At 33.8% G+C, this 71584-nt stretch overlaps 6 protein-coding genes across 9 annotated transcripts; 2 read left to right on the top strand and 4 right to left on the bottom strand.

Annotated features, from left to right (window-relative positions):
* Positions 1-2961: 2961 nt before the first annotated feature.
* LOC144559779 (Tetratricopeptide repeat (TPR)-like superfamily protein) lies at positions 2962-7936 on the bottom strand. The gene is made up of 6 exons (XM_078308897.1): positions 7802-7936; positions 7526-7665; positions 7260-7427; positions 4146-5819; positions 3605-3752; positions 2962-3148 (listed from the first exon to the last, which is right to left on the bottom strand). The coding sequence occupies exons 1-4, from the start codon at positions 7802-7804 to the stop codon at positions 4250-4252; spliced, it is 1881 nt and encodes a 626-aa protein (XP_078165023.1). The 5' UTR covers positions 7805-7936; the 3' UTR covers positions 2962-3148; positions 3605-3752; positions 4146-4249.
* A 9473-nt stretch (positions 7937-17409) lies between these two features.
* Positions 17410-18331, bottom strand: LOC144559524 (FCS-Like Zinc finger 17-like). The gene is made up of 2 exons (XM_078308577.1): positions 18005-18331; positions 17410-17746 (listed from the first exon to the last, which is right to left on the bottom strand). Exons 1-2 carry the CDS (start codon positions 18274-18276, stop codon positions 17575-17577), a joined length of 444 nt encoding a protein of 147 aa, XP_078164703.1. The 5' UTR covers positions 18277-18331; the 3' UTR covers positions 17410-17574.
* A 9332-nt stretch (positions 18332-27663) lies between these two features.
* LOC144559736 (uncharacterized) lies at positions 27664-28807 on the bottom strand. Its single transcript, XM_078308845.1, has 3 exons — positions 28578-28807; positions 28234-28358; positions 27664-28122 (listed from the first exon to the last, which is right to left on the bottom strand). The coding sequence occupies exons 1-3, from the start codon at positions 28722-28724 to the stop codon at positions 28044-28046; spliced, it is 351 nt and encodes a 116-aa protein (XP_078164971.1). The 5' UTR covers positions 28725-28807; the 3' UTR covers positions 27664-28043.
* Positions 28808-36724: 7917 nt separating this feature from the next.
* Positions 36725-41237, bottom strand: ALAAT2 (alanine aminotransferase 2). The gene is made up of 15 exons (XM_078308580.1): positions 41030-41237; positions 40704-40754; positions 40530-40580; positions 40346-40411; positions 40154-40215; positions 39486-39564; positions 39290-39394; positions 39100-39210; positions 38694-38831; positions 38541-38615; positions 38316-38436; positions 38059-38213; positions 37888-37962; positions 37332-37535; positions 36725-37054 (listed from the first exon to the last, which is right to left on the bottom strand). The coding sequence occupies exons 1-15, from the start codon at positions 41078-41080 to the stop codon at positions 36938-36940; spliced, it is 1461 nt and encodes a 486-aa protein (XP_078164706.1). The 5' UTR covers positions 41081-41237; the 3' UTR covers positions 36725-36937.
* Positions 41238-45631: 4394 nt separating this feature from the next.
* On the top strand, positions 45632-50388 carry PUM23 (pumilio 23). 3 transcript variants are annotated; one of them, XM_078308219.1, is made up of 10 exons: positions 45632-45940; positions 46169-46529; positions 47000-47308; positions 47501-47668; positions 47845-47988; positions 48074-48196; positions 48472-48651; positions 48819-48967; positions 49071-49253; positions 49831-50388. In XM_078308219.1, exons 1-10 carry the CDS (start codon positions 45765-45767, stop codon positions 50345-50347), a joined length of 2310 nt encoding a protein of 769 aa, XP_078164345.1. In that variant the 5' UTR covers positions 45632-45764; the 3' UTR covers positions 50348-50388. The 3 variants fall into 3 exon arrangements, with proteins under 3 accessions (XP_078164345.1, XP_078164343.1, XP_078164344.1); XM_078308217.1 differs by having other exon boundaries at positions 45633-45940; positions 46166-46529; XM_078308218.1 differs by having other exon boundaries at positions 45634-45940; positions 46166-46529; positions 48077-48196.
* Positions 50389-56026: 5638 nt separating this feature from the next.
* LOC144559223 (uncharacterized) lies at positions 56027-57292 on the top strand. 2 transcript variants are annotated; one of them, XM_078308220.1, is made up of 3 exons: positions 56027-56203; positions 56380-56504; positions 56747-57292. In XM_078308220.1, the coding sequence occupies exons 2-3, from the start codon at positions 56418-56420 to the stop codon at positions 57164-57166; spliced, it is 507 nt and encodes a 168-aa protein (XP_078164346.1). In that variant the 5' UTR covers positions 56027-56203; positions 56380-56417; the 3' UTR covers positions 57167-57292. The 2 variants fall into 2 exon arrangements, with proteins under 2 accessions (XP_078164346.1, XP_078164347.1); XM_078308221.1 differs by having other exon boundaries at positions 56056-56194; positions 56358-56504.
* Positions 57293-71584: the final 14292 nt, after the last annotated feature.

Below are 71584 nucleotides of genomic sequence, written 5' to 3'. Positions count from 1 at the left end.
AATCTTAAAGTAACATGAACCGTTGATTTCCGTTGATGACTTATGTTCGCTGATGACTTAAAAGTTAAAATATAAGGCCGCCCAGCCATAAGTCATAACTCGTAAGTCATAATTCCCGCTCTCAGTTCTAAATTGCACATTATTGGCAACACGTTGCATTGTATTTTGAGGTAAATTTGTAGTGATAACTCAAATCTTAACACTTTTAATCGATACTTGACTTAATTTATTCCATTTTCCTATTACACATTTATTTTGTCCCGATTAAATATCATTGTTTATTTTAATTCAAAATTTACATAAAGTATGACTTAGATTTATCGGAGAACCTCAACGTAGTTACAACATCATGTTTGAAGAATCAACAACCTGTGGGCAACGAAAAATCTATTTCAAAATCTTTTTAGACTATATAGAATTTATCAGGTGAAAATGTTGAAATTATAATTATGTAAAGCAATATGTTTTCGTACAATTTTTTTTACAAAACAAATTTGTGTACCTTAACGTATAGCTGAATTGAAGAAACACATAAAATTAAATAATGCTATGAAGAAACACATCAAAAACGGAGCAACCTAATAGATATATGGATGTCATTGACACATTGATTGGCATTTGGTCAATTTTTTGCTATATTATACTGATTAATGATAGATACAATGGATCAAGTTTGGTGACCAAGTTGATGCACTTTGTGGAGTTTACCTTGTATTTTATGAACAAATTGATGCATCCAGTAAAGAGCCAGCCCAGCCTACGGGCAAAAATTGCAAAATATAAAAATAAAAATAAGGAAAGATAAAAGTAAAGACCCAGCCAATCAACTTGGTTCAGTGAATCTCAATCAACTTGAAATAAGATATTTAGAATTTAAAAGTTTTCTCTAACCCAGGTTAATTAGCCCCAGCATCTTTGGAATGCGCTGGAGAGCTCCAATTCCCAAATAGTTTACCGTTATATGGACATATTTTTGGTATGATTTATGTATATTTCTCTAAAATGATTTCTAATTACCAAACTGTTGATATTTTGGATAGTTCTCGTGTGCGTGATATTATCTATATTATAAACTCCATCAAAATTAAAAGTATAACAAATTTATAATTATATCTAAGGAAGATGCTTGATTAAAAACAAAATAATATTTTTAGTATGATCAAGAACAAATTATATTAATGTATCCTTAGTCAAATAACTCCTCTTGCTAAAAAAAATGGGGGAAATAGAAAAGAAACGCTGGAGACCACACTCTTATAAATCAATTATATTTTGATCTTATTGACTTTTGACCACTATTTAACCTAAATGAGCTAATACATGCATCAACCTAAGATATACATAATTTATAGAAAATATTAAATATCACATTCTAATGTTTATATGACTAAATTTAAATTGAGAAAGCTTTGACGGGAAAATCAATTTTTAATAGTGTTTAGTGACTAAATCGCGCCACTTCTCCAATCTTATCAAATTGAATGTCGTGTCGTTCGTCATTTTTTTTCATTTTTCATTGTTTTTGTTAGTTCATTGCAGATTAGGCGCCGTCTCTGGTTTTAAGTACGGATCTTCTGTGGCAGTAGTTTTCATTATCTGCTGAAATGAACCAACCGCTTAGTTCCACAATATACAAACAATGAAACAACATGGATGTTGACAATCTAGTTTCCACAATCCTAATCTGTGGTAAACCAGAATAGGTTTTTCTAGAATAGCCAACAGGTATCTCCAAGCAATCGGTTTGATTTGAACTAATCCCTCTAATGACCTTCAAGAAATTCAAAAGCTGAACGAAGAAAACCAAACCAAACAAAAGAAATTAAATATATATATTGTATAGGAAAGACATGACAAGCAAAACTGTTAGGAGTTCCAAAGAAATCAGCAATAAAATTTATTTGACCTGCACATTATTTTCTATATTAACCCGATGTCATTGGCATATTCTGACCCAACACAAATTTGAAAAAGTGTGTTCAAGTATTCAACAATTTTGAACATAGTTCAAGATAAAGACCATGTAAAGACTAATAAATACTGGAGATATTAGAGCCCTTTTTTTTCAAATGGAAGTATTTAACAATATTATGCAATTTGGAAAATTAAGTAAAGCCTTGACGGACACCCTTAATGTCCTCTATCTATAAATATCAGCCCATTTATTATTTGTTTAACTTGAAAAAAATAGACAAGTATTTATTTTGATCCATATAAAGCTTGTGGTTTAATTTAAGTGAATGTGTATACTCAAACAAATTTTAAATAATGAGATTGAAAATTTAAGACAGTTGTTAAAATACGTCTTAACCGCTTTCAACAATTAATTTAAACTAAATTAGATGGATGCTCATTTTATTTCAAATAATTATATACTGCAAAAACCACGCATAATAAAAATAATAGGTATTTCTAAGGTGGATAGAAAATCACGCATGAGTAAAAACTCCAAAGAATAGTTATCTAGACCGAATGATCAATAGTCACTATTTACTTTTCAATACTGCTGAGTACTCAGATAAATCACCAAAATGTTTAAAATTTTAATTCGGAAATATCTTTATGCTCTTATCAAAATGATTGAAGGAACCACAAGAATCCTATCATGTACAAACATTTATACTAAACTGTTCACGAATAGTAGTAATAAGAGAAGATTGCAATTTTTTTACTGATAAAGAAGTGAAGAATAATGAAACATGCTAATTTTTTTTCTTCTATAGGATTGCACGGTTATGTGAACAGATGAACTAGTTAATTTGTAAAAATATTGCCACTATATAGTTGATTGGTTACCAGTAGACTTAGAAGTCAAGATAATATGATATCAGGAACACAAAAATTAAATTAAAGAATCAATCCCAGTTCGACTTTTCACTGTTGATTTTTCTTTGATTAGCAATGCGAAAAATATACAAATAGTCAGACGATAAACCACTCAAGTATTTTACTTTCAAAAGGAAAAACAACAAAGAAATCACTTAATCACTTGCATATTTTGCGTTGGGCTGCTTTAATGGAATTGTTAGATTAAAGTGCATATAACTAAATAATTACTTAACCACTTTTTCTAATTTAGTTATATCCACTTTTAAAAAAATTAGAAAGAAATTTTGCATAGAACTGCAAACCTATCATGCACCAATGGCTGCTGACAGACATCGTCTCTCTCCAGAGAGAGGCAAATCTAAAAAGAGAAGGTTGTTTTTTTTCTGAAATTAACAGGACATTGTCCAAAAAAAAGAGTTGTGCATCAACACAAAAATTAATTATAATCGCTTGCAGCTGTACACTTTTCTCTTAGTACAAAAAGAGGTAAATAAATGTACTAGGAATTTCCAAGATTCTAGCTATATCATCAAGTCATGGTAACTTTTTTACCTGGCAATTTTGCCTCTTTTGCACTAGATAAAAAAAAAATGTGAACGTCGGTAAAAACATTAGGAAACAATGAAAAATCATTGGTTAACAGTGTTAATGTTAAATAGAAACCGAGAGATTAAGGGGTGGATTATGTGCTCTGATATTTTGCAAAAAAAAAAAGGTAGAAAAAATTCCACATCCCTTGTAGATTTGAAGATAATTTTCTTGTACCAATCATCACCTATATCTACATACTGAGAGTACCCCTGTACCTTATAGCATAAAAAGATGTGCTGCCGGCAAAAGAATAGAATTGTCCCTACATGCCTTCTCACTGCCCTTTCTTCTCTGTGACAGTTTCATGATATCATGCAGAAAACTTGAATTACCTGCAGATGTATTTCATGTGTTGTTTCATAAGCTTAATGAATGACATTAAGAAGCTTGGAAAATTTTGAGATGCTTTCTCTTACAGCACAAGATATCTATTCTGCACAACCTCAAATATCCCACAGGAGTGTAAATTGACAGAACAATTTTGATTATACCAGCAAAACAGAAAAAAAACACACTCTCTGAACTAGGAAAAGAAAATGAGTGATATATTTCTAATACCCTTTCTTTTCATCTATACTGTAAGATTGAGCATTAGCCATATGTCAAAATCTAAAAGGTGCAGAACATTTAGAGCTCTCTCACATGGGTGTACAGGGAGAGTTCCATAACCTTAACAAATTGAACTGACATACGAAAAAGTTGATAAGTTAAAAAAGGTAACTCACCCTTAGAGTGTGCAAAATGTGTCAGCTTGTACATGGTATCTGTCAAGACGTGTCTCCTTTCTCATACTGATCGCACCAAAAATTGACACAAAATAATTTGAAATTCAACCATCTCCTTTGCTTCTCAAATTACACATGAGATCATATACACGAGTAACATGACAAGCTTCCTGATAATACCCCTCCCTCCTAAGTGCATTAAACAAGAAATCATACATCCCATAAGGAGCAATAATGCCCTCTTCTGTCATTTCCTCAAAAACCTCAAACGCCCCTAGAACCTCCCCACTAAAGCACTGAACCTTAATTAGTATATTAAATGGCACATGATCCATGTCTAACTGTTGTTTTTTTATCTGGTTAAGCAGAACTCTTGCTTCTCTAATTTTTCCCTTCAAACAAAGGTCCCTTATCAATTCTGTATAGGTCACTATGTCAGGTTTATAGCCCTCCCCCAGCATTTCCCAATATAAATTCCATGTGGAGGAATTGTAACCTGATTTGCATGCCCCGGTAATCAGCATATTGTAAGTTACTAAATCGGGTAAAAAACCATTGGCCATGAGCTGTTGTTTGACAGACAATGCATCTATAAAACTACCTCCCTTTACCTGTGCATGAATAAGCGCATTGTATGTCTGTAAATTTGCAGTAATACCCTTAGAAAGCATTGCATCTCTTAACGAGTATGCACTGCCTAGATCTCCGGACTTTGCATGGCCATTTATTAGAAGATTCCAAATGTGGGGACCATCTACTGATGAATGATTTAATTTATTAAAAATGTTTAACGCTGCATTGATATGTCCTTTTTTGCATAGGCCATGAATCAGGGACTTATATGTAATTTCATCTGGCAAAACACCTTCTCTTAACATCTTCTTGTAAATATCATATGCCTCCTTTATTCTTCCTTCTTTTGATAAACCATTTACAAGAGTGTTAAAGGTCACTACATCGGGGACAATCCCTTTCTTCATCATTTCTGACAAGTATCCACATGGAACTTTTACATCGATGGCCGAACAAAGGCCATTAATTACCACATTGTATGAAACAAGGTCCCTGCTAATACCATTTTGCGGCATTTCAAGCCAATATTTAAGGGCCTTTGCAATATCGCCAACCTTAAAGTATGCATCCATCAAAATTGTGCAAGTTACTAATTCTGTATCTTCCTCCTCCTTCAAAATATCCCTTAATAGTCTCTTTCCATCTTCCACTAGTCCTCTTTTGCCAAGGGATTGCAAAAGTATGTTACATATAACCCGATTAGGTTGCACCCCTTTTTGGGCCATAGAAGAAACAATTTTCAATGCCTTATCAATGGACCCCACACGGCAGTGACCCTTAATTAGAGTGCTGTAAGTCACTAAATTGGGGCAGAGACCGACACATGGCATCAGGTCAAGAAGCCGTGTGGCTTTTTCTAATTCACCAGTGTTACAAAGGCCATTCATTAGCACATTACATGTGTAGAGGTCAGGGCCTGGTTTTTTCTCGATCAAAATTGTAAGTAATTGAAAAGCCGACAAAACCTTTCCTTCAGAGCATAGTGACCTAATAAGGGCACAATCTTGATCGTGGATTTGAAATTTGGAAGTATTTTCCAAATTCAGAATATTTGTAACACCTTCATACATGGTACATCTTCCTATGATTGTTACAGTTTCCCTGGAAAAAGAATCATAAATTAATGAAGTTAACATATAAACAAGAGGAGGGTTCAAATGCCTCCATGTTTTTGTGCCTCCATCTCTCTCCATCATTTTCAAAGTTCAAACAGTCGATCCGAACCGCTCAACCTAACCTCCATACTAAAATATGTTTGGAGACCAAATTTTATATTTTTAGAAATTGTTTTACTATTTTTTTAGATAGGTACAAAAATACTGTTTTTAGATGGTTCAGATTTACTGATTTTGTACCTATCTAAAAAAATAGTAAAAAAATTCCTAAAAATATAAAATTTGGTCTCCAAACATATTTTAGTATGGAGGTTAGGTTGAGTGGTTCAGATCGACTGTTTGAACTTTGAAAATGATAGAGAGAGATGGAGACATGATGGAGGCACAAAAACATGGAGGCATTTGAACCCTCCTCTATAAACAAATAAGAGTGAGACTATGGTACTAAGCATAGCGCAGATTGGTCCGTACTACAGATCAATATTTTTGTTTTCAAAACTCTAATGGTTGATCCAAATCATTCAACATGGTTTCCATATGGTACTAAGCATAAGTTAATGAAGTTAACATATAAACAAACAATAGTGAGGCTATGGTACTAAGCATAATGCGGATTGGTCCGTACTACGGATCAATATTTTTGTTTTCAAAACTCTAATGGTTGATCCGAATCGTTCAACATGGTTTACTTGTAAACTAAATTTTACATTTTTTAGATTATTTTTACTATTTTTTTAGATTGGTAGAAAATCACTGTTTTTGGATGGTCCGGAATTTATAGATCAAGTGATTTTCTACCCATCTAAAAAAATAGTAAAAAAATTCTAAAAAATGTAAAATTTAGTTTACAAGGACATATTCATATGGAGACCATGTTGAATGGTTCAGATCGATCGTAAGAACTTTCAAACTGAAGATTTGAGTCCATAGCACGGACCAATATGCGCTATGCATAGTACCATGGCCTCACTCAAACAAACAATGTAAATCAACTATTTTAGTGTGGCTTCTTTATAGGGCTTTGCTAGAAATAAAAAAATGCAGGTACAATTTGCTATCGATGAGAATTTGAAAAAAAATTGGCATAGTTCTAACTTGTAACATGCTCAACAGTTCACTTTGTGCTTGTTCAGTGTCATTATCATATACGTCAGTCATGACTAGTACTGGAAAGGTAGTTCTCAGAATTTGAGCAGCAGATATGCTTTTGCCTGACTTAAATTTATGTTGTGTTTGTTCTAACCAAGCCTAGCATATTCACGAGCTTTCATCATTATTCATATCATGATCAGGTGGTAGACATAGGTACCGGCATGCCAGTGCAGGATACAAATCAAATTGCAATTTTAGTTCTGATAAAATGTAATACAACAAAGGTAATAGAATAAATGAAAATTGTGGGAAAAAAAGAGGATATTAAGCACACCTCATTTTCTTGAGCCTTTCCATAGTATTAACTAATACAGCATCAAGTACATTATACACAGCTGGTTGATTGATCTCATTTCCATGTCCAGGCTCTCTTTTCTGGTTTTGGTTCTTTACAAATCTACTCAGGTTGATCTGGTACGGCTCGTCAAGATGCAATTCCGGGCTTTTGATCCGCATAACAAATTATTAAATTGAAAAATCAGCACTAAGAATATAAGAATAACATAAAAGGAATGCAGATTTTTAAGTATTAACGGGTACCCGGATTGGATATCAGATTCTGGTGCAGGGAAGAGGAGCCGAGAGAAGAAATCGCCAATGCCACGAAGGAAAAGGAGGTTCTTTAGATCGGCGCTGATTATTCGAATCAATTGGTTCAGCTCTATGCCTGTGGCGATCGACTGAGAAAGAGAAAATAAACAATAATAGTAAAATACTGAGACATTATCTTGTAATTGATTGAGAAAGGAATAGAAAAACTCCAAAAAAAAAAAAAAAAAAAAACTAAATAAAAAAAATAACCAGAGAGAAACTCACCATGGAGGGGACGGGAGGAATCGACAGAGACAGCGAGAACAGAACCCTAGCAAACCAAGGAGGGAGACCGGAGCAGCACGAAACGGATTAAGTTCAAAGGGCTTTGGACAAACTTGGCCCAAAAGCCGGTTCTGCACCGTCGAATCTACGTGAAGTTCGTGCAAGTGGATTTAGACCTTAATAAATTTAAACGGTTATGTGCATCTAAACGTTGTAGTAAAATTGATACGGATCGGACGGTTTAGGTTCGGCTATTGGTACGACCTTATCCAAATCACTTTGGACAAAAACCCTTCCTTCGGCAACTGGGGAGGGTGTTGTTGAATTGGATCCAGTCAGGATCCAGATCCGCACATGGGGGAGTCGTTTTGGAGGCCCATGATCTGGTCTGTTGGAATTTCGGTCCTCTTTTATTTCAACTATACAGACCCCCGTCCCACACCAAATGAAGAAAAAGAAATAACAAAGCAGTACAAATTAATTAATGTAGGAACTAATGAAGTAGTAGCTTTTTTTTTTTTTTGAAAAGCCGGGCAGTGGCTGCCAGGTTATGTATTACGCAGAACAAGAAAAAAAAACAGAGTCCACAACTTACAAAGTGCTTGCCAGTCATTCCTCCCAAAACCGAAAAAGTAAAACAACCACTATGTCTAAACCACAGTCACTGCAAGCACTTAAGGAAAAAATAAAAAACAGCAGGTAGACAAAATAGAAAGCATTGAGTAACAGACCCCTACTGCAAATCTCTTATCTTAAGCTTTAGTGCTGTAGGGCTTTGCAATTCATCTCCCATAATGTTGTTTCATGAATTATCCACCCCGCAACCAAATCAACCGGAGGCAGTTTGTTTTCAAAAAAATTTGTGTTTCGCTGTTTCCAGATGAACCAACAAGTGGCTGCAAAGAAAATCTGCCACCTCAAGCGCACTCTTCTGTTACCCCTGAATAGTCTGGAGGAACACAACCATGTCTCCTGAACCGAGTCCATCAGGACCAGTATATTCCGACCTAGAAAAGATGTCACCTTGTCCCAAATTGCTATTGAATTTGCACAATTGAAGAATAGATGCATTGCTGTTTCTAAATCACAACCAGGGCACAAAACGCATAGTGCCGTACAGTTAAAATTAGGGAAAATTATGAGAATGCCACTCCAAAACTTGGAAATTGTGAGAATGTCATTCCAAAACCGAAAATTGTAAAAATGTCATTACAAACTTGATTATTTGTAAAATTGCCATTTATACCGTATTAATTTTGTTAAAAAAATAATAATGATAATTTCGGACTAAAATACCCCTGTCATACAACCTTATGAATCGTTCTCTCCGAAGGGGACGAAACCTTGCCCTAGCTTCTCTCTGAGCCCACTTCTGCCTCCATACATCTCCGTTCTTCTCAACAGGAAAAATGGCTCCGTTGTTCTCTCTGAGGTGCAGTGGTAAAATTTGCTCCGTTCTTCTCTCTGAGCCCTAGCCCTAGCCCACTTCTGCCTCAACCGTGCTTCTCCGCCTCACTCATAAGTTTCAACAGGAACCACTTCCGCCTCACTCAATATAAGTTTCAACCGTGCTTCTTCGCCTCCATACATGCTCCGTTCTTCTCTCTCTGAAGGCACGAACCATACTGTACGAGATCAGTGCAACCTTCTACAGGGATCTGAGGTTAGGTTAGTAAACTTTCTTATAATTCTGAGCCTAATTAGTTATGCTAAATAAAAGGATACTCCTTCCAATGCTTAATTTTTAGTGAATTTTATTCCATTGCGGGTTGTTGATTTTCCCGAATAGACTTGATCAATCGTTACAATTGTTGCCATTTTGAGGTTTGACTGTGCTTGCCTTTCCCTGTTGAGTATGGCTGTGCCATTTCCTTGTTGATTTGTGCCGATTGGTTCTGTTCAAGGCATACTGGTGCTAACTTACTGGATGTATTTTGGGGCATTAAAGTTCTGTTCAATATGGTTCAATTATGCATTTCTCTTATGAATATGGAGATTTTAAGTAGCATGTGGGGTTTACATACTTCTGAAATTTATGTGCATATATATATACTGGATAACTCTAAGTAAGTGTTTCTTTTTGAAATGTTCGTCATCAGGTCTTTTAATGGACTGCAACATGGACTGTACTGATGCTTGTGATACGGAAAATCCCACTTTTCCATGCACTCCATGCCAGCCGACACCACCTGTTGCACCTGTTCATCAGAGCCAAGTGGAGAGCTCTCAGGGGTGTAACACTTCATCCCAACCAGCACCATCTGTTACACTTAAGACTAATCTGAATTTCTGGTTATTAAGAATGAATAAGAGATACTGATCTGAATTGCTGACTATTAAGATTGATCTGAATTTCATGAAAGCACTTAGTTTGAAATAAAATAAAGAACAGGGACTGATATGAATTTTTACCAAATTTGTGATAGGATGTTTTTACCAAAATTTGCAAATTTGTACCTGCACTTGGCTTAATGAGTAGAACTGCAGAAAAGTTTTTTTTTTCAATATTTGAATACAAAATTATGATGTTATTGGAGAATTTAAATGGAACTTGGTTACCAAATTGAATAGGTTACCAAACAGAAAAGTTTTGAAACTTATGAACAGGTTACCAAATTGAATACTGGGTTTATTTCATTAGTGTTTTGCATTTTCATTGAACAGGTTATCAAATTGATCTGACTGCCAGTGTGTTGGTAACTTGGTGGCTGTTGATCTGACTGCCAGTGTGTTGGTAACCTGGTGGCTAAACTAGCATACGATTGATGCTTTGCTTTAGAGAGGAAAATGCTTCTGCTTATCCTACCTTGCTTATCTTCTTTGTGTTTGAATTTTTTAACATACTTCTGATTGTATGTGCCTGATTGTGCCTGATTGTGCCTGATTGTGTTGTGGTAATTTGATGATGTTGTTAATTCTCTTAATTGATAAGCAGGTATCTGCTCTTGACATATTTGATATTAGTTTTTCTCTTAGGGACTTCAAGGCTGGACCTTAGACGACATTTTAATTGATTTTTTTTCTTTTCTTTTCTTCAATTGTTGTTTGGCACTGTAGAAATTGGCCTCAAATATAATCGGTGTTGAATAGATCCTTTGTAGTATGTATTGTTTTTCTGAGTGGTTAGACTCAGGTGGTTGTTTTGTCCTTGATAACCATGGGAGAAAAAGATGCCTTCCAGTTTTGATCGATTTTTATTGGAGCAGGTTATACGTAAAGTCATTGCATTTGACTATGAGAATTCAGTTTTTCAGGTTATACGTAAAGCCATTGCATTTGACGAAACAGATGCCTTCAAGTCTTGTTTTGCCTCTGGTTGATATGCGCCCATCATTTGCAAAAACTGAAAACTATAAATTTGACCATTAAACCATAAATTTGACCATTAAATCATATATTTCACCATTAAACCATAAATTTCACCATAAACATTCAGATTACAAACATCACATAACATGATCTAAATAATATCAGAATACCATATTCTTGCCATCAAAATACATTTCTACACTAATTAACTATTCGTAAATACATTTCTATATTACTTGCATATAATTACAATCAAAATAGTAATCATCAGAACAACAATTACAACAAGAAGGAATATTATCTTCTCCGCTAATGCAACAATTTGGGAGTTTTGTTTCTTCAATTTTCTAATCTCATTATCAAATCGAGCAACAACTCCGGCATGTTCGGAATCACTTCGCATGCCCAGAACTCCAATGTCACGAAGATATGCCTCGTAGTCCTCTTCCCACATCCAGAACATGCATGAAAATGTCTTCTGCAAAATAAATAGCACTCAATAATTTAAGAATAGCACTCAGAAATTTTCATATTTGCAAATTAAACCAGAATTTCTCATATTTGCAAGTCATATTTGTAGTTCTGTCAAGGTAATTAATTTAATTTGTAAACCCTGCTTCATTCATGAAAGTAAGTTAGCGAGTTAGGTGATCTTGACCTTGGTATCGTAGGTTACGACATAGTCACCGAGTATGGACAGGTATACCCTTAAAAGAAGAGAAATAATGCTATATACCATTCAGATGCTGGTTCTGATACCGTACTGCTATTGACCAGTTTGTATCAGCCAGTATAGGTTCTGTGTTTCTGTGCTTTTTTTTTTGTTTGCATTGTGTTTAATTGGCTATAAAGAGTTGAGGTTCAATTACAGATTGTTGTTTTTTTAAATCTGGTTGAGCATCCAGTATTAATTGCATGGTAGGTACCATCAGTTACCTACTGTACATTTTGTAACATATGAGATGTTTCTTTAGACATGATCATAATTAATTACATTCCTCAGGAGTTTTCCATCCATGTAATTAAAGAACATTTTGGTCTTTTTAAGTGCTTATCAAGAAAATTTAGTACCTTTTTGTAGTTTACGCATTTGTAGAATACCCTCTGTGGATTTGCTGTGGTACCGCTCACAAATCTCTTCACATCAATCCCGCAATTCGGGCATTGCACGATTGTCATCAGACTGTCACTCGGCTGGGCGGCGGTCGACGAAATCGATTGCGTAGATCTTCCTAAGGAGAACTGATTTGAGCGATGCATGCTGATTTATCAAGTCACTTGCAATGTGAAAGATATAAATAAGTAGATAACAGTGAGGTTTTCAATTAAAAGATGCTAAATTAAAACTTATCCCTTAATTTAATAAAAATTCACTGGAAGGGTATGCATAAAAACAAATTATATAGATAATTGGAACATAAACCAGTATATGCATAAAAAACAGGTGGTGGTAATTGGAGTTTAAACTAGTATATGCATCATCAAAAAAAAATTATAACTTCGTGAGGTATATTTTGTTATAATCCCAAATACCACCACTTGTCATAATAACTTACTCCATTATATGCGTAAGACCAGATTGACCTAGTTCTAATTCAGTGAATTATTACTTCGTGAGGTATTTTTGTACCAATAATAACTTTGTTTTAAGAACTGTTTGGAGTTCTTGTAGTTTAAATTTTAATTTCTGAAAATTATCACTTGAAAATTTCTGATTATGCAAACCTGTTAAAATGGTGCTTCCAAAATCACCTATGATAGAGAGGGAGAGAGAGACTTACATGGTGCTCTTTTGATTCCTTGCAAGGCGGAGGAGAGACGACCACTGGCACAGGTCGAGGTGAGGCCAATGCGAGACTAATCGCCGAGCGTTGATCTAGGCGGAGATAGAGGAGTTTGGCGATTAGAAAAAGAGGCAGAGATGGAGGGTTTTCGCACAAAGAGAAAGAGGGATTTGGTGATTAGAAGAAGATGGGAGATAGAGGGGTGGAGACGAACGCGAGGGAGAGGGTTCTAGTGGCACTGTCGTAGATGAAATGAAGAGGATGCGTTTCTGAACTGCAGTGGCAAAATAATTTAGTTGTATAAAGGGTAAAGTTGGAAATACATAAATATGTATCTCAAAATAGTATAAAAATAGAGTACAAATGGCAATTTTACAAATAACCAAGTTTGTAATGGCATTTTTACAATTTTCGGTTTTGGAGTGGCATTCTCACAATTTCCAAGTTTTGGAGTGGCATTCTCATAATTTTCCCTTAAAATTACGCCTTCGCATGACATCTTTAGTGAGTAATTTTCCTTGCAGGAGCAGAAAGATGAAGACCTTCACCGATGGAGGAATTGGGAACTTCCATATACCCTTGAATTGCCACTTGACTCTACCCCCAACCGTGAGTATGGAGTAGACAGATTTAGCATAATAAACACCCAGAGGTGTCCATCGCCATCTCAATTCATCCTCAACAGCATCAATGAAGGTTAGTGAAGGTCCCGTGGTGTTTTGAGAGTTCCACAGGTCCGATGCGGAGGCCTCCCTTAGTGAAATTTTGTGGCTACGTTGCCTGGACCCTGTCAGAGCTAGAGCTCTTTTCCCTAGCAATCATACCAGAAAGATATAGAGTATCCATTCCCAATCACCCACTTAGTTGACAGATCAAAGATGTACTTGACAGAGAGCAGTTGCAGCCAGAAGAAGGAGCCCTGCTTGGACCAGATCATTGGTCCCGTCGTAAAAATTCCTTGCCATCTAATTCTTACCATCATAGCTGTCCAGATTGAGGTACGATCTTTAAAGAGCTTCCACCACCATCTAGTGACCAGAGCTATGTTTCTCATAGTCAGGTCTGCAATTCCCAGCCCCCTATTCTCCTTTTGTAGGTATACCACACTCCAATTGCACAAAGAAATAGTACGATTGGCAGAACCAAATTTGCCCCAGAGAAAGGATCTTCGTATTTTATCAATCGGTGCTGTAACCCATTTTGGCAAGATAAAGCAAATCATGAAATAAACTAGTATGGTGGAAAGAACCGACTGCACCAATTGCAAGCGTCCCCCTCAGCTTAGAAGCTTCGATTGCCAACCTTGAAGCCTTCTTTCAATTTTTTCAACTAGAGGCAAGAACAGCTCCTTTGTCGGTTTTTTGATCGTCAAAGGCATACCAAGGTATGTAATTGGGAATGTGGTTTGGGAGCAGCCCATTATCGCCTTTACCCAACCCAAGTTAGCAGATGAAATATTAATTGGGATGAAAGTGCTTTTGGCGAAATTGACCTCCAAGCCCGATACAAATGTAAACAGCCTTAGCATAATCTTAAATGAGATCAAAGATGAGACGTCTGTATTGGCTATGATAGCCGTATCGTCCACGTACTGTAAGGCGACTATTGCATCACCGATTTTGTTTGAAAGAGAGAATGGTAGCAGACGGTTGGTGACTTGGATCATTTGCTGAAAAACATCGATGGCAATGTTGAACAGCATCGGGGAGAGCGGGTCGCCTTGTCGAAGCCCCCGCATGTGATAAAACGGTTCTGAGAGGTCACCATTAATGTAAATTCTCGAAGAGGAAGTTGACCAGATGTTAGACATCCAATTAATCCATCGAATTGGAAACCCTCTGGCTGCCATAACAGACTTGAGAAAAGACCACTCAATGGAGTCAAACGCCTTACGGAAGTCAATTTTGACAAAGACAGCTTCTTTCCCTTCATGAGCAACATGATGCAGCAACTCTCGGGTTGTAACGAAATTGTCCGAAATCTGACACCCATGTACAAACGTCGTCTGATTGGCCGAGATCAACTCTGGGAGCATCAAATGCATTATTTGAACATTATATTTATAATTAATTCCTTAATCATATAACATGCTTATAATATAACAGCATCAAGGGGGCCCAGAGATATATCACTCACATCTAAATTGATACAAGGGACATTACTCATCTTCATAAGTGCATCCCATCTACACAAATTATGCATACTTAAAACACTATATTTATGGCTCCCGTTTAAGACAAGTGTTTGACAGCATTTACAAATATACATTACTCATATAGGAAATACAAACACCTCATATCTTCAAATTGACCCTACGTGAAACAATTAATGACATAAACACAATCAACATAATGTTTCACATTGGGTCTATCCAATACCATATTCTCTAATATGCATTCATGAGATTAAATCGATAACCTTATCGTTTGGTTTGTAACACACATAACCAACGTTTAACCCTCATGCTAACCTTATTGGTAAATTAGTACTCCTTGCTAATTACATCGATTAGGGATAATTTAGAGTTTATCATATACATAACTATGGAGTTTCACAATTCAATTGCTCAACTATAATGTTCCATAAAATGATACAACTCAAGGAACAAGATGATATACAACATCTAATTACATGAACAAATCATAGGACACAATAGACAAGCTATTGGCTTCTAGGTCACACACGAACAATCTCATACTTGAACTAGAGTCAATATAAATTATAAATAAGCAGTTTGTACAAAGACAAAAGAGTCAATCAAATACATCCCATGTATATTGTTCAAATAATGTTTAAGTACTCCTCATAACTACCCAAAACCATCATCGATCCCATGTGCTTAATACCCATGGAGACGGCGTGCATCTCATGCTTGGCTTAAGGTACAAGTTCAGTCAGTAGGTCAGCTTGTGTTGCTGACAACATCGACCCTATAAACCTTTATGCCACCTCTATCAATGACCTCATGTATCAAATGATACAATTTTGGAACATGTTTGGATCTTTTGATGTGTGTAGAGTTTCTTAGCTTGAACTATTACACTATTGTCACAATGAACATTTTCATTGGACATGCAACATTCGGAACCACACCAAGTTCAGTTACGAACTTCTTGATCCAACATTCCTCATTTATTGCTTTCCGAGCAGCTATGTAATCATTCTCGGTTGTTGAATCTATCATTTGACTCTTGCTTTGAGCTCTCCAAGCTCATAGCTCCACCATTGAAAGTGACACATATTGTGATCTCAATGCAGGTTGAAAATGTGATCATTGTAATTCTTTAAAGTAAACTCCGATTTGAGCTGGTGATTTCATTTCAAAAGGTCATGAAGAGGTAGAGCATAGTGTCAGTACATAGTTCAGAAGCCAACAGAATTAAAATTGCAAAAAAAGAAAAAGAAAACCGTTTAGGAACTCATATTTCAATTTTGTTTTCTAATTGAATGTCTACTATTATAATAATAATAATAATAATAATAATAATAATAATAACTTCCGGTTTCGGGTTTTCGAGAAACTGATAGTAAGGTTAATATTTTGATCTATTAAGATGGTAACTAAAAAAAAATCGGATCGATGATTGCATAACTTTTGAAGTTTTATGCAAAGAGAACCACCTACCGATCATTTATATATAACATAAAACATTATTAATTCATAACTTTGGTTTTACTATGGAAGAAATGCGGTGACAAAATATGAGTCAAGTCAGAATTTCAAGTTGTATGGCATTGAATTTTGTTCAAAGTGCGGCAAAGTTGGGGCCCAATTAATATTTCTTCAGTTATTTAACTGAGTTTTGTATTTTTTTTTTGTTTTTGCAGAGACAGAAGTTTACTCTTTAATTAAATATCCATTACATTATATTTATTAGTATCTATTTTTTAATAACTATATAATTTACACTTATAAATAGTTAACTTGTTATTTTTTACTCTAATAATCTAAATCTCTTTATTTTTTTTTCTCGTCATTAAACTAATTACTTTTAACAATATTGATATAGTTTTATTTAATATTTCTAAAGTTATAATTTTCAAAACAATATTCACAAGAGATTTCCATCAAGATTTTGAACCTGCAACCTCATGTCTAATTAATTAGTATATGAAAAAAAATTGTGCAAATGTTACTTGTCTAATGTTGAAAATCACAGTCAACACACAATCATATTTTTGAAGATTATATGTTAATAGAACCTCGATTTATATTAAAGATAACTAGTTAAGTAATTATAGTTACAAAATATCGGTAAAAGAAAAAATATCGATTTATATTTTTGAAGATTTCTTAATTATAGTTAAGTAATGAAGCGCGGCTGGGCTCAAAATATTCTCTTTTTTTTCAATTTCCCCCCTCCATTTTTTTATATTAGTTTAATCAAGTCTGTTATCCATTACATTTGTAAACAAGCAAAAGTCAATTTCCTCAATAAATTTACTCTTAATTACGTGCAAGACTCAAATTAAGATGCTGCCTTCCTTTGTCCGGCATTTTAATAGAAAGAAAAAAAATCCTTTACGGCCGGACCTGGTTTTACCAGATTTATATATATAAAGAAAAAACAGACAACTTCTCCAAACGACTCAAAAGTTTGAGAAAAGTACAAGAAGGAAATAAACAAAAAAAAAAATTAATTAACTACTCAAAATTTCATAATTTATCATAATGGCCCTTCATGTTACAAGTAATCTTCCTTTTCGACGCGTTAATGCTTGAACACTTGATTCCCTCAGGCGACGATAATGGAAGTGGTCACGATGCGCCACCATGGAAATCTCAAGCTCATTCCTTTTGTCCATCATCATCTTTTGATCCCGGCATTCGACACCGCAAAATGCTTGTTCCCTGTAAAACATATGAAGAGACAAAATTTTGAGCCCTTTCTTTGTTAGAGGTACAGAAGATGTGAAGGAAAGAAGCAAAACTTGAAGAATTCTTGGTTCAAACATATGACTGTAAGAACTTAAAAGCAAATGGAAAGGAATATTTTGGAAAAAAAACAAAAACAAAAATTATTGAACTATAAAAGAAAAAAAAATTGGCAAGTGAAGGACACATTTCTTAGAAAAGGGGTGAGGATAGCTAGATATATTTTGAAATTACCTGTACATAAAAATATCCATTTGCAGTTTCAACTCCTTGTGGCAAAGAAAGCAAAACTTGACGAATGCCGGCGTCTCACAACTCTTATCTCTTGAATGACCACCGACAGTCGATTTCGTCACAACCGGAAAAATGCGAGTAGGAGTCTCAATAAGAAGTTGAAGCCCGACCAATTTCTTCTCTAACTCCGAGCTGGATTTCGAGTTTTCTTCTTCTCTGATGGTCTCATCATCTCCTGCTATGTGAAAAATGCTTCTTTCTCTTGGAAGCATGTTATATATTATCTCAGAAGATCGATGGAGGCAATAGGGGAGAAGAAGAAGGGGAGAAACACGTATAAGATTGGGTTTGGTCGGTTGTATTGTTGCTTATTTATTAAGAGCTCACGGAAAAATTAATTCAACACCTGTTTCACATGTAAGTCTGTAACACGGTATATATAAGCTTTATATATGCCTTTACTTTGTTGTGACTCGGCTTAGATCGGCTACAGCTTAATCAAAGGAATAAGGACAATATAGCTGCAAGCCGAGCGGAGCCGAATTGCTAGACTTCAGCTCTTTTTTATTTAAAAAAAAACAACTATTTTATTGAATCCAAATCAGCTGTTACACAGATATGTTGTAATCCCTGTCTAAGGTAACTGACAAATGGCTTCATCTGCACTCTGAGAGTAATTAAAGCGTGTGGACCCACCATATGTCTGTGAAATCAAAAGGACTATTCAGTAGAGGTAACAGAGAACCCGAACTGTCTTTTCCCTTCGAACTCGGTTGCTAAAAATCGAGAAATTTCCTACAGGCTTACCCCCAAAAACGAAACAAGAAATTTAATGATTGGAAATAAAATAAAATAATAAAGCAAAAGAAGTTCAGAGCGCGTGGGCGCACTTTCCACTTTCATAGCCGAATAAAATGATTAAAAAAGGACGTGATATTATGTTTTGTTCTCTAGTTTATTAATGTCAGTCACAAGAAAGAATGTCTTTCATGTAAATAATTTTTGTCACAGAGAAATGTTTGTCCGATTTTGACTGTACCTGTTTGAATTCATGTCGCTATAAAACCGAAATTGAGCTTGTTGTTCAAATTACCATTATTATCTTTTTAGAATATAAGTGAGCTTAGATATCATGCTTTGTTGAAATTTCAGGGTGTGGCGATTAGACTTGGTACTGTATTTAAACTTGAAAAAGGAAACCTCGGTTATTTTTGAAATTTTCAATTTATTTATCTAAAGAAATTAGTTGGACCTTAGATGCCAATTAATAACCATGTATTCTTTTCAAACCCCATGAACCTTTTTGTTCATTTTTTTTTTAAATTTACCTTTCTATTCGATAAAAAAATATATTGTAATTTGCAAATGGTCTATAAAAATTGGCAATATATTGACTGACTTCAAAAGGTCATGTCGAAATTTCTATTGATATTGTATGAGTATACAAATTTCAGTATTATCAATCTATTTTGTGAACCAGTGTTTAGTCTATTGATTAAAAAGAAGTTCGTATTAGGGATTGCGAGTTTTGAATCTCGATTAATATTTTTGTGAATATTTCATTGGAAGACTTATTATCTTTTAATTTATTTATTTTAAAAAAAAAAGTAACTACTGCAGTTGACATTAAACTAGGAATTTTTTTATAAACCATAATTAATAAATGAAAATTTACTAAATCAGTATGATTACTTCTTTTTTTTCAAAAACCATAAAGACCGAATTGGCAATTCAGTCTCATCATTTTTTTCACTTTTCCACAACTACGGCCACAAAAATTCCTTTTTTCTGAAGACCGAAATAAGCGTTTGGTTTTACCCCTTTTTACCCCAGACCGAATGGAGCATTCGGTCTCCAAAAAATTCCTCATTCTATTTTATTGTGGACCACCACTACTCCTAGGCAGCCACGTCATCCCTCTGTTAAATCTAGTGTATTGACAACACCCCAGTGGGGCAGCCCATGCCCGGTCCGCCCGTGCCCGCTGCCCTGGGGTACCCGTGCTCGAGCCAAGGGTATAGGCGGGTACACGGGTATAGGCGGGTACACGGGTATAGGACGGACCGGACCCGGCATTTAGGGAAAATACCTAGCCATACCCTGACCGCCTTACCCGTTTACCCGTGCCCGTGAGACCGTGCCCGTGAACCCGTATACCCGTGTACCCTTACCCGTTTATCCTTACCCGTATACCCTTGTACCCTTACCCGTTAAAATTTGAATTTCAAATTTTTTCAAACAAAAAAAGAAAAAAAAAACCGAACCGGACAGCCCTACCCCTCAAGGGTACAATGGGCACGGGTATAGGACGAGCATAGCACGGTTTTTGAAAATAAAACCCTGGTTGCCCGGTCCGAGATACCCGTCTACCCGTGATACCCGTGCCCGGGTATGCCCGGCCCGCCCTGCCCCTACCCGAGAGCAGTTAACTAGTTAAATCTACCAATGAGAGGGATATTCAATGCAGGGAAGCTACTTTTGGAAAAAGATGTATACTTACAAAATGACGTTAATGAATACTAGTGATATTATGTGGATCTAAATTAACCATCATCTATGACCTCTACATTGAAACTATCTAGTGACATTTTAGAAAGTTTACAAAAAACTTGACTTATACAAATATGGTACTGTTATAAAATAATTCATAATATCAGAAGTGAATATAGTTAGATTTATGTTGTCGAAATGATATTTTTTGTACACATCGATCATTAATTGTATGAAAAATGCAAATCCATTTAAGGAAATGTTTTCATATATACTAAATAACTTAATAATTTCATTACCACGTTCAATGTCAATTAAACTAATTTTTTATTGTAATTTTATTTTTTAAACGTATTGATTGATTGAAACTAAAATACGTATTATTAAATTATTACTTGGTGCAATTTTGATCCTATAATTGCAGTATAATAATTTCTGTTTTATCATAACAAGGATGTGACAAAAAAAATTGTTCTTCACCTTGAAAACTATCATGTTTTTATTTTTAATTTTCATGTTTTGGAAAACTGTTTTAATCACCGCTCTTGCCAATTAATTTTCATGTTTTGGAACACATATGCTATCTCATGTCATTGGCACAAAGAATCACATAATATCAGCATTAAATTGTTCACAAGCGTTCAATGAGGTTGATTGACATCACATCACATATTGCTTGTTGCTTAATCGACACGTCAGTTGTAGCAATGATAAGACCGAAATGGTCATTCGGTCTAGAGGAAAAAATATAGAGACTGAAATAGTCATTCGGTCTGGAGAAAAAAAAAAACGTTTATAAAGAGAAAAAGTGAAAAAAAGAGTGAGACCAAATTGCCAATTCGGTTTGGAGAAAAGCAAAATGGGGAAATGACAATTCGGTCTTTATGATTTAAAAAAAAAAAAGTAATTATACTGATTCAGTAAATTTTCATTTATTAATTATGGCTTATAAAAAAAATCTTAAACTAACTAGAGAACAAAATACCATGACCTCCATACTATAAGCATTCGAGTGAATTTTAATATCACACATCAGAGAGAGTGATGTTTTCTATTTACTGGTCAACTTGCAATGTCCTTATTTTAGAGAAAATCCAAACATTTGATGTGACATAAAATTGACATGAATATTAGATTATTAGTAGATTCTTCGTAGTTTGTCTTATAGTCGTATGCTTGTGTTTTATTTTTATTTTTAAGAAAGACATGTTTTATTTAATTATTTATCGATATAAAGGTTTTACTAAAGGAGAAGCTAGTAATTACAGACCCACAGCTTATCATTAAGAGAATAAATTCATTTAGCATAAAGGATTTAAAATATATACCATAAAATCGGGGTGGATCCATGTTTACAGTAGGGAGCTCGACCCCCATATTTTCCTTTTTTTTTCAATTAATTATAATTTTGAACCATATTATGTTATATTTATAATATTACAATTTTCAAAAGAGTTCAAAATTGACCTCTAAACTCTAGTGACAAAGACACATAGTCTCTAATATAAAAGGTTATGAGTTTAAAATCTAAATAAACGAAATTATTTATTATAATAATAAAAATATTAAATAGTTGGATGGTTTGATCTTCAAATATTTTACAAAAATTACTTATTATGACCCTAGCTAATAGGGGAACGTGGGCCAGGCTCCCTTTCCCTGTCCCTTACTAATTGTAACCGGATCACTTAAAAAGACTAGTGTGTGTTTTTTTTTTGATAAAAAATAAGAATCAAATCCCTATTTATATATTGATAAGAGTACGGTTACATCAATTATGTAACTTCCGAAAACAAAATAAGACTCAATGAAGAAATGAGTAGAAAACAAAAATAATAAAAATAAAAATAAAAATGAGGTAAAATAACTAGCTATTTAATCCTAACAACAGAAGTAAAATGCAAAGAAATTATTATAAGCCGTAGTTGCAGATAGAAGTTGAAAAGGTTGAAACTGCAAATTGCAGTGTGCATCTACGTTGGCAATAGTTGTTACTCCTCCCGGTTCTGTGTTCTCTCCTGCAACTGGTACTCAGTGACTATCTCATGTACCAGTTGTTCCTTTTGCTTTGATATGTCTCTAAATACTCTCGTGCATCTCTCACGCCATATAACAAACTGTGCTATCAGTAGGATGGCTCTGGTCTTTGGATTGTAATTATTTTCAGTTATTTCTCTAATTGCCCCTGCAATTGGAATTGTCGTGCATAGGGCTTGTGCTGTCTGGGTATACACCTGAACTGATACCGGGCATTGTTCAAATAAGTGCAGTACCGATTCTGAGCTGTTTTTGCATAAAACACATCTGTTGACCATGCTCCATCCACGTCTCATTAAGTTGTCAACTGTTAGGATCTTATTTAGTACCATCAGCCATGCAAAGACCCGCACTCTCGGCGGCACCTTTAACTTCCATATCCTGTGAGTGTCATAGTGTGTTGTAGGTGTATTTTTGCTTGCGAAATATGCCGACCTTACTGTGAATTCACCCGTTGCTTCCCATCTCCATACTGTATTATCGAGTCCAGTTGTCAGTGTTATCGGGTCTGATTGGATATCATTTAAAAATCCGGTAAGCTGTTGTGATGCCTGTTGTGACAATGCTTGTCTGAACAGTTGACTTATATCCTGAAACGCCATTACCTGTGCTAAGGTAATATCTGCATCTGTTGCAAACGAGAACAACACATCGTATTGATTTTTCAAAATACCCCTTCCCCCAATTGTGATACCAGAATGATATAGTGTTCCCAATGCCCGGTACTCTAATCACTGAAAATTCAAAGAATTGCCTAGTGCCTTTTAGAGTTGAGTTAAAGAATGAAGAGCGTGGTACCAGGTTTTGATTACCAGATGTCACATTGAAAATGGATTTCCATAATCGCTGTTCCGGTTTCGCCCATTGCCAATACCATTTGGCAAGCATTGCATCATTGAAGACTCTGAGGTCCTTGACTCCCAATCCACCGAGCTTTTTTGGCATGCATACTAATTTCCAATTGGCCAAATTCATTTTCTTTATATCCTGTGATACTCCATGCCAAAGGAAGTGTCTTCGCCTTTTATCAATTTCACTGATGATTGATGCCGGTAGCTTGAAGGTGGACATGTAATATGTGGGTAGGGCCGACAGTACCGCATCAATGAGGGTCAGACGACTCGCTATGGATAAGTGTTTTGCGGCCCACCCTTCCAACCTAGAGTTGAATTTTTGGATTAGAGGAGAGAATGCAGTCTTGTTGACCTTTTTGTTTGAGAGAGGCAATCCAAGATATGTGAAGGGGAAGATGCCCAGTTTACAACCCATGGCCATAGATAGCTGCTGTCCCATCTGATCTGTGCCTCTTGAGATGAGTAATTCAGATTTGTGAAAGTTGACCTGTAGTCCTGAATGCTATCTTAAGCATTTGAATCTGTCTCAGTTCTGGTTTCAGGAAAAATAGGGCATCATCGGCGTAAAGCAGACACGGTTTCATTCCTTGATATGGCAACTTGATGGCACCATTAGCCGTCAATTTTTGGAACCAAAAGACTAGTGTGTTGAAACACCATTATGTAAATTTGCTCTATATTCATTTTTTTTTCTGGTAAAGGTCGAGGGGCGATTTGGGGTGAATTAATCACAAAGCATCTGTACAGAGCTGATTAAAAAAAGGTGTTCTATCACTATTATGACCTAACTAAGTGCTTAACAAAAAAAAAATTTCAATTGCTCAATATTCACTGTTGGAATTTCAGATGTATCGACTACATAGTGTAATGTTTCTGAATTATTTGGCTCTTGGTTAGATCACCCCTTGGATGGACGGAGAGGACTGTAAGCTGCACTGGGACTCGTAGAGTCATCGAATGGTGATGTGCTGTTGAAAATGAGAATTGCTGAAGAGATATGAATATTTTCTTTTATTAATTTTCTCTGTTACAATGGTTTTCACTATGAAAATCAATCTTTGATTTAGTAGCAAATGCAATGCCAATATGTCATTCGTATAAGAGATCGTAAGTTCAAAATCGGATGAAAAAATTCATTATGGATATTAAATAGTTGGATAGTTTGAGTCTTTGACTTTCTACTTTTATTCGAAAATCAATGGTTTTTGCTATTTATAATTACATGACTCATATAACATTTGGTACCTATTTCTATTTATGGTATGCATTGTTATCAGTGTACCAATACCGTTGCCTCTTTTTTCCTAAATTGGGTATTAAAGTTGATTAATAATATATCTTTTGATTGATGATGAATTATATTCTTAGATCAATTCTTATTTCTCAACATGTGCAGATGGCGCATAATACATTGCGGATTGGACAATGACCGTCAATTGTCCATTGCGGCCTACAAAGGCAGAGTCAAACTTTTTGACTATGGAGATCAAATATGAATAAGAGTCAAGTATATAAAAAAATTTACAACAAATGGAGGTCAATTTCACTCAATTTATATTATTTTATTCTAAATTATTTTAAAATATATCTCGCGTAGATGCCATGCTGTATTTTATATTTTGGTCTTATTAGAATTTGCAATTATATTTTGGTCTTAATTTTGGTAGCTACTTAAAATTTGGACCTAATTTACTTAGTCTGGTAAAAATAATTACTTTTGGTAAAATAAACTAATTATTTTGGGATATAACTAATTTTGGTACAATTTGATATTTATTTTGGTCAATAACTAATTATTTTGGGATATAACTAATTTTGGTACAATTCGATATTTATTTTGGTCAATAACTAAATTTGATACAATTCAATATTTATTTTGATACAAATCTAAATCATAAATTCTAAACTCTAAATCATAAACCCTAAATACTAAATCCTAATCCTAATTTTACACCTAATCCTACTCTTATTTCTAATCTAAACTAAAAATTGAAATTAGAAAAGAAGAAGAAAATTACCCGATTCGAAGGGATTATGAACCAAATGAAATTGTGACAAAAAATGAAACTAGCGGACACTATTTATAGGCCTGAGGGGTGGCCGCATCCCCTAAAAGTGGTCATGGCCGCATTTTGTAGAAGCGGTCTAAAAATCTGACCGCTTTGCCTAGATGCTTCTACAAAAATCTGGCCGCTTTGCCTAGATGTGGCCACCTATAATGTGGCCGCTTCTGAGGGATGCGGCCATGACATTTTTTTAATTTTCAAAAAAAAAAAATAGTGTTTTGATTTATTATTTTTTGAATTATGGTATATTTAAAAATTTCGGCGAATGGAAGGGAAAGAAAACGGAGGTGAAATTGAGGTATAATTTCAGCAACCTTTTTTGTACTAATTTCCACTTTCAATAGGAGTATAGAGAAAGTGACTTATTTCGCCTCATAATTATTTTCTTTTCTTTATACGCTCTGTTTTGGAACACAGATTAAGTGAATTCTTCGTTTTCACGCAACGAAGTGCAAGAATATTGAAGCACTATTTATGACGGGAACCATTATTCGGAGAACATTAATTTGTTGATTGTTATAATTTTCGTCTCTTGGCTTTTTACACTCACCGTCACCGAATGCTCCAGATATAATTGAAGAGGTAAAAATAGAAAATACCAACGCTAAGCTGACAAAAATTTGGAAGTATCTGCAGGCTTTTGGAGATCCAACAGAAAAGTTTCGAATTCTTTAGTGTTCTTAGAGACCTTTCGTTTGTACATGCTTGTTGTTACTAGGAGTAAATAATAACGTACCATTTACTTTTGACCTATGTTGCATGGATACGGATACGAGTATCGTATCGGATATAATACGGATACGACAATTTTCAAAAATCTAAGATACGATACGTCTATTGTATATATATATATTATTTTTTATTATTTTATATATTGCATTTAAAAAATTATAATAAGTCTAATTTACTTAATAAAGTTTAAAAAAATTAAAGGTTTAACATAAGTTTAGAATAAATAATATAGTTTCTGAGTTAAAGCAGAAAGCAAACTTTGGCGCAATGGTTAGAAATTTTGACCTCAAGCTAGGCTTCCCCAGTTCGAATCACGCAGAGGGATGAAAAATTAAGCTGGTTCATCGCGGTTCACGCGTGCGGGCGGGCGCGGCTCACGGGTACGGACCGTGGTTCATGGCGCTGATGGGTTGGATCCGACCGTATCCGCACGTATCTAGACGTATCCAGCAGTTTCAACGGAGTATCAGCGACCGTATCGACTGAGTAAAGATACGCTACGTAAGCGGATACGCCAACTGGCGTATCCGACACGTATCGGGTGCATATCCGTATCTGATACGCATGCGATACGGGTACGGAGCCCTAGACAGCGTATCTGGGTAACATAGCTTTTGACAGAAAAAGAAGAAGAAGAGTACATGTTTAATTAATTGTTGTTAGCAGATATCAAAACATTAATTTCCGAACTGCCCAAATCGAATGTTAAAGAAAAAGAAGAAGAAAAGTACATGTTTAATTAATTGTTGTTAGCAGATATCAAAACATTAATTTCCGAACTGACCAAATCGAATGTTAACTTAAAGGGTTAGGTGCTTTTCCGTGCTTGGAACAGCGACAAAATCTCTGCTCTATAATTTAAGAGGGAAACTAAAAGTGAGACTATGATAATTTGCATAGCGCATATTAATCTTTACTATGAATTTATATCTTTATTATCAGAATTTAAATAGTTATCTAAATAGTTTGAGATAATTTCCACATGAAGATGTAAATCAAATTATATATATTTTTTTAAATCAGTAAAAATCACTTGATATAAGGATTCTAGATCATTCAAAAGTAGTGTCATTCTATCTATCTCAAATAAAATAGTAAATAACTATAAAAAAAAAGTAACATTTAGTATGCAAGTATTTTTTTTATATAGAAATTATATTGAACAGTTCAGATCAATTGTTTGAATTTTGAAATGGAGATATTGATCCACAATACTTGTCAAAATGCTATGTATATTACCATTGCCTCTCTCAGTCGACATTTTGATAAGCAATCCCTTGAAAGGACCCATGTCGCATTATCCCCAAAGCTCTAGCTTCTAAACCAAAACATTTCGATAATAAGACCACGAATTTTTCTTAATATAAAAGAAAAACTATGAACTTTATGCTTTGTATGATCTAAACAAAGCAACAATCTAGTCACAAGTACTGGAAATACTAAAATGGTACAATTAAGTCATATAATAAGAACATATATGTATTTACAATTTTAAACGCACTTAATTTATACTAGTCATTCCAAACAAAAGGGAGTCATTTAAATTTTTACATTGCATTTACAATTTTACACCTTCAATCACACAATACACAATAAATCAGATAAATCTTACACGAGATAACTCTATTTCTCTGAAAAATATCACACTTTTTCCCATGAACTTCATTTTCTTCAAGGCATGTTAATAAGTTATAGTTTGAATTAGTCGTTGCTCGTCATCTACGGGCAAAATCATGCACTTGCACATGGAATTGAAAGGGGGAAGGGGACTAAAATTTTGCACATATGAAAATTTACACTGAAATCAAATGGGTTTTAATTCTTTTTCTGTGGAAAGATGAAAATATATGGTACTTATTATTACGATTTCATCTTCTGATATTGTGCTGATAAAACTGCACCTGCATCCTTTTGTATATGTCGTAGGGTGCGCGCCTCTCTGAATAAATTAAAAGTAGTTGTTAAGAAAGAAGCATGAAAATTTTAATAAGAGGGAATATAAGACTGTATATTAATATTGAACGAATTTAAGTAAAAACTGTTGTTTTACCTTTTATTGTTAGCTAGTTGTAGGTCTTCATGGGTTAGTCGTGGACCTTCGTCATACCCTTCATATATTTGCTCTCCACTTTCATCTATGTAACCAACTATTCTCATTGCTTTATCTTCATAGATCTGTCATTTGCAACACATTTTGATCAAATAAATACAACTGAGAAAGACAGCAAAGGGAAATTGCCAATAAGAAAAAAAAATTACCTGTTTTTGGAAAGTTTTGGTCAAAGATACAAATTGGTTAACTTATCAACACAATAACTTGATTTTTGGCAAGGTATAATTGCAAGGAAAATATGACCTTTTAATTGTACAGACAGGTCAACAATTGAGACATACCTTACTAGCAGTGGAAGAGAAGATAAAAGGTTTGATCACTTTCTTTGGTTGTACATGGCAACGCGTTGGAAGCATGACAACTTTGATATAAGATTTAGGTGTCGCTCTAGAAACAGTGAAACAAGGAGAGGTACACCTCAGAGCCATGGATTCCAACTAAAAGGATAATGAGAGATGAGAGAAAATTAACAATGCAATTATTGGTTGGGGGAGGTAGTGTTTGAATTTGCCTAGTCATTGTGCTTAAACAATGATTAAAATACGGCTAAATATTAATTGCAATCCGGATTCTCTGAAGTTAATGCACCATTTGAATTTCAATCCAACCTGTACGATAAGAATACGAACCAATCTGTCCTAAACCGGTTGCATGGGACTCTTTTAAGATGCGTGCTAATATATAACGAACGGATCAGATTCAAACTCTAAAGTTGAGGTAACTTGGGTGATATGAATTCTAAACATTGGGGGGAGATCCTTAATGGATCCACAGAACTCTTTTGATGACTTTGTATTTGTTTATTAAGGTGTCATCTGATGAAGTTTTGTTTTGTATATTCTAGGAATCAAGGGTTACTGGCTGAATCTCCTCTTTTTGGCGTAATTGTCTTTATGCCCATGAAATTTACTAATTCCAATTTTGAGCATCAGGACTTATTTTTCCAAACAGGAACCATCAGGACTTCGATTAATCATATTTGCCAATCACAACTTGAGACTACATACTTCTCTAACTATGAGTTTAATTAATTAACCATTTCATCATCATTTCAAAATTCAAATAATTATCCAAATGTAGGTTAAGGATAGTGAAGACTCAACTCAGCGAATATGTTTGAGAAGAATGATAAAAGAGGAAATGGTTCCACCAATTAAGTCTTCAACAATATTTTATGCTATTTATATATTAAACTAAAAAAAAGAGTAACATGAATATTTTTTTTATCAAATATGAATAAGAAAGTTAATTAAGTTTTGCTTAATTATATGAGAATCTGGATGAATCTCAGGTATTGATGGACAGAACTTATATATTGAAGTTTTCATGGGTAAATGTCACAATTGCAAAAAGTTTAGATGGGCAATTGTATACGAAATCGTAAGTTGTTAATATCTGTGAGGACATGGTTCATGGACTAAGTATATGAAAAAAAAAAAAAAAATCCTTAAAGAGCAGAAAGATGTTATAGTTCGTAGAAAATGTGAGAGTAGAGCTTTATTTCTCTGAACAAAACATTGTCATACTCTTTTTTTTGAAACTATCATAATAAAAAAAAAAAAGTATGACAATGTTTTGTTCAAATATAAAGAACTAGAGAACAAAAATAATAAAGAAATACGAAGTTTAGTTTTTGTGTTCAATAAACTAAAGCAGGAGCTTGTTGCATTTAAACTTTAAAGAGCTAATTAATGGTTTCCATTAGGGCTGCAAACAAATCGAACCGAATCGAATTTATTTCAGTTTGAGATTAGTTTGAATTAATTTCGAACTAAGTTTGGTTTAAATTAATTTTGAATCGAATTTTTTACAAATTCAATTTCGAATCTTTTACAAACTTTTTTACAATAAAGAAGAGTGATTGTAGTCGCAAAAGCGAGAGGTGAAAGTCGTCTAAGGTTTTAGAACTGAGAGTGTGGGTTACGACTTATGAATTATGATTTATGGCTAAGCGGCTTTATGATTTAACTTTTAAATCATCAGCGAACATAAGTTATCAACGGAAATCAACAGTTCACGTTACTTGAATTGAATTTCGAACTATAATAGTTCGCAAACCTATTTCGAACGAATTACCAGGTCTAGTTTGAATTTGGTTTAAATTAATTTTGAACTATTTCAAAATGAATTTTTTACCAACTTTTTCGAATCAAACTCGAATCGAATCACGAACTACGAATTTTTTGTGCAGCCCTAGTTCCCATAGACCAATTTCATCGGTGCCCGATACCTTCATTAAACTAAAAATAATGCCGAGTGCAAACAGTTGTTCTTGGGTAGGTTTATCTTATCTCATTGACAATAACATATATTATTTACATAGCGCTTTCTTTGTCACATGACTCACATCCCACGGCCTTCACACCTTTCGTCGTATACGACTATATTAAGGCATATGTCAGCACCATCACATCTCAAAGTCATTGTTGTTATCTAGATTCAAAGAAAGAATCGGTTTGTTAACTCTAGGTGATGAATATTGTTCCAATTAATTAATCCAGTACCAGAAGATGTAACGAATGAAATGATTTCTTTTGGAATCCTTGGAAATTAAGCTGCAAATTGCTATAAAACCACAAGTCAGGCGATTCATGTTAAGTGACTGGATTGTCCAACCTGAATTATAGATATAGCAACGGTACCACAATCCTACAAAAAAAAAATGCATTTCTTTTTTATGCAGAAAGTAGGGAGAATAATTGTTTTTGTAAGCACATTCTATAAAGAAAAACAAGTTTTTTAATTTTTAAATAAGTTGAAAAGATACATTCAGACATTTTTTATATTAACTTTTATTTGTTAAGCCTGTAGAAATGCTTGTGGCCGAAACCAAAAAAAAAAAAAAAATCAGAAACAAAAATTTTCTTTTGTGATTTTTTTGGACCTGGTTTTTTTTTTTTTTTTCTTTTTGTCAACAAGATTCATAAAATCATCACAAACATGCTCCGCACCATTTTATTTTGGGAGCACCTAGCTATCCCCCATTCCCCCGTAACAATTTCTCATTTCTTCCTCCAACCATTAATTACTTGAATAACTACTAACTACCTAGGGGACCACTTACTATTTGAGAACCGCCTAATATTTAAAATATTTTATAACTAGTGCGCAAGTATTCATATATAATGCATCAAGTATTCATCTATAACACATCAAATATTCATACCTGAAATATCAAAAGTACTCATTCATACCTAAGATATCAGGTATTAAAAAAAAATGGACACATCACTCACCCATATTGTACACGTTTTTATAAGTGATTTTTTTTTCTACGTTCAATCTAATTAATATTTCTGACGATTTGTAAGAAATTTGGCAAATCTAAAACCACGAATGTCTTCTACAAAAAAAAAATTTCAAATGAGATCCATGATGATATACTTTCGACTTGTCTGTTGCACAAATATTTATATCTCGTCACGCAAGTATACACATCTAATCGAGAAAGTATTTATCCTCGTTGCGCAAGTGTAAATATAAAAACAAGACACATCATTCATCCATCTTTTACATGTTTTTAGATGTAATTTTTTTTCTATTCAATCTAACCAATATTTCTGACGATTTATGAGGAATTTTGTAAATCTAAAACCACTAATGTTTTCTACACAATTTGTCTTTCAAATGAGATCCATGATAACATACTTTCGAGTTGTCTGTTGTACAAGCATTCATATCTTGTCACATAAATATTCACACCTAAGATATCAAGTATTCATTCATACATATTGAAGTATTTATATCTAAGACATCAAGTATTCATTCGTATACCTCTATTTTTTTCAAAATTTATTTTTATGTCATTTCTTAGTACTTAGTACGCACTGGCCTAATTCACCATTAATGAAGCTTTGTTCTTTGCAAATAAAGTCGCTACTTCATGAAAAAGATGAACATAGACATGAAATTGATTAATTGCATCTACAGAGACAAAATTAGTTGAACTTGATCCATTTAGTACTCATTTTGAGATGGTTAACAGTAATGGATCTAACCCGGTTGGGGCGTGCTTGATTGGAATAGAGTATATCAAGTATTCATTCATACACGTTGAAATATTCATACTCGGTGGAGGCATGCTTGATTGGGATGGAGTGACGGATGATCTCCAACATAACGTATTTACCATTTCAAGGTGGGAGGGAGCTTATCGATGGAAAAACAGAGGCGGAGGTGGGAGGCGGAGGGAGAAAGAGAAAAGAAATAAAAGTAGTTAGAATTGATAGTTATAATTAAAATAGAAACTAGTTAGTTAAATGAAGAAATGAGAAAAAAAAATAGATGGACAAGATATAATTACCCTTTTTTTATTGGAAGCTGATAATTGTACCCCAAATAAAATACCCGCATGCGTCCTCCAGCCTTCTAGAATGTCGGTGACAAACCGAGCAGGTTTTACTTCATACAGCACAATAACAGTACTAATCTTTCTTTATTGTATAGCATTTCGCTGCATGAAGTGAAAAATACTCTTTTCAAAAAGTTAACAAAAGTAGCGCCAATTGCAGTGAAACAATCGTATAATTTAAACATATAAACGAAAGCGTTTAATTAACTATGTTATAGTGTTTAACTTTCATTGTAAATGAGTTAAATTTTAATTTTTTTTTCAAAAAAAAAGACGAATCCCCGAATTCGTCCCGAGTGCAAATTTTTCTTAAACATTCTAGAATGTTGACAGCTCTAAATTTCAACCAATCCTTGAACGCGTCCCCGAGCACAAATTAACAGCTCTAAATTTGTACCAATCCCCGAGCGCGTCCCGCAGCACAAATTTTTTCCATACATTATAGAATGATTACAGCTCTGAATTCCTAAGCATGCAAACCTTTATTAAATAACAATGAAACTAGTATTTTGAAACAATCATTCTTACCAGACTCATCAATTATTTTAAGTTGTCAAAATTACAACTTTTTCCAACAATGACAATTTCCAAGCATGCAAACATTTATTAAATAACAATAAAACTACTACTTTGAAACAATCATTCTTACCAAACTCATCAATTATTTTAAGTTGTCAAAATTATAACTTTTCATAACAATGACAATTTGTAACCAAGCAAACCTCTATTAAATAACAATGAAACTACTACTTTGAATGCTTCGAGCACATATTAAAAAAAAATTATCACATAAACAATGTAAATCTAACTCATTATCCACCCTATGTAAACAATTAACTATAACAATTTAAAAACATTGAAAGCTAAACTACATAACATTGAAAGCTAACTCATAATCCCCGTATTTAGACCATTCACTATAACAAATTAAAAGCATTGAAAGCTAATGTAAATATCATTAAAAGCTAACTAATACTCCCCCTTTTTAAACCATTAACTATAACAAATTAGAAGCATTCAAAGCTAACATACAAACCATATAAATCTATTCACTTCATAATTTAAACATCAATTAACAAATAAAAGTGAGGAATAAAAGTATTCAGTAAAAAATACTCAAACTTACTATGATGTAAGGTTTGAAAAATCGATCAACGATGGAAAGCACGAAGAGAAAGAAAATAGAGAGAGAAGAAACGAAGCAAAACAGAAACAAAATGGAGACTCTTTTTTTAGTTATTAAATATCAAAAGCAGTTAATTTTCATCATTAAAATTTGTGCTTATCATTAAAATTAGAACCAATCCCCGAGCTAGTCCCCGAGTTAATCATTATAACTTGTACTTTAAAGTACACTAAAGTACTTTAAAGTACTTATAACTAGTTTAACTAGTTAAAGTACTTAAGTAGTTAGCAAATAATTAGAGGACCGTTAACAAGCTGGGGGACTAGCTCGGGGATTGGTAATTATAACTGCTCCTAACAAACTGTCCACGAAATTAAAACACAGTACAAAAACATGCAAAGCTAACGTTTAAAACAATCAAATTAAAACAGCGATGCGTTAATTAATGTCAAATTAATAAATTACCATTATTAGCGGATGGTTAAATCCAGTTAAACCATTTCGGAAACGGGCTCGGATACCAGAACATTTCTCTTTTTTATTCTCTCGGATTGTTCTGCTACTTTGGAGGGTATTAATTTAAGTCGATGATTTTATTCTGCTACTTTGAATGTTGAACAGACTAACGAGAAATTCTACGCAATTGACAGGACTAAGATAAGTATATTCAAAAGAAACATCAAAAGTACCGATGTACATATAAACTCATTATTCTAGCACATCAACTATGCATTCTTTTCTGGTCGACTTCCTATTTTATTTCTTTCATCTTTATACTTTTCATTTCTCGATAGAACTAGTACTGTATCACACCGAAATTTTTTTAGTTAGCACTCAATTAATCAAAATTAAACAAACACCAACCATCTCTTCAAATTTTATTTTTTACCACCAATGCTTTCTCAGCATGCGTACCATTTCTTTTTATGCACATACTAGAGAAGTGCACCAAATTAATTATTTTATTTTGGTTTTTTTATTTTTTGGTGCGCACTCTCAGTAAGTGCACTAATTTTTTATTCCTTAGTTATATTCTGTTCAGAATTGTTTGAAATGTTTGGACTAATTTTTTTTTCTGTTCTATTTTATTTTGTTATGTAATATTTATAATTATATGTACACATAAAGTTTGACGGTGAAATTATAGAAAATAAAACACACTTGTTTAACAAATAAAATTTTGGACTAAATTTGAACTAAAAATTACTACAAATTATACACACAATATGAGCAATGTTTTCTACTAAGTTAGTGTGCAAATTGCTACAAATTATACACACAATTCAATCCGCATTTTATACTACAAATTATATGCAGAATAGAAAAAAAAAATTAGTCCAAAAATTTCAAACAATTCATAACATATCAGAACTAGAAAAAAAAAAAAAAATATATATATATATAGGGTCCGGCTAATTTGCTGCCGGCAGCATTTTAGCCGGAGGTGCTGCCGCCTTTTTTTTATTTTGTGATGTCCAAACAACAAATCCAAACCGTTAGATGTTTAATCTATATTATAATCTACTTGGAGACCAAATTTTACATTTTTTGGAATTTTTTTACTATTTATTAAGCTAGTTTGAAAACCGCTGTTTTCAGTAAATTTCTGCAGCATTGAAATCAGCGGTTTTCAAACCAGCTTAATAAATAGTAAAAAAAATTCCAAAAAATGTAAAATTTGGTCTCCAAGTAGATTATAGTATAGATTAAACATCTAACGGTTTGGATTTGTTGTTTGGACATCACAAAATAAATAAAACGCGGCAGCACTGCCGGCAGCAAATTAGCCACAGCCTATATATATATAGAGGAGGGTTCAAATGCCTCCATTTTTTGTGCCTCCATCATGCCTCCATTTTTAAAAACTTTAATAACTCAAAATTTAAATCTTAAAATTCAAAATAAAACCATTGGATATGAACTATATCATTTTATCTATGCACATGTAAAAGATTATGGCATTTCAACTTTGTTTTGATTGTCATCTTGAGCTTGTAAAAATGTATACAAATATGGATAATTTCTAGACGTTGATTTTTCAACTTATTAATTCATATAAAAGCAAAATCAAAATGTGATAATTTTTTATGGGCACATAGAGAAAATAACATAGATTACATCTAACGGTTTTATTTTGACGTTTAAGTTTTAAACTTTGAGTTATTTAAGTTTTTAAAAATGGAGGCATGATGGAGGCACAAAAAATGGAGGCATTTGAACCCTCCTCATATATATATATATATATATATATATATATATTTGGTGCACTTCCTGAGAGTGCGCACCCAAAAATAAAAAATCCAAAAAACAATAATAAAATAATTAATTTGATGCACTTCCCGAGTATGCGCATAGCGTGGATGGTAAAATTTGAAATTTAGAGTTTTGGGTGGTATTTGTTTAATTTCAAATTATTTGAGTGTTAACTAAAAAAATTTCGGTGTATCACAGTATCAGGGATATAAATCTGCTGTTATTCCAAAGGGATCATAGGACCCCTTATTTCTATCACAACCGTTCAAAGTTTTTCATTCACGAATCTCAAGAGAAAAATTGTGCCCGAATCTCGATAAAGATCAATGGCTGAGATCGGAATAATAAAGTCCTGTGATCCCTTTGGAATAACAGCAGATTTATTTCCTAGTATCAGAGGCCAGATCGCCAGAGGCCGTGCGGCCGATCAAAGCTATTTTGACAAGGCAGTAACAACTAGACAGATCTGGGGTTCTCTCGATTTCATGTTGCAATCCAAAGAATTTGCATCTCATAAATGCATATATTGCTGGGCCTGAGAGTTCTCAGCCTACCAAATACCAATGATGTGGTGTGACTGGTGTCCTCTACATCATTTTTGTTCAAAAAAATTCAAACAATTGTACATGCTATTTAAAGAATTTGTATAATTGTAATGGGTTAATATTTGTCCAAAATTTATTCAACAGCAATAAAAGTATCTCAGAACTCTCAGGAGCAAATTCCATTTTTGGCAAAAGTTTACACACGCACAAGATTTGTTTTCTCTATATGGAAACAGAGAAGAGCAAAATATGTTTCAAACCATCCAAAAAGCAAGCCGGAATAGGTGAAAAAAAGGTGGATGGCATACTTATTCTTATACAGATTAATTTCTCTGATCGACAGGATTTTCTAATTGGAGAAGGCACTCAATCCCGATATTGGTTCATGAAAGACTCGTGGAAAGTCTTGAGACTAGAGATGATGGCTGGGATTTTATCCTCTTGTGGAAGGATAGTACACCTAAAATGATAGGTTCCAGGTACCTTTATTCACAAAAAAGAGAAAGGAAATATTAGTTCAATTACCATGGAAAAGTAAAAAGAGAGCTAGACAAGTTTAGCTATTGTGAAGAAATTTCATGCATAGACAATAGAGCAACTAATGACAAAGGAACAGAGGTAATGTTGAAGTTCTCAAGCAATTGTGCATGGATGATTATTGGTACAAAGTACAAAAAAACATTTTCTATTTTAGATTTCCCTTTGGTATCTGCCACATGCATTTGCATAAAAGTAGAGGTTAGTAAATGAAATTACAAACCTGACCAAAGCCAGATCCAGGCACAACGACAACTCCAGTAGACTCAAGGAGGCGAAGCGCGTAGAAAGTATCAGGTGCCTTTTTAGCTGCTTTAGCAGCTTCAATCGCCTTTTCTGGGAGGCGAATTCGCGGGAAGAGGTACATTGCACCCTCGGCCTTGTTGCATGTCACTCCCTCCAAGCTGTTCAATGCAGCCTCCAGTGCCTAAATGTTAAATTTTGTTGTTATTTATATCAAATTCTGATCTTCTACATTTGGATCATGCTTTTCAAGTTTTCAAATTTCTGTGCAATAATTTGTTGATCATATGCAATTTGGCAAACAGACTAGTACAGCTACAAAATAGCAATACCAGCACAGTAATTATTTCGGCTAAATTTTTTCTTATCCGGATGACCAAGTACTGTATTAGCCACTCAAAAGCAGTTTGTTTTACCAAGTTTTATCTGTTAATGGGCTGTAATAAAAAGGCATAAATGGCCATCTTTTATTTCCTTTATTTTCTTTGGGCGAACAAAAAGAACAGAGAAAAGGAAGCTCCTTAAATCGATCTTACCTTTGCACGAGAAGCTAGAGACTTAAGAATGCCGTCTCTCTCTGTCGCATATGACTCGTAGGATGCATCTCCTGGCTGCAAAAATTATTTACCGTTATTGTTTTTCTTGAAAAGAAAAAAATGTCTTTTTCCTTTTTGCTATCAGATAGATTGGTTAACGAGTTATGATACCTTTGGTGGGTTCATGACAAGGCTGGCAAGGATCTGGCCAGAGATATTCGAGCAGAGATTAACTGATGCAACTTTGTAAATTTGCTCTCTTACACCGCTGCTGAAGCCAGTAACCTCCATGTAACCGCCTCTCTTGCCACATTCACCATAATATCCTGGTGCATTTAAGAAGGTCAAAAGTTAAGGTATTTATGTTATGAGGAAAGAACTTCTTATTCCTTTAGCACAATTATTTTATTTCTTTGGAGTACACATACCTTTGGAGATAGATTGGTATGAGACCAAGGTAAGGTCCTCCTCACCGTAACCCATGGACCGGGCAACCTTTTTGAAGGAGTTGAATTTTTTGTCATCTACGTAGATATTCTCTTGGTAAACCTGGAGAAATAAAAGAAAAAAATTTAGATTTTAGATTTTGCTCACCATTGGATAGAATAAGTTAAATTACAAACCGAGCTTCAAACAAATAGTGTCAACATTACCTCGTCAGCGAGAAGAACAAGGCCTTCATTCTTGCAAAACTCTACAATTTGCTGCTGGTTTCCCTCCGCAAGAACCTACACCAGTATTCAAAGGGTCAAAACAGTTGGAATATAAATTTAAAAAATCGAGGCACAAAGAGAACAACTTTTCACCTGGCCAGTGGGATTGCCAGGGTTAATCACAACAAGAGCTCTGACAGCAATACCCTTTGATCTGGCATCGTCCAATTGCTTTTTCAACTCAGAGGTCTCCAGTCCCCATCCAGTGGCTTCATCAAGGTAGTATGGAACCTGAAACAACAATTTACGATACAACACTTCAATAAAAAAAGAAAAAACTTCATTTTGCCAGAATTATTGCCCTTACCCTATTCCCAAGCACATTTAACTAGATGTTTGTTTCTTGTAAATTAAACCAACAAGATGAATTTAAATTGTAGTGATCCTTTAGGACTTCAGATTTTTCTTTTGGGGTGGGAGGAGGCATAACTGTCAATCAAATGTGAAAAATTTAATAACTCAAGTACATGAAATGAGATTTAATTGTAGAGACACATACAAGAGTTCCACCATGAAGAGCAATTGAGGCAGAGTAGAGAGGGTACTGAGGGATGGGGCAGAGAATTCCATCAGACTCTGACCTCAGCAACAGTTGCATCATGTTGTGCACCTGAGGAAAAACTTATATTAACAAATAGTAAAACAATTTAGAATTATCTAGCAAAATAATTCGAGTAAATTAAATTTACCCCTGGGCTGGCACCATCAGTGAGAAAAATGTCATCAGCATTGGCTGGGAAACCATCGCGAGCTGCAATCCCTGCAGCAATGGCATCCCGCAATCCCTTAATACCCTGAAATTGAACTTGACAATATAAACACAGAAATAATTCCACAGAAAATAATTATTAGGATATAATTTTATTTAGATTATTTTTTATTTACCTGGCTATGACTGTAGGCACCTGTAGCCTTGCCAGGGATGGAGCTCAGGATTTGTTGAGCTCTTGAAATAGAATCCGAGCTGCCAAAAATAGAAAAGAAAAAAACAAGAAGGATCGACCAATGCAAGGTCATGAGTTTCAACGATATAGGTTTAGGAACTATGTAAAAGGTCCTATAATCAGAGGCATATAATCTGTAGAACTCAATGTTGTTTTGGTTGAACCTACGTTTGACAAATTCAACATAACATCAACTGATACTGACAGTTGCAAATGTTGTGATTTTAGGAATGGATCAATACTCATTGCCCAGCATGCAAGAAATACAAGTTATAGTAATCAAGAGCCAAATATATAAATTGTTTTTACTTCTTGTTTTTATGTGTAAAATTAATTATCACATCAGTTTGGTAAATTAGGTTGTGAATTAAGCCAAAAGGTTCAAATTTCAGTCAAGACAATCATTTACCTCCCGCTAGGTCACCTATAGAGACAACACTAAACACCACCGAAACTACACAACCAAACGCAAAAAAGATTATGAAAACAATTTTCTTAGTTATTTTAAAAGGGGAACCCACTTATAGCTATACAACCCGTAACACTGCAGAATATTTATCATATGAGTATAGCTTAAGGAATAATTGTTTTTTCTTGTTACAAAATTACCTAAATAGAGCGCTAGTCTCAGGTTTTTCCAAAAGGGCAGGATGGTCACACAAGGCAAGTACCTGTAAATTACACAAGATTGCAATTACAAATAATTTAATCACTGTGAAATATACCAGTATATGCATTTGTTTTTTTTAATCAATATTTGCTTAGTACTTATGTAAAGAAAAGAGTAAATTCAGCAATCACCTCACGGAAGAATGTTATAGGGTGCTGACCAAGTGATTGAGGATTCCCAATATTGCAATAAATTATCTGAATAACAATTTGAAAGTTTCAGCAAAAATTAAAAATTGGAAACACAAATAAAAAAATTAGACAAGTACTTCAAAAATTAAAAAAAAAAAAAAATAGAATAATGTAGACTGCAAACCTCTTTGAAAGGGAGTGAGCTTGGGTTTGTTTGTAGCTCTTGTTGCAAGCGCTGGAAAAGGAATCTCAAATTAAGCAAGGTTCATAGGTGAAAATTATCTAAAATTAAATCTGTTGCTAATCCCGATTCCGAAAAAAAAAAAAAAACTGATACAATCATACATTAATACATTACCTGAGCATGAGTAACAATCTCTCCACGCACAGCATACTCACATTTCAAAACCTGGGTATTGACAGAAACTAAAATAAATAAATATACACGTACCAAAAACAAATTGTCTACGCATATGAAAGAAAAAAAAATTGATTAACACGATCTGTTCTGTGTTAAACCCAAACTATGCCACAGAGAAATCAGGTTCGCATAAGCAAAAGCAGTTTAAGGAAGTCATGCACAAGAGAAAATATGTAAAGGGCAATTCTTTAGGTGGGGATTTCGTTAAAACAAACTATTCAAAGGGCATGTTAGCAAAGAGAAATGGAAAGAGGAGCTCAAACCTTGGGGTTAATGGAGTCGACGGTAACCGAAGCAGTAAAGTCGGATCCCATGGAGAAAGAGGATTAAGAGGTGTAGCAGCAGTTGTGATTGAAAGCTCTTACGGAGATGAAAGAGAGAACAACACTTTTGCCTCTCTGTTACTTCTGTGGCGAATCGTCTGAGATGGATTTTATAAAGACGTGTGGCAACGAGAGAAGAAGGAAAGTCAATTGAAAAAACCTGTCAATAAAACTCGAATCCGAATCCTCTACATTAACGTACCGTTTGAGTTAATTTTTTAATCGTTCGATCATAATTCGAGCCAATCTGGCCCACGTCTATAACGAACGGGACCCTTTACTATTAGTGCAGATTTAAATCAGACGGTCTAGATCTTAACTCAAAATTTGAGTTAATGTAGAGGAAACGACTTCATAAAATTCGCGCTTACTGTGGTCGCCCACGGAAAATTAGATAAAACGTTTCAAAAAGAAACAAATGAACTATAAAAATACACCTGGTCCAAATACGTACATAATGTACCCCAACTTTTATCATAGAATGGATTCGGATCCTCCGAGGCACGTGACATGTGGTGATGAATCTGAAGTTCTGAACAGTAGTTTTTCTTTCGTATGTCTCGTGATAAGACAAAGTGACGGATTTTAACAACTAGTGACCTTCTGAAGTTTAGGAATCAGAACTCAGAAGTAATTGAAATTTTACATGCCTTTCGGACAGTGTATGGTTAATGCTTAATAATCATTAACCAAAGTCTTGCAATTTAACAACACACGTAGAAGTAAAGAAGGCAGCAGAGGATCAAACAGGACAGCTGGTGCTCCCAGATTTGATGATGAACCAAAGTCTTAACACGTCTACATCGTTAAAGCCGAGACTGAAATTGTCTGCTCTTGGAAGTTTTTCACGTTTCACTTGATTGTGGGACCCACGTAGCAACGGTCTCTTACTATTTGTCCAGCAAATGATCTGTGAACTTAAGAGGAAACTGATATTATAATTTTTTTGATTGATTCAGCCGAGGTGGCCTCCTCCTCACCAAATGTACGGATTGATCAATTTTTCTCTATCGTCCATTTCAGCTGGCGGTTCAGATTAGTTCTTATCACATCTGTGATCTGTCCATACCTCAAAGGTCCAGCCGTTGATTCTAATTAACGTTACAGATCTCCATGAAACTCTCCAGTGTATTCCGTCTTAATGGAGAGGAGCCGAAACCGTGATTCAGCGGCCGGAGTGGTCGGTTTCGCTCGTCGAAAATTTACAGCAGCACACCTCATTGGTTTCAAGTTTCAAGGCGTGAAGAACTTTTGTTTTCTGTTAAAGGTACCAGTGGGACCCATTTTGCAGCGCTGTCGTCACTCGTAGACAAATTTTCATTTTATGTGATTCATTAATGCACAAATTGTAGTAGTTAAAGATAAACTGTCGGCTTCAAGCCTTCAAATATTTTTCTTTTGATTTTTTTAAACAATTATTTAATCAAATCTATCTTTTGATTTTCTAAACAAGTATTTATATTGTTTAACTCTCTCGTCTATTTTTTGTTGGCATGAATTTCTATATAATGGCATGGAGTTTTGGCGTGTGATTTATACTTGACATAACAAATTTAATGTTAAACCTCATAAATTTTTTTGTCAAGTGTGAACATTTTATATTTAAATTATTGCAGGGTGAACGCTTGAAGAACATATAACATAATTGACATTTATTATGTATATTTTTTTTCTATTAAGTGTAAATCTTTTAGAAATTTAAATTTATACTAAATTATGAAAACGCTGACAATTATTAATACACTCTTTTGAATAAAATTATACGATCTTATAAACAAATAAAAGTATGTCAGATAAAAACGAAAAAATGAAAAATTATATGTCTGTTTGCTCGTTGAAATATGTATTTGTAGAGATTTGAGATGCTTATCTCCAAGTTAAAATGATATATATTTTGATCACCGCCGAATTGTTAAATGTGTAAATTGATATTGTGAGCAGTGTATTGCAGTTTGACTAAAAAAAAAAAATTATTGAAATCTCGAGGAGACGGGATGGCGAAGCCAAGTATCAAAGAGAGACACTGGTCTCTAAAAAAATATACTTCAAAATAATAAACTTGTATTTTATCTTTGATTTGAAAGTTATTTATAAAGCTGGGTTGAAATGCATCTTTCACAATTCACTTTTGCTCCTGCTGTTATCTATATTTTGAAAGTTGAAATAGTTAATTCAAACCGTTCAATATATTAAAATATATTTAAAGATCAAATTTTATATGTTCGGAAACCTTTTATTATTTTTGAGATAAATACAAAGTCATTGTTTTAAAATAGTTCATAATATTCTTAAAAATAATCATTTAAATCTATCTAATAATATGAAAATATAGTAAAAAAAATCAAAAAAATATAAATTTAATCTCCAATCACATTTTATTATGAAGATCATACTGATCATTTTGAATCGACCTAAACTAAAATAAATATGTGCCACGTGATTGAAGTATGAAAAACATGAGGCATTTGAATCCTACTATTTATGAAAGTATATTTTATATTATGAAATATATTTTCAAAATGTTCCTGTTATACAATACTGTTGTTCAAAAGTTATATAAATATACTCAATTTATAGAATAATTATAAAATTGTGCTTCGTCTTAATTTTGTTTGCCCCAGCGCTGCCTCCACCTCCCGAGGAGATGGTCATCAAAATTTGAAACTTTGAAAGGTTATTATTGTAGAGTGGGATGCTTGGCATGAAAACAAGGGAACTGTTTTCCATTTTCTTATTTTGAGTGAAGATTTTGATTTTGTATTTCTTCTCGTTCCTCGCTAAACTATTTAAAAATTGAGGAAATTTTAATATTTTATTCACTTGTCAACGTACGTTGAAAAAGTACACCATTTATATTCTTATTGTTGGTAAAAGCAAAGTTTGGATCAATTTGAGTTCTTTTTAAAATTGAAAAGTGAAAGAAGAAACAATGATATATCTATTGAAATGGATCTGACTGGTGATCAATTTCATAATATCATTATTATTGATAGAAGCTATGTTTGGATTCGTCCAAGACATATTTCGCAACTGTTGGATGCTGATTTTACAAAATTAATTTAATTATATTATTATTTAAGACGACTTTATTTTATTTTTTTCTATTTAAAGGTTGTATATCAGAATAAATTTCAAATGTTATTGTTACTGTTATAGATCATTTGGCTATTATTTTAGCAATTATTTTAGGAAAAAACGGTTAAATGGAACATCACTTGTACGCTGACGATTTTGAGATTTAAAAAAAAATCAACTTTAAAATATCCATCACAAAATATTTTTTTAATCGGATTTTTAACCTGCAACTGTTCATCTGTTCATAATTTCATATATACATTTTAACAGTATGTTTTGCTAAATACGAGATTATCACAAGTTACTTGAAATTTCGACCGCTTTGTGGCATTAAAGATATTTTATCGGTAATTTGAAATTATTCAGGCATATTCTGCATAAAAATAAAATAAAATATTACATAATTTTTTGCCTTCTTTTAAAAAAAAAAAAATCGAATCCAGCTAGGGATATAGGCAAATGTTTGCTAGAGGGTTGCTAACAATTATTAGAATATTTTTCCTCTGGCTTGTCTATTAACTAGAGCATACAATATTATCTGTATAATTGTTTGCAAGTGAAAAATATGTATCAATTTAAATTTATATAAAATTCATACTTAATTTATATTTAGAAGAATGTAATTTAGCTAAATTAAAAGGTTATCACATCCTACGGTCGTTGAAAAGAGAATTTTAACGCATAATAAACAGATGTAATAATTAATCGTTTCATAAAGAAAATAACAGAACATTGTTTGGACACTGATGGCTTTTGAATCAAATAGACAACTGTAATTTACCATATAATCAAATAGTCAACTATAATTTATGCAAAAGGCCTCCCCGTGACAGAGACATGATATTCATTTTTTTAGGAAAAATATGAGACTAGTTTTTAGAGATCTTTGGTTCGTGCTATAGATCATTTTAGAGAATAGAAAGATTTCAGATAATGTAATACTAAGGAATACAATTCCAAAGTGTGTCATTATTATATTTGATTCGTATATAACTATCGCTTTAGTATTTAAAAAAATATGTCATTACCATATTTTGTTCTTACATGACTATTGCAATGGCTATTGAGACACATCTTCACTGTTTTTAAATTAATAAATTTAACTAAATTTTGTCTAAAAAATCTTATTTAGTTTGTATACAATATAAGTCGAACTAATCAAATCATTCAAAGTAGTACACGACCAATCGAATTAAAATATGCAAAGATAAATAAGAACCAATTAATGTGCTAAATTATATACAAAATTGATGCAGGAAATACGAACGTAACAAAGATTTTTTTTTTTTTTTGACAACTTGGTCCTTAGGCAATTCATTGAAAAGAAAGAGAGAAAAAAAATGACAAAAATCAGATGGACCAGCTCTGGGCCTCCATCGATACCCAACCCATAATCCAAAATTGATCCGGTCCTGTCTTAAATCCAGATCGGTCAAGATCAGAACCGGATCATACCGCCTACATGATTCGTCTCTTCTCAACTAAGCCTCAAACGCTGACACCTAAAACCCTCGGCCTTGTTTACCCCGACTCCCAGCGCCTGCGCGCTCCTCCCTCCAAAGAAAAACCGAAGCAAACCTAGCCTAGAGCTCGAGCCGAAATGTTTGAAGAGAAGGAGAAAAGGCACAGAAAGGGATCACATAAAGAGAAGGCATGGAATAACGATGGGAATAAAGGGAGAATACCTCGTGATTCCGGGAAGGAAACAATGTTCGCTAATAGTAAACCGGCCTTGACATATGCTGATTCATTCAAGCCCGCATCTTCTGTTCCCACGTACTTATTTTTAATTTTTGTTTGTTCAGTAACAATTTGTTTTATTATAAAGCAATTTATAAGATAGGTCTGACCGTCGTGAACTTTGCTTTAATTGATATTGCAATCTCATAGGAAACTTTGTTTGCAAAAGAGTGTGCAATTTGGTCAATTGTTGACTTTAAATAATAAAGTTTCGTAAGGGCCTGCTATCAATGTCCATTTTGATATCTATTTTGTATGCAGAAGAAGGGTTGATCCAGACACTGCAAAGTATTTCTCAGAAATCACAAATTTATTGGAAAGCAACAAAATTGAATTAGATGAAATTCCAGCTATATGTGGCAATGCATTAGAAGAAGCAAGAGAAAAAGAGTTAGAACTCGCGACAGATCCAGTTATTAGCCGCACTATCCAAAGTTTGTTGGAGAGATGTGATCTGGACCAACTCTGTGGCTTTTTGCGTGGCTGTGTCAAGTCATTTCCGATTATTGCCACAGACAAGTTTGGGTCCCACGTGGCAGAGACTGCTATTAAGGCGCTTGCTAAGCATATGTACGATGAAAGTTCTAATTCTTATATCGGGGATACATTAAACATGATATGCAAGGTATGCGATTAATTGTGCTCGTAAAGCTTTGTAAATGTTATATGCAAAATATTCGAAGACCCTCATTTTTTAGAGTAGGGTGATCTAAGAGAGTAATAACACTGCTACACACATCAGGTGCAATGTTCTATTCCAATAAAAGCTAGGCATTATTTCTAAATACCAGCAATTATTTGACCGGCAAAGTGGTGTTTATCATGCTCACAAACTGGTTTAACCAATATTATTAAAGCAAATGAAGAAAAGAAATTCTATTTCCTTCAGTGCATGATAAAAAAATCCTTAATACGCAGATTGAACACTAAAACAAGATAGCCAAGGAAATCATATCACTCGCTGTACAACTTCGAACGTTATTATTAAAAAAAACCAAAAACAAATGAGCTTTGAATCTTAGTGACTGATACGTCGTGGAAGCTGTATATTTCTAAGAAATTATTTGTTACTTATAGAGGAACTACCTTTTTCAGGTTCTGGCTAAGGATTCTTCCAGTGTAATGCAAAGCCGGTATGGGTCTCATGTCTTAAGGAGCCTACTTTGTCTTTGTAAAGGGGTTCCTCCAGACCGATTGGATGAATTCCATGTCACCAAGAGGTCTGATGTGCTTGCAACTCGTCTTAATTCTGGACCTAACAAGCTCCCTGGAGTCGAGATAAGAAACGAGTTTGAAAACAGGTTTGAAACAATTTTCAGATTTCTTGTCAGAGAGATTGCAGACAGCGCAAAAGGTGAGATGGCGAAGTTAAGAGTTGACCAGTTTAGTAGTTTTGTCCTGCAGGTACATGTCTACATCATCATGTCATTTAATTTACTCTTTTGTACTTTCTTTTTTCCGTTTTAGTTTTGCTTAATTAAGGTCGTATATTTAGCTGTCACTTATTAAAATTATTTCAGACTGTACTATGGTTATCCTTTTGTGCTTAGTTGTTTCAATCCTCGCTGAGTTAACATAATTTTTTCTTTCTTTCAGACTGTACTAAGGTTATCAGTTGGTAATGATGAAGAGCTGCTTTACTTTATTAAAATTGTGCTGTGTGGGCCTGAACAAACCATTGGAGGAGAAAATATCATTGGTTCAGAAAGAAAAAATGATATAATGGGTTTACTGGAGGATACTGCCTCAAGCCATCTTTTAGAGGTGCTTTTATATCTCTTTATTTCTAGTTATTGTATATGGTTATAACTTATCACTTTATCCTGAGATACCCCTTCTTCTTCTCTCATTGGGTAAGTGAGAGTAATTTGTAATTTGCACTATGGTGTAACTTCTAAGCTGAGCTACCTATAATAGTGTGACGGGTTATGATTTTGTAGGTGATCATTGAAGTTGCACCTGAGAAATTATATGATGAGCTTCTTACTGAAATCTTCTTGGGTTCTTTATTTGATATTTCATCTCATTATTGTGGTAATTATGTGGCACAAACACTAATTTCATCTGCCAGAAACAGCAATCAGGTATTTACTGAGAATAAAACATCCTTTGAAACAAATTCAATCCTTTAATTTGAAAAAGATTATGATTTTATTTTGCATTTGTTAGCAGATTGCTCAAATCTGTGAGGAATTAGGTCAGAAATTGAAGGAATTAATTGAAATTGGAAAATCAGGAGTAGTGGCTTCTCTCTTGGCTGCTTGCCAAAGACTTGAAACCTATCGTCGTGAGGTATCTTTTCATTCAGATTATTCAAATAAATATTATAGCTCTATTATGAAAAATGAGATCTTTCTTCTCCTTTTTGCACTGTCCAGTTTTGGTCGCAGTAGCCTTTGTGTGAAGGTGGACCGAGTGAATAGAACAGAAGAGAATGTAGGCTTATAGATCAATCCATTTACACCAACAAAAAATTAAAAACAATATGACATTTTTATATCCCTCTGTAAATATTCTCTTTATCTATTTTTCATGACAGGATCTGAGCAGACTTTTTTTTATTGCAGTGTTGTCAGGCTCTTGCTGAGGCAGTTAGTGGGAATGCTGAGTCTAATGGCAATATAATTGAACATATTCTATATCTAGATGGTTATATATTTCAGAGGTCCCGTTGGAAATGGCCTTCCGGTGAAAAAATGAATGTTTTGGGTTGTCTTATGCTGCAGATCATTTTCAAGTATCCCAAGGTACAGTGCGCCCAATTATCTATTATTCTATGTTCTCATTTTTTTTCATTTTTGAGTAGTTTGGTTGTTTTTGGAAGTGGAGATATTAGATAATAGCTTCTTAAAAGGACTACAATTCAATGAAAGTAGCTCCATGATTTTTACGTTTTCTTTCGTTTTCCAAACAGCAATACATTCGGCTTTTCATTGAGAGTCTAGTGTCTATGGAAGATGAGCATGTTTTTCATACTGCAAAAGATTCGGGCGGGGCACGTGTGATTGAGGCTTTTCTCAGTTCTGACACCAGTGCAAAATTTAAGCTTAAATTGATTTCCAAGTAAGCAATTTATTTAGTGGAAACTAGTTGTTTTACCATTTTGTTGCATTCTCAGATAATTATGTAATTTTCCTTGTTCTTTTTGGTTTGTGTATGTTTTTAGGCTTAAAGGGTATTTTGGGGATCTTGCCATGAATGCCTCGAGCTCATTCACAGTAGAAAAATGCTTCAGTGCAAGTAACATATCTTTGAAAGAGGCTATCTGTGGGGAATTGTTGGGTATTAGGTCAGACCTTTCCAAAGCGAGGCATGGGTTTCATATACTAAAGAAGCTTGATATTGATGGGTACATCTTTCTCTCCTAACCTTTTCGATATTAAACATTTGATTTTAGTTTGCAATTAAGCGTCAAATCATCCTGGAGAGTGGAGACAACTACATGGTAGATGAAAATCATGAAATTGCCCCATGATTTTTTGTTCCCCATTTCTGCAGAAATAAATAGTAGCAATTTCACCAATAATTTAATATTACAAAGCATAAAAAATGTAGTAATATAAAAAGAAGATCTATATGATAATGTTGTATTGCAATAGTATAGTAATATTGATTACTTTTGTGTTACTGGTTATGGTCTTATGGATCCACATTTGGTCATCCATAGTCATACCCATAGCTGCACCTGATAAGCCATTACTAGTAATCCTAGACCAATGCATATACATTATTGGGCATGGTTCATGTAGGGTTTGGTTACTGATGATATACCTAAAATAATGTCCAAAGGCTCCAAACTATTCTTTGCATTACTAGAGGGATATACAATGTATGTTGTGATTTTGCCGGGTGTTATGAGGAATCATTTTACTTTCATTATGCCAAGTGCTGAAAGAAAGCTCTTTTTGTTCTTTGGTTTTATGCAGATTTGCTAGACAACCTGAGCAGTGGAGAATGAGGCAAAAATCAAAAGAATCAACTTATAGAGAGTTCCAGGCTGTATTTGGTGAACCTATGGGTAAAGAACTTAAAACAACTGATAGCTACAGTGAAAATAATAATGGAAAAGAAAGTCATAATGACAATGCTGATATAGAAATCAAGGAATTGGATCGCATTGAAATGCCTTCTGATAGAAAACAGAAAATAAATGAGAAAAATGATATTCGATATTATGATGCTTCTAAAACAAGCAAGAAACAGAAAGTCGGTAGACCGCCTTTTCTGAAAAGCAGAAACAAATTCATCAGCAATAGCATTAACACCCCATTTGTGAGGGAATCAGGAAAGAAAGACTACGCAGCAAGTGAACTTGCACAACTAGCCAGTAAATCAGATCTGACAGCTGGAGAGGTCAGAAGTTTATTTAATGCTTCACTGAAAAATGAGAAGGGTCAGTCCAAAAATTTTAAGGTTCCTTTTGTGAGTAAGCGCAAGCGCTGAGTGCTTAATCAATGTAATTCTTTCCAGAATTTTGATATCTATATTTCTTGGATGATTTATTTATAGTTAGGTCCCAATTTTGATCTAAAAGAAAGAAAAATCCGTACTAGTTGAAATTCTCATTCCTCATCTTCAAGTATTTTTCAAAATTATTCTACCATCAGAAATGTTGAAGCTAGGGGTGCAAATGAATCGTATCACGGATTGGATAGTGATAAAACCATATCCGTATCCGTTTTTTTTTTTTTTTGGATACGCATATGGATTGGATATCTGTTTTGTTATAATGGTGAATAACATAATTTTTTTTCATAATATATATATTAAATTATATGAGGTTGGCTACTCTACTTATATAAGCATATGAGGGCATATGCTCACAAGTTATTTTTTCATTTTCAAAATCCAAAAAGTTGATATGAACCGTTGGATGTGATCTCTATATTGAAATGTGCTTGGAGACCAAATTTTACATTTTTTTGAATTTTTTTACTATTTATTAAGTCACTTTGAAAATCGTTGATCCAACAGTGGCTTAACAAAATAGTAAAATCAAAAGTCACTGTTGGATTAGTGATTTTCAAAGTGCCTTAATAAATAGTAAAAAAATTCAGAAAAATGTAAAATTTGGTCTCCAAGCACATTTCAATATAGAGATCACATCCAACGGTTCATATCAGCTTTTTGGATTTTGAAAATGAAAAAATAACTTGTGAGCATATGCCCTCATATCCTTATATAAGTAGAGTAGCCAACCTCAAATTATATGATATATATCTACTATTAAGATACACATAATTATTATTAAAATTTAAAAATATATTTGTACCTATATCCGTATGGATATTCAAATATTGGATATCTGTATTTAATTTTCGGATATGGGCGGATAATATTCGGTCTGTTTGCACCCCTAGTTGAAGCTTTTTTTCATAATTGTTTTTATGCTTAGAGATGTATAAATTAATTTGTAGGGAAGGAGAAAATGTTTTTTTTTTTCCTTTTTCCGATCAATGGACGTGATCAAACTGTTGATTTGGTTCCATCTCCAAAGGATTGAAACAATGATTGGCCCATTTAGGTTGCCATAATGACACGCAAGACTAGACAATTGTGCAAATTTAGAGTTTTCCTAACGTTTTCTTGCGATATAGCCCTTCATTTTTTTTTAAGAATTGATCACTCAATATACCTCTCATCTTCTTAAAAATTAATTATTAAGTATACCTCTTAGGAGTAAAGCTAGGGTGTGATGTGCTCACCAAGAGAATTTGGTGAGCATAACTCTAAAAGTATATCAGATTGACTTCAAATATCAAATTCAAACCGTTGAAATCTATATACTTCATGAGTGATGCATATACACGCAAAATTTTGAAAGTTTCGAGTTTATTTGCTACAAGGTCAAGCAGTCAAAGGAATGAACATTTTATAAGTTAATTTATAAGTTGTTTTATACATTCAATTTTTATTATTTTTTTGACCGCTTGACCTTGTAGTAAATAAACTCGAAATTTTCAAAATTTTGCATGCACATGCATCACTCATGAAGTACATGGATTTCAATGGTTTGGATTCGGCATTTGAAGTTGATCTGATATACTTTTGAAGTTGTGCTCACCAAATTTTCTTGATGAGCACATCACACCCTAGCTTTACTCTACCTCTTAGTATATATATATTTCGGTAATGCAAATGTGAAAAACTAAATGGTTAGAATTGTCATAATGCGAAAAATTTCAAATTAATTTCCGGATTTTAATTCTAAAATTAAAAATAGAATTGTTAGAATGTGAAGATTTTGAAGTGTTGAATTGCATAAATTGATTATTAAAATATATTGTATTGAATTGTTATTGTGTATTTATATTTCTTCAAGATCGGTTTCAAATAAAAGAAACTATATAACTGTCGAAAATATTTTTTTTTAACTGAGTTCTAAGGCTTCGTAATACAATTATTGTACCTGACCACGCTTATATATACACTTGACGCTTGTTCCATGGCAGTGACCTTGTAGTCCTCAAATTAAAAGAATATTTCTGTTTATGAAAGAACAGAAAATTTATGCACGAAATATGTTTAAAATTGTTGTCCAAATACATAGCAGTAGATAATCTATTTCAAAAAGCACATATATCTAAAGACGTATATCTAATATTTTGAATGTTTAAGTCAAACAATACGTATCTGTTAAAATTTCAGGTATCATTTTGCTTTTTTCCTAAAATATACGTGCTACTTTTTCATAAATGAAGGCACACATGACACATGTAATGGCATAAGTTTGTCTATTGTTTATTGTTTATTGCCGTATAGGACAGGTTTAACGAGTCACATTCTCAACAGTGTTGGACGCGTCCCAGTGCATCTCTCCACTTGGATTTTAAGGGAAAGACTTTGAGCACTAAACTTGATAAAAAAAAAAAAAAATTTACAATAGCAGTACAGTATATTTAATCCACTGGACCTGATTCTGATAATCTAATTACTATCAAGCGGTCCACGTCATCAAGCTGACAAGAGATTTCTTAATATTATCCTGACGAGGGATATCTTAATACTATTTTTATTTTTTTGACAAGTGGAATAAAATTAAAACGAAATTAATATTAAATCTTTTTCAAATGTTATTGCCCGGTAATAATAAAGTAATTAGATTAGACAGTATTAATTACAAAAATTGAAATATCTCTTGTATACTACATTTGTATATAATATAGTAAGAATAAGAAATATCAAGAATTAAGAAATTCGGTGCTTCTACTTTACTCAATCTATACAACACTTGAACTTTACTGCATATTATTCCATCTTAAAGCATATTAATTTGATATATCATATATCATAGTAGTCTGAAAAATGCCAACTCACACCTACTTCATTTATCAAACACGCGTTACTTTTCTACTGGACGGATGGTCAAGATCCATCCTTGTATCCGTGCAGGATTTCGGATGGTTTAGATGGTTTGCTTTAAGAAATTAGATGATACCAGTCGGTTTAGGCTTCAGTCCGAGGAGTGTTACAAATAGGGGTGCAAACAGATCGGATATTATCCGACAATCCAAATTTATATTCGAAAATTAGATACAAATATCCGATGTTTGAATATCTGTACGGATACAGATACAAATACAGTTTTAAATTTTAATTATATGCATCTGAATAGTAGATATATACTATATAGTTTAATATATAGAGATGGGCTACGGTGAGTTGCAAAGTAAAAGCGACTATTTTACTTCACGCTCATATTTTGCGATTTGAAAGTCCAAACGACCGATCCGAACTGCCCAACATGATCTCCATATTGAAATGTGCTTGGAGACCAAATTTTACATTTTTTGAAATTTGTTTACTATTTATTAAGTAATTTTGAAAATCGCTGATCCGATGGTCCAGAAATTTTTACTGTTCATAGCCAAACAGCAGTTTTCAAAATTGCTTAATAAATAGTAAAAAAAATTAAAAAAAATGTAAAATTTGGTTTCCAAGTACATTTCAATATGGAGATCACATCTAACGGTTCGGATCGATCGTTTGGACTTTCAAAATGAAAATACGACGTGAAGTAGATATTCGTATTCGTTTAATATCTGATATGTATCCGTATGAACCGTATTAAAAAAAAATACATATGATACAAATACGAATATGAATATGATTTTACATTTTTACCGCTATCCGATCCGTTTGCACCCTATTTATAATACAATCAAATAAAAAATTTAAAACAGGCCATGTTACTATACCCGTGATTTCAGCCGGTTTAACACATGTATCTCACTCTCACGGTCTCAGTACATGATTTTGTCCTTACTTCTAGCTTCTAGGTATTCTGAAAAGCTATCGCAATGGACCGTGGCAGTTAGCCAGTTAGGGAAGGAAATTATATGAATATATGATTGTCTTTCACTATATTAGTTCCATCACATGACACAAATTAATCCGGATCATCTTGTCATACTGAATTGGGCAGAATTCTAATCGGACAATGCGGATCTAACTCCAAAATTTGAGTTACCTAGAGGATCTGATCCGGACACGACTTGTGCCGAGACCTGTCAAACTATCCATGGACCTGATCATGACCCAATTATAAGTTTGTCGCCGAATTAAACATAATATCCATATGTTAATTAACAGGATCAATGTTGTACAACTGTATTTCGGATTTTCGGTGCGTCGGGGCATAACTAATTTATTAAAAGGAAAATGTGCCAAACAGCAAATCGTGCTCTTTGTCTGTTGACAATTGTTTCGTTCCAATATTATTATTTCAAAGACACTGACATTAAAAAAAATGAAAGGAAGGTACAATGAAATGGATTGACCTTCCTGTGTAAATATTGAATTTATTATGACGAACATTCCATATTATAAATTAATTAATTGACTTGTAAATTCTGTGTGTTTGACAAGTAAAGCAGTGATGATTTGAGCATTTTAATTTTAATTAAAATACTTCCATGAGTAAAGTAAATCATTAAATTATTTTATTATGATACTTTATACTATCGTCACTTCTCTTACCAATATGTGCAGACAATTTTTTTTTTTCAATCTATTTTATAACATCAAACGCCAACTTTTCATGGTGAGATAATTATTAGTTCTCTTACTAACATAATAAACGCTAAATCTATGTGAAGATGAGAGAGACATATAATAAATTTGGAAGTGAAAGGGTGTGACATTTTCAGGATCAAATGCAGCTTGATCACATTCTCTGATACGAATCGCATTTTACAAGTTTAATTTGTTTAGTCGAATGCGGGTCGCGTTCCAAAAAACAACTTGATCATATACTATCATGTTTTATAATAATATTGTAAGTTAATATCGACATTTTTTAATTCAGTCAATATTAATTCAATAGATTTTTTTTGAGTTACCATTTCAGAAGAAAAAAAATAGACGGAGTTGACATAAGTTTGAAAAAAAAAATATTACCTGATACACATAAATATTTGTGTGCCACCTTTTGAGACTGCACAGATATTATCTGCGTATCTTATATATATTTTTTTCAAAACTATATCAACTCCGTCTATTATTTTTTGTGAAATGATAACTAAAAAATTCGATTAATCCAATCCTTTCAAAATGATCAAAATATATCCAACAAATACCTCATCAATTAGTTTCTGACATTTATAATTCTAACAATAAACAATAGCAACTACTTCGAAAAAAATATTTCTAAATTGCATTATCTATATAGTATATAGTACCCACTCAAACGGTAACTACTAGCTAATAGCTATACATAATTCACGATTGCTACCTACTACTTTTATGTGTCCCCATGGCCATAAGGGAAAGTATCCTTTGCAGAATTTTTTCATGCGGAGCTTTTAATCTGATTCGTTTGTTTCGAATCGAACAGACTAGATTAGATCTTGCCCGAATTTTAAAAAAACTCAAAATTTGGTGAACCCTTAATCCATTCCGTCCGATCCGAAATGAACGGACCAGATTAAAAGCTTCACACAGCTCCGCACGGAAAAACTCCGCAGAGGATAGCGTTCCATGGCCATAAGCCCATAACACAAAAATGGTTTTACACTTTTACTATAGTCAGCTACTTTCAGTCTTTCCCTAAAAAATTCCATTCTTTATTATTTGTCTTTTTCATCTTATCTTCCTTCTCTTCTTTTTGGGCACTACTGGAGCATTTTGCACATCACTATCAACTACACATTAATTGCCATGGGAATATGAGATCGTACCTTTTTCCAACTTCTTTCTACGAACAAAAATGAATCTCTTTTCATGTTTTTGGGGTCTTATAAGTGTAAAAGTTTTGTGAGACAAGCGAGGCAGTAATCGGCTACTTAAATTGTATGAACTGTTCTTCATTTTTTTTGTTGTTCTGGTTTGATGCAACTTTATCATTCATTACTCTTATTCAAATTCCTTATTTGGATTTTCTGAGAATTTATTATTATGAACCACCTTATGGTAATGAATTAATTTGGTTGTTGGCTCTTGATGTTTATCACAGCTTTGCATCTGTTCCGGTACAGAGAAAGAACTTTTGCTGGAGAGAAAATTTGTGGAGATAATGAGCTTTTCTCTCTATAATGGGCATGAGGATTCCAATTTTAAAGAGAAAGAGAATTATTTGAATTTGCGGTTGGATTGGTCAGAGGTATGTAAATCTAAACCTTCTTTTTGGTTTTTGCAAATTTCTTCAATAATTTCAGAGCAAATGTCCATTCTATCATATCGGGCGAAATTCCTTTACCTATGTTTTGATATTCAGGCAAATAAAAGATTCAATATTTTACTTATATCCTTTTGTGAAGTTCGTAATATATAAATTAAGTAAACTTTTCAAATTTAATACACATGTTATTCTTTTGTTTTTTCTAATTCTTTCTGTTCCTACAGGAATCACAACAATATCATGAAGAAACAGACAGTTTACTAAAGCTGCCTCCATATTTATCTGAGAATAATTCAAATACAAATCGAACAAAGTCTACCACAAAGAAGAAATCATGGATAAAATATTTCTCTTTTTTGAGCAAGTTCACCAAGCAATCGAAGACATCATTACAGAAGAAACAAGTATCATATAGCTTTACATGGAAATCAAAGCGCTGTCCAAAACTTGGTCCTGCAACTGGAGTTGCATGCAAGTTGGCTTCCATCCATGAAGCAATCAGAAGAACAGCATCTGGACCTCTTGTCCGTTGTTTCAATCCCGCAAAAGACGAAGAAATTGAGGTGCCTTATATTCAATTAGAGAAATTGGGGTACTATGCTTTGAGAAGAGAAGCATTTGGACCCATTTATATGGTTACTTAAAGGGCTCACTTAAGTGTATTCTTCATAATATTACATTCTATTTCATTTTTGCTTTCCATTTAGGCCGAGGAATTCGCTGTTAGATGTATGATTATGACTTCAGTACAAATGATTAATTTGTAGTTTGAATTGTCAATGTTCGCAATCCTCCCTTTTCAAGTTGATGTTGCAAGAATTTAGATGTTGGTAAAAAGCACTATAGGTCTGATGGGCATCACACGTATTTTCTGATTTGATAGACACCGGGGCTGTCTGATGAGTTTTAAAAATCGTACGCACATATTTCATAGCAAGTCATACACGAATCTTAAAGCTCATCAGATGACTTCAGTCATTCAGTGCCCATCGGATCCAAAAGTGCATCCAATGCTGATCGGACCTACACTTTTCTTTTTTTTTTTGAAAACTTGGTAGTGGCTACCAAGATTAAATTGATAAAGGTGCTTACAACAACTAGTAGTACTAGATTTTTACAACAATTGGTTGATCTCTGTAATTAGTTGTTCCCTTCTACCCAAACCCGCATATACTACTCTTTTTACATTTCTGCAATACCTAGCCCACAGCTTTGCATCTTCCCTTGCTCTATTCGCAACTAGCCACAGTGGCATCTTGACGTGACGGAATATAACTTCATTTCGTTGCCTCCATACGGACCACAACACTGCCATGAAAGTAGTAATCCACTCGCTTTTACTTTTTCCAGTTTCACGGCAGAATTGGTGGCAAGAGGCATCCCAAGTATCCGGTACTGTGTTATGCGACTGTACCAGTTGATGAAAACTACTCCATACCTCTCTAGCATTTGTGCATTCAAAAAAGAGGTGATGAGATGTTTCAACGGGGCAAGCCTCACACATCACACATCTCATGTCACAAGTCATACCTCTTATTTCCATCATCTCATGAGTCAGGATGCGGTTATTGAGCAATAAAAAGGAGAAAATTTTCACCTTAGAAGGCGCTGCAGCAGACCACACATCCATGTATTTCCACTGCACCTTCCCACCCGACACCATGACTTTGTAAAATGAAGATGCCGTGTACATACCACATGTTGACCAGCGCCACACAAGATGATCCTCAAAGTCCCCAAGTATTGGTATCGTACCAGTGAAAGAAGACAACACCGGTGAGTCATTAGTTATTGCATCATGGAGAGAAATTAGTTGTGATGTTGGCCTTGGTTGTCTGTCTTTCAGTTTTCTAAGTGGTCCCGACCTCCAATTGTCGTACCAGTAAGAAATTCTTTTGCCATTGCCAACTTCCCATAGTACACACCACTGAAACAGGCCTTGTACACTTTTCTCTTTGCTAAAACCTAGCACAAAGCATTTGGAACCCTTCTCTAGTAATAATGTTTCCGAATAATATTTGTATTACATTCATATTTTTTTTTTAGCAATCGTGAATTGTTCCTAATTTGACTAATTTATAAATAATACACTAAATTTACGATATTTTTTGTTTATTTTATAAAATATTAGTACTTCGATATATAATTGAATTATAAAATTAAACTATTTTTGAATATATATTCTAATAATATTTAAATTACGAATTTAGGACCTTGTCGGATTTTTATGAACTATAAACTCGTACTATGGCACAACGCAAAGAAAATAAAATTAGAAAGATAAAAATTATGATTCACTTGGGCCAAGCTTAGATTTTAGAGCCCACGAACTGATGCTTCTTTTATATAACTGAAATTCTGGTTCTATAAAATATAAAGTCGAACAATAGCCCAAGTAAAATTGGGCTTGGGCCCATTAACAACAACAAGTACAGGCATAATCCATAAAATGACACCGGCCTGACTCTAAAAAATAAATTACAGCGAGTTTGTCACCTTTTAAAATCATGCCAATTTTAATAAAGAAATTAAGTGGCACATTGTCACACATTGTCATCGTGCCTTCTGTTATTAATATAACTATACTATCATATTAATTGAAAAAATAACATGCTTTATTTTCCTAGAATATAAGACTTAAACCTTTGAATTTGATGTGTAAAGGCCTAAAGCGCCTGATGCAAGCATTTAACCTACTCGGACTTTTACCTACCCCGTTTAAGTGTATTGTATATCCTTTGCCATTACTAATCCGTACTCTCATAACTTAAAAAAAAAAAAAAAATGAACAATCCATAATTTAAGAGCGTCAATTCAAACAGGGGCAGATCCATTCAATGTGAATGAGGTCAATTGATTTTTTCTTTTTTGAAATTATATTTTAGGTATGATTTTTTATATAATTTAGAGTAGATGTCATGGATACCATAAAATTAATCTTCATTCTTAGCATGAAATTCTTACATGATTGATCCTCATAGTTCAAAAATCTAACTCCGTCGCTGAATTAAGACAATTCAATTTTAATCAGATTATTCAGATTGATAACAATTATATTGTATCATTGTATTTGCAAAAACAAGAAAGTGTATATTACCCGTGATGTACTGTACTTTATTATTCCAGTTGCACATAATGAAGTTTAGTTGTTTACATGAGAAGCTCAGGCGCATTAATTAAAGACATCTTGAGTGGTAATCAAGAAAAAAAAAAAAGGGAAGAGAGCTCTACTTAGCTTAAATAAATAATCAATAAATGTGTCTCTTTCGATGCCAGGAGCTTTTTTAAAATGGAAGGAGATAGTAGAACTAACTCTTTATTCGGAGCATAGGCTTAATGGTGCAATAGCAACGCTTCTGTCTTTGTTAGAGATTAGGTGGTGCAATCTCTCTTTGATTTGATTTGGATTGAAAAAGACTTGTGCTCATCCTTGTTGGCATGTGTCACGATAACTTCATATGTTTCAGTGGCACGATGTCAAATCATGATAGTTTTTATAGCAATGTAAGGTGTGGAAATAAATATGGAGGGTTTATTTAGTGTGTCCAACTATTGAACTGTCCTATTTTTCTCATACTAGGTGCTAATAGCAACAAAAATTAGCCATGAAATAGCAAAAGTTGTGAGGAACCTTCGTCAATAAAGTGTAAAAGAAACCGATTCAAATAAAGAATCAGGGCTAATGACTTTTTCTTTTTGTCACTAGAATCAGGGGTGAAAACGGAGCAGCGGATAGCTCATAAAACTATGTCCATATTTTATTTTTATTTTTCTAAATACAAGTACGGATTGGATATCAGTTGAATACAAATATACGTATGAATTTGATCAGATATTTTTTAAAATAATATAAAAAATACTAAAATTCATAATATTTATCTATTATAAATTATAATAGTGAATAATATAATTTTTTTCATAATATATATCTACTGGAATATGCTAGCATGCTACGCGTAGCATAGAGGGCCTCCATGCAACGGCTCAATATTTGATTTTTCAAAATTCTAATGGTCAATCCAAACCGTTCATCTTATTCTACATATTAATACGTGTTTGGAGACCAAATTTACATTTTTTGGAATTTTTTTACTATTTTTTTAGATTTATTGAAAATCGCTGTTTTTTTATGGTCCAGATTTGCTTAAAATAACAATTTTCAATAAATCTAAGAAAATAGTAAAAAAATTCGAAAAAATGTAAAATTTGGTCTCCAAACACGTATTAATATGGAGAACAAGATGAACGGTTCGAATTGACCGTTAGGATTTTGAAAAGTCGAATATTGAGCCGTTACACGGAGGCCCTCTATGCTACGCATATCATATTAGCATATTCCTATATCTACTATTCGAATTTAGATAATTAAAATGTAAAAAGATATCAGTATTTATACTCATACAGATATTCAAATATCTAATATCCATATCAATTTTTTTTAGGAAGCTGATATGAGTACTCGCGTTACAGTACCCGCACCTAAACTGCCATATATAACTGTTTGTGGGGACCAAACTGCCATAACTGCATTTCAGATCTGTAACTTTTTTTTTAATATTAATAGTCAAATCTTGAAGTATATAGTTCAAAGAACACAAGTATTTATATCTATATAGTAAACAATGTTGTAATTTTTACATAACTGCTTGTGAGGACCTAAACTGTCATAATCTTGTAATTAGATCCCTCCTCTTTTTACATATGACACTGAAAGTATCAATATCTAAGTATTGAAAGTATTTATATCTATGCACTTAAGTATTTATTTTTATGAGGTCAATTATTTTTGTTAGAGAAATGTTGATGCGGAATTAGTGCCGAGGTTTTGAAAGGGTGCTGCTAGGATTTTAGAATAATAATTAGTTGAGACTATATAATATCTTTTTAGAATAATAATTAGTGGGGACCATAATATATTATTCCTCTAAATGCAATTATTGTAGCGCGGGTACTTTGCGGATACTATAGCGCGGAGACAGAAATGATTATTCTTTTTTTTTTAATACAGATTGAATACGAATTGAATATTATCCATACCGTTTTCACCCCTCCACTAGATACATCACTTCTTATTTTGGTCCGTAAGCTATGTAATTTGTGCCAGCTACTTTTGAGAAGTTGTTCGAGCGCAACGAGTGGCATGGGTTATGTAAATTGTGTAAAATTATAGTGAAAACGTGGCCGATCAAAAACAGAATTGATTGAAATTGTATAAGAAAAAAAAATTGCTATCAAATTGCTATAATTTGTAACTTAGTTTCTCTCACTTTCTCATCTATTTGATTTAATTTTTTATTCTACGGAAAGGTGAACTAACCAAATTTGATCTTTTTCGCAGGATGAAATTGTTTCATTTCTTTATTTTTTATTTTAACTTAACAAAATCAAAATAATGCAGAATAGAAGTATATTCTTAATTCGACTTTTTTCCTCTTTCGTCATTTTGCCGAACAAACACTTCGTATTTCTCGTATCAATTGAAAGAAGTAAAATTTACGGAGTTTGTTGGCTTTCTTTTTTTCTATAAATTTACTGAATTTTTTTTTCTTCTATAAGTTATTCAATTTTCAATTTATATCAATCAAATCAGTCATTTATTTTTTTCTATTTAAAAGAACAAAATGCAAATGCTACTATTCACATTAATGAAAAAAGAAGTCACATTCACGTCGGTAAAAGGAAGGGAAGCAGTGTAAAATACCACTTAATTTAAATTTCTCCTGTTTATTTATTTTCAATTAAAAAAAATGCGTGAACACTTATAATAATATTACGAGAACGTAGATGCTAAGTATTCAGATCTTCGAAGCTAAGTACGATTAATTATTAAATACAAACTAAAAAAAAAAAAAACACATAATAGAACTTGCTTGCACAAGAACCTGTCAAAGTCAGATCTGACCTGAGTGTCATATCTCTCTTACTTTCTCATTTTATTTGATTTATCTTTCTTATGTTGAAACGTGCAAGTAATGCAACAAGTGGTTTGTTTTCTAATTAAGCATTATTATCATGTTAAATCATTGTTTTAAGTTTTGTTAGCTAATAACAAACAAGTTTGTTTAGCAACCTACCAGTACCCAAAATGAGGTACAGTGTCATTATTAACCCCAAAATTTAGATAAGACAACCAGCTTTTTATTCTTTAACTATTTCTCATGCATGACATGTTTCATGTAGAGCTGGAAAGCCATGCAATTGATGTACGGAACTTTTATATAACATTTGGAAACTATTAGGCCATATTCGGCTGTCAATGTGTACGTAGAAAAAAAAAATACACTTTGTGCCAAGAGAGATAATACAAAAGTTTTCTATGTTAAATTGTGCTAATTGATATATTTACGCTTAATTCAATTACATTCATATAAAGAACCGATTTTTTTATTTATATCCAAAAATTAAATCAAATTACAAAAAATAACCAATTTGCCGTTGAATGTCGAAAACTACCCAATCCGGTTACCCAGTAACCTGATTTTCTTTTTTTTTCCGGTTACCCAATTCCTGGATTATTGAAATGGGTCCGGTTATTGGTTAACCGGAAATGAGCAAAACAAATTGGTATGGTATATGTCCGGTTAATGGTGCACCGGTTTTGTGTTTTTTTTTTTTTTTTTTTAAAATAGAAATTTTTTTTTATTTTTTATATTAAAATATTAGAAATGTTGAATATATTTCTTTAAAAATAGATGAAATACAATATAATTTGATTTATTAGAAAGACTGCAACAAATAAGCCGGATCAATATTTTTCAGATCGGATTTTTCGCGGCTGTAAGAAAAATTAATATATTTATTTATGTATTATTGGAAAAAAAATAAAAATTCTTAGATTCCGAGTTATTGATCCCGGTTCAAAAGTCACTTCTAGGTAATACATAAAATATTATGAACTTTCTAGTACATTTAATTTATTAAAAGTTGTATCTATTTTGAGAATTATTTTTGAATAACAATTATTAAATAAATTAAAGTTTTGTTTTTTTTTCAAAATAGATACAACTTTTAATAAATTAAATGTAATAGAAAGATCATAATATTTTCTAGATTACCTAGAAGTGACTTTTGAACCGGGATCAATAACTCGGAATCTAAGCATTTTTATTTTTTTTCCAATAACACATAAATAAATATATTAATTTTTCTTACAGCCGCGAAAAATCTGATCTGAAAAATATTGATCCGGGTTATTTGTTGCAATCTTTCTAATAAATCAAATTATATTGTATTTCATCTATTTTCAAAGAAATATATTCAACATTTCTAATATTTTAATACAAAAAATAAATAAATTTCTGTTTAAAAAAAAAAAAACACACAAAACCGTGCACCATTAACCGGACATATACCATACCAATTTGTTTTGCTCATTTCTGGTTAACCAATAACCGGACCCATTTCAATAATCCGGGAATTGGGTAACCGGAAAAAAAAAAAAATCCGATTACTGCATAACCGGATTGGATAGTTTTTGAAATTCAACGGCAAATTGGTTATTTTTTGTAATTTGATTTAATTTTTGAATATAAATAAAAAAATCGGTATAAAGAATGGTATTTTAAGTTCTCGATTCAATAACCATTAAAAGGCGAAAAATTTGCAAAATTTAATCTATTAAAACTTCATGTACACTGCAACAGGATGTAACTCTTTTTCTTTTCTTTTATTACAGACAGTGTGTGATACATTATAAGTAGTCCTATAAGTAGAAGCATAGAGCTAGATTGTTCTTAAATTCATCAAGCGTCTTGATAAGCTCAATTTCAGAATTTATCAAACTGATTTTAAATTACGATTTTAAATTACGAATTCAAATTTTTAAAACTGATCTATTTCATGTAAAATTTATAAATTTCGAATTGAATTAGTACAAAGTCAATAGGTACAAATAAAAAAGGTTTAGAAGATAATTTTAATGCAATCGTTTTAATTTTTGATCCCTTGATTTATATTAAATCAATTAAAAAATATATAGATTTTGCATGCAAACATATAACTTAAGTAGTTCGCTTTCAACAATTTAATTTGTCGTTTTAAATTAATCTACTAAAATTTTGGAGTTCAACTCACCAAAAGACTTGGTGAGCTTTAAGAATATTCTAAGCTCATCAAAAGACTTGGTGAGCTTGAGAACATTATAGTAATGTTAAGAAAATGTCCAAATAACTTCTTGAGCGATGCTATGGGACTATGCGTAGCGCGGATTCGTTTGTATTATAGATCAATATTTTTATTTTTTTAATTCTGTCAGTCGATCCAAAATGTTTATCATGATCTTTATATAAATATATACTTGTAAAATACATTTTATATTTTTTAGAATTTTTTTACTATTTTTTAGATGGGAGGAAAATCCCTGTTTTTGTTGAATGGTCCAGAATTTCACATCAAGTGATTTTCCACCCTTATAAAAAAATAGTAATAAATTCTAAAAAATGTTAAATTTAGTTTACAAATACATATTCATACAGAGATAACATTGAACGGTTCAGATTTATTATTAAAATTTTCAAACTGAACATTTGAGTTCATAACGCGGACCAACATAAGCCATGCATAGTACCATAACCTTTTTTATTATTTAGACCGTAAAATTTTTAGACCTGTATGCTGAGTATGCATGTGCATTTTTTTTAAAATACTTTTTAGTTTTTGATTGTCAGCTCGTGCAGTCTTAGGTTTAGCCCCTTAGTAATTTAGTTTTTGACACGAATTTACAAATTATAAATATTGATGGCCCGTCTTTTGATCAAATGATTTGAATGAGAGGTCTGGTCTAATTTGTCGGTTCAATGTAGCTATAGCATTCCCTCAAAAAAGAAAAGAAAAAGATGTAGCTATTAGCAAAGTCTTATCAAGACAAATGATTATCTGGCAGTATTATTGGCTCTTATCAAGAACTATATCTCTACACTTTTTGTTGTTGCATTTTGATTTCGGTTTGTTAGTCCCAAAAGGAATAACTAGTAACGAGATTTCGACCATCTGATTTGTATCTTATGAATTAAATTGCGGTAGTTTTGATTTAGTCCAGTTATAAAATTAGATGGATAAGATTTGTAGTAAATTTTTCTTTATTGTTCGTTGAGTATCAAGATGGTTACAATAAAAAATATTTACATTTCTCAATTGATTTTTTACGAAGTACAATTAATCAATTGATGCGAAAACATAAAATAAACGCATTCAGAATCTCTTCGTAAATATTAAAAAAGAATATGAATCATTATCATATCTTTAATGCCCGGTATCCACCTTCCAATCATATCAAGTTATCAACAATCTAACAAACCATGGAACGAAGAAAAAACAATGAAGAAAAAAAAAAGAACGAACCAACCTGCCATTGACATTAGCATTCCATCAATCCGCACCGCGTGATAAATAATGTCTCATCCTATAAACAAACCGCGTCTGCTGGCCCTGGCCACCTCATTCGAATCTGTCTTATGTGGCATCAAAATCGTAGCAACTTGTGTCATGAGTTTCTTTAGTCTGGATTCCACTCATTTATGAAATGCTTCCACATTTTTAGTTATCCGGAACAAGACTTGTAACTTTGTCGTAGCAACAAAATATCCGAGCTATCGTGTTAATTTAATTTTAACCTAATATTGCTTATTCCACCTGCCATCCACTCTTCCAAAATTATTCCATAATCACCTCTCTTCCCTACCATCCATCCTAACATTACCTATATGATAATTAAGTAATGATAAAATAAAACTAATATAATCCCCACAACGGAGCACCAACTGATTGCAAATTCGGAATTCAAATGAACAAAAGAAAAAGAAAAGGTTAGCAATAAATAAACTGATCGAGTGCTCCATTATGCGGGCCCATTCCAATCCCTAAAGAGGCCTATTGTGCACTTTCCTATGCGAACCCCGTGATTCTCGTGAATTTTATTATTATCCCTTCGCTTTTTAGGCCTTTTTACTGTTTACTCCCTGCTTTTTATTTTTCGCCCTTTTTCCCTTTTCCCCTTTTCCCCTGTTCTCGTTGTGAATTTTTTTTATCAAGTATGTTTCATTGAAAAAAATCTACACGGTTATATCTGATTGCTTGCTTCAACAAGCAATGTGATCGCGTGCAGCGAGATCACATGGCTGGTTCGCAGCTGGGAGCCTAGGAGCAACAAAAATGACTGCGTACCTACGGGCTTTGACCAGAAAAATAAAATTAAAAAAAAGATGGAAAAGAAAGAAAATTACTGCGCAATACAAAACGGTGGGCCATTTTTATTAATATCCTTAAAAAAAAAAAGGAAATTTTAAAAATAACATTTGTTTTTTCTTTTTTTTATTTATGTCCTGACCGCCTGGGTTTGGGGCGGTCCAAAATTCTCAGTGGAGCGCCTCCACTGCGGGCGGCCCACAAGCCAAATGAGGCGCCCCAGAGACGGACGGCCCGTATGCTATGTGAAGCGCCCCAGGGACAGGCGCCCCATATTGTATTTTTTTTTAAATGGAAGTGTGGGTCGCAAATAAAAATTACGGTTTCAATATAATTTCTTAATATAGTGTACTGTTGCGCTTTTAATTCTATTGTTGAACTTTAAGTGTATTATTGAACTTTAATTGTATTATTAAACTGTGTTATAATGATGAAATGTAAAGTGCAAACAACATAATACCAACATGAATATAAAATAAAAAAACATAATGCCAACATAATGTGCGCCAACATAATCAGAAACGTATAATACAACAGTCTCATATTCAAAATACTACAATTAGAACTATATCACAATAAACAAAAACTCTACAATCATCCTCGTCGTTTCCTTCCAGATGGAGACAACCTAGGAGCCACTATGCCCTTGCCATGCCTGTGCGGCTGCACGCCCCTCTGCGGACTCACATCTCCTAACGCCTCATCTCCCATATCCTCCTCCTCCTCCCCCGTATACATGTGCTGCGTACCTGTACTGGCTGCCCATGAATCAAATACAACAGCTGACTCTGCATTGGCGGGCTATGTACGCAGCTCCCATGGATCTTTCTCCCAACTTGCAGCATACGTGGCAGGAGGCGGTGCGCCAAATAATGCAGAGACAAAGCCATCTGCAGTCTGAGATGCACTCCCACCAGCCTCAAAGTCGTGCTCCATCTCCACTCCATATCGTGGTCTATGGGAGTCAATCACCTCTGCTTCTGTGTCGAACGAGGCCAACTCATCCACGGTAAAACTGGGATTGGCATTCCAACGAGGTGCTCCATCCTAGATTAAAATAATGTTAGTTTTGCTACATACAAAGAACTCTGCAATAAATAATATAAAGTGGTGACTGACCGTGCCAAGCTCTACCGGAACTCTGTATTTATTTCTGTAAGCATCCCATCCTTGGGTATTCAACACCCAGTGGTGGAACGCCCAACCTGAGTCATCAACTGCATAATTGGAAGTTAATTGAGTTAGAACAAACAATTCAAGGAAAATAAGAATATTGTGTGTGTCGTACTTTTAATATTAACTTGTAATTACCTGCAGGAGGTGGCGGCATCTCATGAGCGTATATGGCCTCTGGTTGGTAATCCGGATTTCGCGATGTAGACTTTATCTCCCGCCAATTGATGTTCTCCCCAGCATCGTGCAGCATGCCAACGAGGCGGCCTTCAAAACCGCCTGTCTCCACGATTGGTGCAGTGTGCTCGAGCATCTGGCATCCTATATATCGCCAAGCATCCTTCGCCATGCACACCAAGCTGTGTCCAACTCCTCTCACAGCGGTCAACAGCTGCACACAACATGATTATTCCAACAGTAAGTAATTAAAATTTGCAATTTTAAATTAAAGTATGTTTCGGTTGTACTTACCGTGCGAGCATTGATCGGACCCCAAGGCATATAATTGCTGGATGAATCCATCAGTCTACGTCGAAGGGTCTCGCCATAATGGCCCGTCAGGTAGACTGACGGCATGCCCCATCTCTGGTACCATACGACATATCTCAGATCCCCGGGACCAGCACCCAATGATGCAGTAGATGGCAGGCTCCATAAGTGCTGCTCCGGATGTCGAGCCCAGTTGTACTGCATGATGAAATGCTGGCTCCAGTCGACTTTAGACTTATTGTGCGCTGTACTGCAAGTATAATTAATTAGAAATGAGAGAAACAGTGGCAATATTAAGGTGATAATGAAATTAAGTAGATGATACTTACTTGTGGAACTTGTCGGTATCATCCTTACCCATCAGCGGAAACTTCGGGATGAAAGCATCCAAGCCAAACTGTCGAGATACCCGATCGGGGTAGTGATACTCCACTATCCAGAAACAGATGACCGGTCCCCGATAATACCATAGCCGTGTCTGCTCTAATGTCAGCGGGCTCAGCCATCTACGTTGATACCATGCACGATACGGAAACCAATCGATATTCGCATCTCGGAGCATCTGGAGCTGACCCCGGACATAAGAAATCCCCTTGCCATTCTCTTCATGATCGTGATGACTACCCCATATAGCGGCGTACGCGGGGCATCTGTCTAGCTCAGGACCTCCCCACCGGGGATGTGGCAATGGTATAACTGGCCAATTTATGGGCAGATGTGACCACGGCCAATGCTGGAGCAGAAGAAGTGGTCCAAAAATCTGTTTATTCTTCACCTGAAAATTTAACTTAAAATAAAAACTGGGTGCTTCTTATCCAACCTTCAATAACAACGTATATTAATACAGACTTACCAGACAAGCATGACACATGCCTCTGTATAAGTGGGCGAGGACAGCTCCACCCCAGTTCCATCTCGATTCTTTCTCCAGGTCCCTCAGCAGGGAGAGTGTTCGCTTACAAAAGTATGCTACAAAGTTTCAGGTACAGCTAGCTGTACAAGTTTAAACCTTGAATCAACTTTCTTCTAAGACTGCAAGTGCACAATCCTATCCGTATAGTATAATAAGGTATCGATCCTCAGGGACGGTATAATTCGACTCTAAATTCTTACTAATCTGAGTTAGGTACTAGAAGTGTAGAAAGTTGGGTTTGGTTTGTTTATATTCCCTAATTTCAAGTGACAATTCAATTAACAGTAAATGAAAGCAATTAAAGGTTTTGGTTTCGAACAATGATAAAAGGTGTTCCCAGGGTTTCAGGTTTCATCCCAAACTTTGCCCTCTCTGGACCTATCATGCGACTCGCATCATCTCTGATGCGACCCGTATGACGCGACTCGCATCATCTCTGATGCGGGTCGCTTGGCCCTCGAGCTGAGCTGACATGTGTTCGTATCTAAGTTGATTTCTTGTGCGAGGCTTCAACCTGTAGCTCTCACCTACTGGTATCTAACCTAAATTGATTGTCTGGTTTGCTAGAGGTATCCACAACCTTTCGATAATGGAAAGTTCACCTCTCGGCTACTATTGATCTTAGATCTACCTCAAATACTCAATCACAATTGCAAGAAACATCAAAGTCAAAGTACTAGAAAAGATGCTATAGACATCTAACAGTAGACAATCAAGAATCAATCAAGCAATCAAAATCAAGCAATCAAATGAATACTCAAACAAAGAATCACACAAGTTCAAACTTAGATCAAAACAACATGCAATTCAAAAATAAAGTTTAGAGACTACATCCTAACCCTAGGAACTAAAGATCTACTCAAACATGATAAAAGAAAGCATAAAAAAGGGGAGAAGAGAAGAGATCATGATGAAGCTCGAAGATCCAAGGTGGATTGGAGAAGATCTTGCAATCTTCTCTTCTTCTCCAAGCGATCTCCAATCTCTCTCTTCTTTCTTGATCAACACTCAAATTCTTGAGGTTTTGAATCTTCAAATTCAGAACTCCCTCCCTGGTAGCAGTGGTGGTCTATTTATAGACATTTCAAAACGAGTGCTTCAATTCTAGGCCTTAATTGGGCCTTTACTGTCTGCTCTGGAAGCTCGCGATGCGACCAGCGTCAGGTCTGATGCTACACGCATCGACTCTGATGAGGGTCGTGTCAGATGTGATGAGGGTCGCATCAGATGTGATGAGGGTCGCGTGCAGAGTCTCAGAATTCAGTAACTTCCCTGATTTCGCCCGTTTTCTGCAAAATAAGAATGAAATCGCAGCAGTACCATATTCTATGGATATTCAATGTAAAATACGCGATTTGGTGGTTTAAAATGCAGATTTTGGTACAAGAATTGGTCGGAACAATAGATCAAATATGGAGATATCAGAGAGATACATCATCGGAACCCCGTCACCGCTGGAATCCTTGAACATGACAGCACCACACAAATCCAGCACATACGCCCTAGTATACCTGCAATAAGCGTAAAATAATCAATATAAATAATTGAGATTGTTGATGAACTACTAAGTTAATTTAAAGAGTGTAATAGTACCTCCTGACTGCCTCAATGTCAACAGTCTCAGGAAATATCTGATTCTGGAAGAAGTGAAACCAGAGTGCCATCATATGACGACGGATCTGCTCCAGTCGGATCCTCAAATCCCCTACCAGTCGTGTCATCATATGACGATGGGCCCTCTCCAGTTGGATCCACCAGGGACGTGCCCGCTCCAGTCGGATCCACAGCATCTTCACCCGCTACAGTCGGACCGGCTGCAGGCTCAGCTCGTACTCCCCACCGTCTAACTCTAGGCATACTACATTTACCAAAAAATATATATTAATCAATCACAACTTAAGAAAATCAAAATTCATTCGCACTTTTAAACAATTTCTTAATATTTGCAACCAAATTCAAACCCTAATAATTATTTAATAATTATTCAATAATTATACAATAACTGTAGTATATTATATTATTATTATAATAATTATTTAATAAATTAAGAATAATTATTCAATAATTATACAATAACTATAGTATAATATATTATTATTATAATAATTATTTAATATATTAAGAATATAACATATTAATTAAATAATTATATATTAATAACTATTACAAATAATAAAATACTAATTGTATAATTATAATTTACCAATAATTATTAATCAAACATACAATTTATATAATATTTTTATAATAAGTATTTAATATATTAACAATATATAATTATTTAATTAGAGTGAGTCTATGATAC

The sequence above is a fragment of the Carex rostrata genome, chromosome 9 (assembly GCF_964058835.1).
Source record: "Carex rostrata chromosome 9, lpCarRost1.2, whole genome shotgun sequence".
Lineage (NCBI taxonomy): Eukaryota > Viridiplantae > Streptophyta > Magnoliopsida > Poales > Cyperaceae > Carex > Carex rostrata.
This window is presented reverse-complemented; position numbering and strand designations above follow the sequence as displayed.

What these genes read in the sequence shown, in the direction of transcription:
- PUM23 (XM_078308217.1), top strand. Translation starts at nt 45,765, where the DNA reads ATGTTTGAAGAGAAGGAGAAAAGGCACAGAAAGGGATCACATAAAGAG. An exon ending in TCATTTTCAAGTATCCCAAG is followed by an intron (nt 48,652 to 48,818) that starts GTACAGTGCGCC and finishes TTTTCCAAACAG; the next exon opens with CAATACATTCGGCTTTTCAT. An exon ending in AAGAAGCTTGATATTGATGG is followed by an intron (nt 49,254 to 49,830) that starts GTACATCTTTCT and finishes GGTTTTATGCAG; the next exon opens with ATTTGCTAGACAACCTGAGC.
- LOC144559223 (XM_078308220.1), top strand. Translation starts at nt 56,418, where the DNA reads ATGAGCTTTTCTCTCTATAATGGGCATGAGGATTCCAATTTTAAAGAG. An exon ending in TGCGGTTGGATTGGTCAGAG is followed by an intron (nt 56,505 to 56,746) that starts GTATGTAAATCT and finishes CTGTTCCTACAG; the next exon opens with GAATCACAACAATATCATGA.
- LOC144559524 (XM_078308577.1), bottom strand. Translation starts at nt 18,276, where the DNA reads ATGCTTCCAAGAGAAAGAAGCATTTTTCACATAGCAGGAGATGATGAG. An exon ending in ATGGATATTTTTATGTACAG is followed by an intron (nt 17,747 to 18,004) that starts GTAATTTCAAAA and finishes TATGTTTTACAG; the next exon opens with GGAACAAGCATTTTGCGGTG.
- ALAAT2 (XM_078308580.1), bottom strand. Translation starts at nt 41,080, where the DNA reads ATGGGATCCGACTTTACTGCTTCGGTTACCGTCGACTCCATTAACCCC. An exon ending in CTGGCAATCCCACTGGCCAG is followed by an intron (nt 38,616 to 38,693) that starts GTGAAAAGTTGT and finishes ATACTGGTGTAG; the next exon opens with GTTCTTGCGGAGGGAAACCA. An exon ending in CTCTAGCTTCTCGTGCAAAG is followed by an intron (nt 37,536 to 37,887) that starts GTAAGATCGATT and finishes TTTAACATTTAG; the next exon opens with GCACTGGAGGCTGCATTGAA.
- LOC144559779 (XM_078308897.1), bottom strand. An exon ending in GAATCTGATATCCAATCCGG is followed by an intron (nt 7,428 to 7,525) that starts GTACCCGTTAAT and finishes GCGGATCAAAAG; the next exon opens with CCCGGAATTGCATCTTGACG. An exon ending in GAAAGGCTCAAGAAAATGAG is followed by an intron (nt 5,820 to 7,259) that starts GTGTGCTTAATA and finishes TTCTTTTTCCAG; the next exon opens with GGAAACTGTAACAATCATAG.
- LOC144559736 (XM_078308845.1), bottom strand. Translation starts at nt 28,724, where the DNA reads ATGGCTCTGAGGTGTACCTCTCCTTGTTTCACTGTTTCTAGAGCGACA. An exon ending in TCTCTTCCACTGCTAGTAAG is followed by an intron (nt 28,359 to 28,577) that starts GTATGTCTCAAT and finishes TGCAAATGACAG; the next exon opens with ATCTATGAAGATAAAGCAAT. An exon ending in CAACTAGCTAACAATAAAAG is followed by an intron (nt 28,123 to 28,233) that starts GTAAAACAACAG and finishes TAATTTATTCAG; the next exon opens with AGAGGCGCGCACCCTACGAC.